A 60,948-nucleotide genomic window follows, 5' to 3' on the forward strand; every position below is an offset into this window, starting at 1 on the left:
CAGGTGAGCAGAGCCATCAGCCCTGGCTTCACGATAGAGCCACTACCTTGAAATTTGCCTTCTGTGAAAGTTCTGCAACATTTGCCGTTTCCACAAACATTTCTGCCAGGAACCTTGTTTGCTTGATGTTTGAGGAAAGCAAACAGAGAAAGAGCCCGAACACAAACAGTCATGGACATTTTTTTTGCAGTCTTTGCCCTGTTCTAACCCTTAGCCCACCAGCAGAGACACTTACAGGCATCCCCCCTGCCCGACATACCCCTTGGCTCTGCTCTATGCGCTGCCCCATCCTCTGCTGCTGGCCCTGGTCCCACTGCAAATATTGCTGTATTTAAAAGGAAATCACCCAGACCTTGCTGTCTGCGGGACCACCATCACTCACCACCCCTTTGCACTCCCTTTAAATAAACACCATTTTTTAATGCCATTTAAGAAATGTCAGCAGAAGACTAACTGAGCACGTCTGACTCGCAGACCTACACCTGCCCTGTGGAGTTCAAGATAGCTCTCAGACACTCTTCACGCCTTCCCCAGCCTCATGCTGCTCACCTCCCAGAGCTGAAGCTCATTGCCCGCTGATAGCAGCCCTCTGCACTCACTCCCCCTTATAAAAATACCATCATGTTTTCAAGCGAAGCCAAAGACGAGGGCGTGCTGCTGGCCCGATAAGCGGCCGGGGTGAGGCGGCTGCCCTGGCGCAGTGGAAGTCGCAGCCCTGCGGGCAAGCACAGCCCCCGGCAACACCGAGCAGCATCCCTGCAGCCCCCTGCAATGCCAGGAGCATCCCCAGCTCTTCCCCAAGGAAACTTCCACCAAGCACCAGCAAACAGCACTCAGGATCAGGCCAAGGCAGCTAAAGCAGTGATTATCTCTTTTACATCCCATCTAAATACCAGTGCTTATCCCTGGGTGCGGCAAGACCCTGTTCAGCCATTTCTTGCCCTGGTAAGTGCTGACCCTGCCAGAACCAGTGTTACGGCCACCACAACAGCTGGCGGGGATAGCGGGAGTGGGGACAGGGAAGGGGGCTATGCTGGGTGTCCTAACACCCACCAGTCCTTGATGGCCTCCAGGCCATGGACACGGAGCACAAGGAGTAAACAGAGGAATTAAATAGCAGCTGACATGAGAAATCAAGAGGGAAAAGCTCGGTTCTGCCTCCTCTTATGTTCTTCAGCTGAAACCTTTCACCACATCTGACCAAAACACCTAAGCAGCTCTGACGTCTCACATTTTTCAGCTAATTTCCAAAGCTGCTTTACTGAGCTGGCCCCAATCTTGCGCCGGTCCCTGCTGTAACCACCGGCCTCGGGGATCCCCGGCTCCAAGAGCTGCTCCCAAAATAGAAAGGAGCGGTGCTGCCTCTGCTGGGATTGAGGGCAATTGCCCAGATTGCGCCCAGGTCTCATCGGAAGGATAAAGCTGGAGCTGGGGGCTCGTTGCCGCCTCACTGCCCAGGAGAGCACCGTCCCCTCACCCCCTCTCCATCCCCTACCCTCTCGTACACCCATTTGCAGCCTCCCCCAGGGATTTAGCACCAGGGTGCCCGGAGGAGCCCTTTCCAGCTGACAGCCCATCCTCAGTGGGTGCTGGTGAGGATGCTGAACGTGCCCCCAGCCCCACGGCTCTCTGGGAGCTGCGGCATCATTACCTTCTTGCCCAGGGACCCACACAGGGTGCTGGGGACGGGACACCTTTGTCACCACCTGGCCAGGCATCCTCCAAGTCCTTTACACAAGGCACAGGTCTGATGGGAGGGAAATAAGTGCCGCCAAGGTATAGTTTAGGGGAATGCTGGTGGCAGTTTGGGGCAGGGTTGCAGTAACTGCAGGGGGGAATGCCCCACTCTCTGCTCTTACTGATGCCACCGCTGCAAAGAGTGGGCTAGACCCGCTCGCTGTTCTGAGGCTGGGTGCCGGTGCCCAGCTTCCCCCTTAGAATATATCCCTGGCTTCAAATGGATGCTGAAATGCTGAAGCCCCTGAGATGGATGGGGGGGGGGGCACTGAAAAAACAGAAAATCTTTCCATCTGTCAAAGGAAACTGCAAATAACTGCATGACCCCTCCGGGGCTGAAGGCGCATCTGGTGGACCCTGGTGTGCATGCACCGGCTGAGCCCCGGCAATGCCAGTGCAATGCCAGCTGGGGTGGCCTGTCCTGCCAAGGGCTGGGAGCTGCGAGAGCAGCCCTGGCGGGCACGGCTGCAGCACCCCCATTGCTTTGCAAGGGAATAAACTCGCCGGTGACCCTGGGAAGGGTTTGGCCACCACTTTGCTGTCTGCCCCATGGTGCATCCTGGCTGCTGTGCCCACCCTGCCACCCACCCCAGCCCACCCCCAGCCCTGCGGCACTGCGGGCTCCCGAGGAAGCCAGGCACTGCCGAGTCCCCCCTCCCCGCCAACCCTTCCTCGCCTCTATTTGGATAACTTTTTCACCCGTTTTATTTATGAGGACTCCCCTCCTTCTGCCAACACTCCGAGCTTCCTCTCACTTAGGTCTGGGAGGCCCGTCTCGCTTTTTTATTCTTATTATTTTTCACTCTCCCCCTTGCAAGGCCCCAGGCTCGGCAGCCTGGCCCCACGACAGCCTGGCAGGCAGTGGGTGCCGGCTGGAGCGCGCCTTTGTTTGGCCACAGGAGCAGATGGGGAGAGCAGCCGCAGGTGGGATGTGCAGCCATTCTTTCTTCCCCAGCCACCCCGCGGCACCCAGGTCTGCCTGCGCCTGCCCAGGCTCAGCCCACAGATTGGCCGTGAACCCTCAGGCTGAAAAATTAGGAGAAAATTAGGGTTAAAAAGAAAAAAAAATTCAGGAGAAAATTAACGGCGGAAGGGTTTGCCTGCCTGCGTTTAAGGTCACCAATGTGCCGGGGCTGGCAAGCGGCTGCTCGCTTTAAAGCCAGCTGCAAGTGGGCAGAATAACTTAATCGTAAGTTGTTAAAGAGCTTGTTCAGCTCCTTGCATTGCACCTGTCAGGCAAAGCCTGTGGCTCGCTGCAGAATGAGGCTGGCTTTGCACCTGGGGTACAGCAGGACACAGGCACCCTGGATTTGGGGACACCCAGACCCAGCCACCCCGCACTGCTGTGTCTCCCAGGCTGATGGGAGCATCACTTGAGCCTCCCCTTCTCCTGCAAGTGAGGCAGAAGTCAGTCTCTGCGAGCTCGGTGGGTCAGCAGCCATCTCCCCACCAGCAGCAAAGACTCATGCGGGGCTTCAGCCTGAAGGATGCTCAGCACCTGCTTCTGCTGGGCCAGCCCATAGAGGTGCCCTCGCTCCAGGATCTGACCCTCTGTACATCTCAGAGGCATCAAGCCTTCGTTTTACACGCTCACAAGCAGCCTTCACTGCGTGGCTCCTTGCACATTGTCCAAGCAGCGCCAGCTGGATGCAAAACCACAACCTGCACTGAACAGACCAAAAACTCAGCATTTTTCTGAGTCCAGCTTTATGTGTGACCCCGTCCCGCTGCAGCTCATAGGCGTGGGTGAAGGGAGCTTCTCCAGAGCCCCGGCTCTTGCAGGCCTGGGACGTACAAATGAGCAACCTGATAAAAAGGGGCTAAAACTCAGCATTTGGTAACTGCTTGACTACACCTTCCTGTTCCAGCTCAGTCCAGTGACGCTATTGCAGATCCTGTGCAATTCCTACACGTTTCCATTGCAATAGGCCAGGGGCCCACCGAAATGCCAATGAGCCCCGCATCTGGCCGTGGCTCACCATGGGGCGATGTGAGCCGAAATTAAAGTGATCTGGAGAGCGCTGAAGTGCTGGGGGCTGGGGCAAGGAGTCACGGGTGTCGCTGCAGCGTGGATGCCCAGCACGAGGGTGGGTTAGGGCTGGAGGTGGCACCCATAGGAGGCTGCAGGCCTGGAGCAGGAGAAGCCACCACCCAAAATGGGGCCATGAGCAAAGTGCAGGGAGGTGGCCTGGGAGCCCCACAAGCCCTCCTGGGGCCTGGCTGGACTGTGGGCTGGTGGGGCTGGGTGTGCTCGTGGGTGGGGTGTGGTAAAGGAGAAGAGGAGCAGGACGTGATAAATACAGGGAGGAGAGGCAAGGTAGCATGATTGAGACGCAGGGGATGTGATGGAGAGCCACGGGGTGTGATGGAGAGCCAAGGGAAGTGATGGAGAGCCATAAGGAAGTGATGGAGAGCCATGCAGTGTGATGGAGAGCCACAGAACATGATGGAAAACCTTGTAACTGTGAGACCTCGTCTGCCGGAGCCTCACTCTGCACCCTGGCCATGCCCAAGGGTCAGGGCTTCCCGGATCACATAGGACTGAACCAGCCCCGGCTCCTTGCCTTGCAGGCAAGCTGCAGCACGGGCACAGCTGGACCCATCCCGAGGGTCACATCGGGCTGACGACAGCCCAGGCAGGGGGACCCGTCCCCTGGGTGCCCATGTGTGTTTGTTGGTGGTTGGCATCTGGCACAGCCAAAGAGAGCAGCGGCACGGGGCTGCGCCAGGTTGGTACCCGCTGTGCCACGCAGGGAACACGGGCATCTCCCTGCAGCCGGGGTGCCCCGAGCAGTGGCATGCTGCCCGATGCTCTGCCCCACAGAGACTGGAGGCTGCCGTTCATCCGAGCTCTATAGTCCCTGCCGGGAAACCTGCCCAGCATTAACACCAGCCCAGCCCCGGCCCTCGGCAAGAGCAGCAGCACCGGCGGGCGCCCGCTGTGCCCGCTCACGCAGCCCGGCCATGCCATGGGCCGCCCGCAGCCTTTGCATTGGGGCTGGCTGCGTGTCCTAAGGGCAGCACGTCATCTCCTTTCTAAACTGCTTCCACTTCTGCTGCGAACCCTGCAGCAGCCCCTCCGCCAGCAGGTCGGACCGCTCTGCTCCCTTGGGCACGTGCCTTCTTCTTCAAGCCAAGCAGAGTGAAAGAGAGAAAATACATATATATGTATTTATATTATATAAAAAATCAAGCGGGGAGCCTCTTTCTGCCTCCATCTCCAGCCTTTGCAGGTGCCTGAGCCAGTGGGAGCTGGGCAGCGCGGTGGGGCCGGGACGTGGGGCCGGGGGCTGCTGCCCGCTCCCAGCCCCGCTTCCCGCGAGCGACGCCGGGGCGGCAGCGCGGGCGATGGAAACGCTGTACTCACCATATGGAGCCTCCATCTTAGCGCTTAGCTGGGTGCTTACATTGACCATGTCTCGCCGGCTACTGCTATGGGGACTTGGGGTGAAAAACAGAGGAAGTAGAGGAATAAAAAGAAATCTAAATAAATAAATAAAAACGTCTTTCACTAAGGAACTAGGTGAAGGCAGGAGGGAGCACGGAGAGGCAGGGCGAGGAAACCTGCCTCTCCTGTTATCTTATTGATTCGCTTAATCAGGGCTAATGTGGGTGGAGATGTTAAATAGTAACCAAGCTCTTATGGAAACCAATCTGCAAGGTGCCGTTGCTGTAGCTATAGTAACTGCTGCCAAGCTAGAAACTCAAACACGGCTTTTACTGGACTCTTTTGGGGCTCCCGTTTCCACTTGGTGTCAAGGCCGGGGCAGCCGCTGGGCTGGGGTTCACCCCCGGCCGTGGGGGGGACGGGGTGGCCGGATCTGGCTCCGCAGCGCCCTGGGTGCTGCTGGTTTTTGTGCTGTTGCCCACCCGTGATGAGAAAACCAGGACTGAGCCCGCCTGCAGGCAAGGGGCTAACCCTGCCAGTGGGCGAGGGGCCGTGGGATGAGCCTTGGGGGCTGGCACACGCTGGCGCGGGCAGAGCAGAGCCCAGCCAAGGTACAAGGGGAAAAACACCCCAGCCGTGGGTTGGGACTTGTCCCCTCGGTGCAAAACCAGAGGGGTGACTCGGGGATGGGGAGCGGCAGGGATGTGGCGGTGGGATGAAGGGTGGTACCCTGCGCACGGGGCCGGGGCGCAGGGCATTTGCAGCTCCTCCCCGTCTCCCTCTGCTCCCCAAATCGGGGGGACTCGCAAGGTGCCGCAGCCGCTCGTGGACATCTTTGCTCTCTCTCGGACCGCAGCACCCAGGAGGAGCCCCGGGGACCTCATGGTGGCAGAGGGCACAGGCGTGGTCCCCAACCTCCCCGTGGAGCCGGTGGCTCCATGGCAGGAGCAGCCCCTGCTCACAGGGGGCTGCACTGAGGCAAGCGGGGCCGCGTGCAAGAAGTGTTGCTGAGATGATGCCAAATATATAGGGGATCCAGAGCTGGAACTGCAGTGCAGGGCCTCCCGCATCTCCCGTACGTCTCTGGAAGGGGCCAGGCTGGAGGAGGCACCGAGAGGTCCCTGCCAGTCCCAGGACCCCCAGCACCCCGGCTATCGAAACCCTGCAGCCCCAAGGGGACAAAATTAGGGACATCTGCTCCTCTGGATGGAAAAGCACATCCCAAGGGAGCGTGCAGCAGGGTGGGGGTGAGCGGGGAGGGGGCTGCAAGGATGCAGTGGGCTGCGATGCAGGAAAGTGCAGCGGGGGCCTCAGACCCAAGGCCTGGGAATTTGGGGACCTCTGAGTTTGCTGAGGGCTGAGAGGTCCTAGAGAGGGAGGGGATGTGGATAACGGGGTGCGCAGCGGTGCCGGCGGTGAGGCAGGGCAGTGGGGTGGCATGGTGCAGCCTGGGTGGGACAGGGAGCTCGTGGCCCTCCAGCATCCTCGTCACCTGGTGTCCCAGCAGTGCTGGCTTCTCCCACACGATGGAGCAAAGCGCCCGGGCATCTCCTGCAGCCATGGCCCATGGCCCTGCTTAGGGCTTCTGCACCCCTTCACTGCTTACCCCAAAAACCAGAGCAAAGGCACCGGCTCGGTGCTACCCTGAGGCTCCAGGCTGTGAGTAAGGGAGGACCAACGCGAGCACAGGGGTCTCCAGGCTGCTTTATTGGGGGGTTCGGAGCAGGGGGCCTGTGGCAGGAGGGATTGCTGTGGAGCGGGGGCACGCTTGGAGCTCCCCACTTCTCCTCCAGCCACTCGCCATGAGGGAACATCTTGGTATTCGCTTACACCAGCCTCTGCCTTAGCACAGGCAGGGGGCAGTGGGGAAAGCCCCCCAAGCCCACGGAGCGGGGACCATGCCAGCCAGCCCCGCTCCCTCTGTGCATCCCTGAACTGTCCCTATTTCAGGTAACAGGGATCTGAACCATCCCTATTTCCCCCAAAGTGGGAAGCAGCCGGACAACACAAGTACTGCTGGAAAGGTGTGTTAAAAAAAGCAGTTTCCTACACGACACTAGGGATGAAGCAGGTTGGACAGCCAGGCTGCTGGAGAGGGTCAGTGTTATAAATAATTCTGGTTCACCCTGTCCCCATTGCTGGGGGCTCCTCGTGGGGCTGCACCCCTAGAACCAGCTGACTTGGTTGGATTTGAGTCCGGTGAAGCACATGTTGTTGGAGCAGCCCCCGCCGTAGGTGGGGGGGCAGGCTGAGCACGGCCGCCCCAACTTGTATGGCGCTTCTCCCAGCCAGTTGCCCCTAAAAAAACAGAAGGGCATCACCTCTGAGTGCCATCACCTCGCTGCCCACACCGGAGCGAGGAGGGAGGAGGGCACAGGGGGGCTTCCCTCCGCGCACTTACTTGATGGCGTAGTTGCAGACGAGGAGGACGGCGTGCCGCCACGTGCTGCCCCACACCCGCACGTTGGTGCAGGCACCGAGGGCGCAGCCCAGACGGCTGGAGGATGCCCACACCATCTGCACCGGGACAGAGAACAGGCACTGTCAGCGACCGCCTGCCCAGGCATCCCGCAGCCAGTCACCCCAGGACCCCAGCACAGGGCTCCATCCCACCAGGGATTCATATCTCGCCTGCCTGAATTTTTCGGGCTGGATGCTGTGCCCATCAAGGGCAGTGCTTTGTCACCAGAGGGTGATCTCTTGCTGTCCCTCTTCTGTCTGCAGCCTGTGCTGCCCTGCAAGGGGCTGCCTTGCCAAGCTCACTTCAACGAGCAGCTGAGTCTGGGTCACTTCTCCAATTTACCCTCACCCTGAAGCATTGCTGGCAGCTTACCCCGCACACAGGGAGGTGAAACAGATCTAGAAGCTCCTCCTAAAGCCTCTCCATGCTGAATTTCTTCCTTAAAAAATGTATCATCTTGCCCATTTGCAACACGGAGCATGCCCAAGCATCCCCATGGACGAGCTGCACGGGGATGCAGATGCTCAGGTAAAGGTTGGAGCCGTGCAGAGGAGGTAATTAGGGGTTGGCACAGCTTTGCCACCAAGCAGGGGAGCAGAGGGATGTTTTCTACCTTGTGCCAGCCAGGCTGCCAGCGGATGTGCCAGGGGATGCTGGGGAGCTGGATACGGCTGGGTGCTATAAAGCTGCTCCATCACAGAGGAGTGGATTCATGCTCAGCAAAAGCACAAAGGGGCTTTTTTTTTTTCTCTTCACCACCTTTGAGGTGCCAGTGGGGTAATACAGAGAAGAAGGCCAAAGCAGGGAAAAAAGCTTAAAAAAAATGAAAACCTCCTAGGCCAAATGGCCAGAAGGTCCCAGCTGCACTCCAGTGGGCTGTGAAGCTCCTGGGACCTCCACGTGAGCATCCCGATTCCCGCGGGGGCCCAGGGTGGGAGGGCATCCCCAATAGCTGCTTGCAGCCCTCCGGCAGGCACGCTGCCTGAAGCAGGCAGCTGCCAGGATTCAATCCCGGATCCCAGCTGCTGCTGCTGGGAGAAGAGCTTTTTGCTGCACTGGGTGTTGCAGCAGCCCAAGGTGCTGTGAGCTGCCCCCCCCGGTTTGCAGCCGGGTCCCGGAGGGCTGCGGGGGGGCCCTGTGGTGCTCACCTGTGTATAGTGGCTGCAGACAGAGCCGCTGCATTTGGAGGGGCAGCGGGGGTTGCACTCGCGGGGGTGGGGGAAGGAGTAGTGCTGCTTCTCCTGGTGCCACGATTTCACCATGTCCACAACAGAGCGGTACCTGCAAAAGGTGTTGCCCGTAAGGTGGAACTCCTTCACCTCAGAGGTCACAGGCGAAGGAGAGGAGGGGGAGGAAGGCTCCAAGCTGAGGGAATGGGGGAGTGAAACAGGTTGGAGCCAGGGCCTGTTGGGACCAAGCGTTCCTGGGGAGAAGGGGCCAATGACATCCTTGTGCCAAGTCCACTTGTGCCCAAGGCCAGAAGACCTGGCCCTCACTGGAGGCACCTGTGTGCTCAGCTGCGTGATGGAGATCCAGGATCCACATTCCCCTGGTCCATGTGCCTGGCAGAGAGGTGATTAATGCCATAGTCCCCAAACGAGCAGTGGGCACCTCTGGTTTCCCGCATTTACCCTGCTGCAAGAGTTGGACCCTCCTCCTCCACCCTGGGGGGGTTGATGTGCCTCTTGTTTGCGTCTCAGTCCTCTGCAACCCCAGCTCAGAACCCCTCTGCTCCTCAACCGCGGGCCTGCTGCTCCTCCTCCTCCTCCAGCATCGTGGGGTGTGGGGAATCCCGGGGAGCCCACTCCGCCCATGGGGCACTCACCTGCCCGAGTGGATGGAGAGGTTCTGCCCCATGTATTTCATTAGCTGGGGGGGCCCGTGGTCCCACAGGCAGCGCGCAGCCCACGCCTCCGCTGCCCTGGCCAGCCGCTCGTCCCACACCTGGCCAGGAGGAAAGGAAAAGGGCAGGGGAGGATTTTGCGTGCCCAGAGGAGGGAAAAGGAGAAACCTGCTCTCTTAGGCTCAGGGAGAGCTTCTGAGCACCCATGAGTGTCCAAAAGTCATGGCTTACACATCAGGCTGGAAAAAATCCAGGGGAAGCATGGCAGCATGTCCAGGAGTGATGAACCACTCCAGTTGCCCACCATAGCTCCTGGGCATCTTGGGTGCCCTCTGCCCAGGCAGAGCATGGATGCCCTGAAGCAGTGCAAGCCCTGCGTGTGTGATTCCCTCTGGGAATGAGCTGCTTCTGCAGAAGGTGGAGCTGAGCCCAGGGGTGAAACCCCGCAATCCTGCACGGCCATTGCAGCTCGCAGCCATCCCCAGCCCTCCACCACAGCCCTGGCCACAGACTAACCAACCAGTGAGGACAGCTGGTTCCCTCATGCATTATTTAAAGATTCCTCACCCATCCTGAACTGCTTTGGAGAGATGCCCGAGAGAGTTATTTTGGAAGGTAGGAATTTAGGCCGAGCAAGAAGCGGCACAGGATGCTCCCGGGCACGTCTGACCCGCTCTGGTACCCAGCAAGCTGAGCTGATGCCTGTCTCTCCCAAACTGGCATCCAGGGACCACCCAGCTGCTCCGTCAGAGCTCCAGTCTCCTCCCTGCGAGCAAAGCAGCATGTGGCACCTCCTGCCCCGAGGGTCCCACTCTGTGCTGGCTGGAAATCCCTTCTTTTGGTGACTCCCCATCTCTCCTCCCTTTAGAACTGGGCTAGGAGCTCCAAGCGGGGTGGAGACAGCCTGGGGAAAGCTCTGCCCAGGGTAGCCTTGGACCAGAGGAGATGCCCGACCTGGCGAAGCTGCGCAGCCCCAATTTGACCCACTCCTGTACGTTTCTTCTCCCAGGGGCTGGCATCCCTGGACATGCTCCCAAGGGACCCTGGAGCTTGGGACAGGGCCGTCCCTCCCGGCTGCAGTTAGGGGAAAAGCTCCCACCTGGGCTTTGGGTTGGGACCTGAACTTTTCACGCTTGTAGCCACCTCCCTTCCCCTAACGCTATCTCTGCAGCTCGGCTGGACAGATCCTGCCACCCCACAGCCAGCAAGCTCCCAGATGTTGCAGACATGGGACCAGGGGTCCTAAATCTGCCCCTGGGTGGAAACATTGCCCCATTGGGAATCAATCCCTCCTGCACAGAGGCTGCATGGGTCTGCCCTGCACCAGGGATGCAAAACGTCCCCGGGACAGATTTTCAGCCATGAATCTGGGGCAGCACCCCGACATCCCCATGCGTGGGTGCCCTGTCCCTACCAGGTTAGGTGCCCACCTCATGGGCGAGCCCCTCAACCCTACTGCAGCACCCAAGAGCTGTGGACCCAAAAACACCCCAGCGGAGGCCGACTCACCATATACTCCATGTTGGCAGCGGGGGGGGACACCTGTGCTCGCACTTGGTTGTGGTAGTCCAAAATCACGCTCATGTCATGGGGGGAGAGGTATCGCTTCCGACGGCTCCGGGGGACCCCCACGCCCCACAGCAGGCCCGCAGCTCTGCCCCTGGGGGGGGACAGGAGCTCGGTGGCATTGGGCAGCAGGAAGGAGCTGGACTGCTGTGTCATCCAGAAGCCCAAGGCAGTGAGGTACAGGTGCAAGTGGAGCACAGTCATGCTAGCCCGGCCGGCGGGATCGGCCGGCAGCTTTCCGCTCCCGCACAGAGTTAAGCAAGGACAAGGTGGACTGCCGGTCCCTGCTGCCGGCGTGTGGATCTAGGAGAGAAAACAACACAGGCACCGCTCAGGTTTGCAAATACCATGCAAATGCCACTTCGCAAAATAAGATTTTTAAAATTAATCTGATAACCTCATTTATCACAGCAAATTCCCCAGGACTGGCAAGGAAATGTCTGGGGAATTGGTTTTGTTGTTTCTTTAAAAACAAAATAAAATCAGTACAAAATCTCCCCCATTTTTTCACTTAGCGTACGTACCTGCTGGGCAGGGGCTAATTAGGAGCATGCTGAGATATTCACTGCAGCCGCCTGCCCTGTAACTTCCCAGGCGTTTGGTGTGTTGAGTAAATCCCCAGCAAAAATGGAAATCTCATACAGATAAAGAAATGCATAGCAAGTTTTAAAAGCATCGGCAAGAAATTCTAACAAGTCTTTTTCTCAGGGAAAGAAAAATAAACCACCGCAAAAGCAGAATAATCAAAAAAAAAAAGGAGGTTGCTGGAATATCTCCTCGTCTGTCAGCCAATGCACCTCCTAGCATCCCTGCCAGCCCTTCCCCGGAGCAGTGGGGAGGATGTTCCCCCGACTACGTACCTTGAGGACTGAGCCAAGAGCAGCCGAGCCCGGCGGCGGTGGTGGCAGCTGGTGGGATTGACCTTTGCAAACAACCTGCTGGGGCAGATGCGGGGGAGAGGTTTAGCCTAGCCCCGCCGGGCAGCCCGCTGCGGCATCTGACGCAAAAGCTGCATCTTAACTCTTCCCCCGGGGAATGTCCTGAAGTTTGGAAGGAGCCCTGCTAGGAGATTTATAGGCTGGTGGATGCATCCGCGCGCAGAGGCGCGCACACAGGCGTGCTGAGCCGTGCACGGTCCGGTGGGGGGAAGCGAGCAGAGCCTGGATCGCTCCTCCAGTGGGCAGAGGAGCTGCTCATCAGCTGCTGGCCGGGGTTTTTTTCAAGCTACCTACGGGGAGAGGTTCCCAGAGTTGTCTCTCCCCTGTTCATCACCCCCCAGCTGGGGTCTTGCTGGGAGCTGTGGATGGGGAAGAGAATCCAGGGCGGCGAGGGATGCGGAGGGGGTTTTGCCCTGGCGAGGCAGCGGCAGGGCTGGCACTCACCGGGAGCCCCGGGGTCACCCCGCTTTGGTGCGAGCTGAGCAGATGGCAGAGATGTCCCATTCTGGGGGTGGCTGGGAGGGGACCTGGTGACCACACATGTCACTGGGCCAGCAGCTCTCTCCGTTAGAAGTGAAGCCACTTGCCAGGCTGGGCACTGCTGCCCCTGGGTTCCCCAAGGACTAGGGCTTGCGGCAGCCTGCGGGGGCTCTGCCCGTGTCCCCACCAGTGACCTGGGCTGGTGATGCCCACCAGGGGCATCTCAGGGGAAAACAGTCCTTCCTCTGTGGGCTGTGCTCCGCTGGGCAGCCCGACTGCTGTCCAGGTGTCTGTCCCCAGGGAGGGGAAATGGCTGCAGAACTCTGAAAGCCATGGACAATCCTGCAGCATCAAGTGTGTTTCCCTACAACATCTCAAGCACTTACGAAGCCTGGGGCAAGCTGAATTATTGCAGGTCACAAAAATGTGAGTCTGGCAGGCTGGAGGGGCTGCTTGCAATGCCCATCACATCTCTTCCTTCCACCGTGCTCAGAGCCATCGTTGAGTGGCCACATGTGAGCAGCAGTGGGGCTTGCTGCCATCATCCCTCCACGCCATGGTGCCCCAGGTAGGCAAGATGCTCTCCCTGCAACTCACCAGGCCTGGGTTCACCAGGGCACAGGCAGGTTTGGAGCCAGGATTTGGCTCTTTGCTTGCATGAAAGGGAGCACCAAGCCCAAACTCCCTCTCCTGAGCTGGTGGGAGGCATGGAGACAGAGACATGGAGCTGAGACCAGAGTGTGCCCAGAGAAGAGCTGGTGCTCAGGCAGGGAGACAAGGAGGCTGCCGGGACGGTGTGGGGAGGAGAAGGCAGTCCCACAGCAGCAACCCGTCGCTGCTTCTCATCCTCACTGCTTTGACTGGGGCAAGAATTGAGGATCCCAGACACGCAACTCCCGCCCCATGCTCGGACTGACGGCACATCCCAGAGCACAGCCAGCTGCACCCAGCCACCCCAGAGACCCCCAGTGCAACAGAAGCCGACCAGGAGCTCAGGAAAGAGCAGACCCAAGTGTGGAACAGGAATAACACCCAGGTGCTGAGCTGATGTGCTATAGCAATACAGCCTCACCCTGCTGTGAGACTGCTGAAATAGTCCCCCGTGTATGTTTTTCCTGGCATCTGCTCTCTCATAAAGCAACTCAAGATGCTGCGGGTCCCGGGGAGTGGCTGGAGACATGTGCCGGAGGGATATTTCCATCTACTCCCCACCCAGCTGGTGGGACGATGATTGTGCCAGCGAGGAGACAGGGAAACCACTGCTGAGGCATCCCCAGCCCCGCTGCGGCGCTGCAGGAAGGGAACTCGCAGTGCGGAGAGCAGTAGCACCCCGTGCACCGGCAGGGCTAGGCAAGCTGCTGAGGGCTGAGCCGTGCCATGGATGCTGGCGCTGGGCACGCTGGGGTGTCAGGATGGCTCCCAGAGCCCACTGGCTTTCCAGGCTGCCTAACGCAGGGGGTCTAACTAGCTCAGCTTCACCTTCCTAGCACCAGACCACCCCAAATCACCAGCCACCTCTCTGCAGGTGCCAGGCAAAGCACCATCCCCAGTTTGCTGATCCTACTGACACCCCTATTTTATGTTCACATATGCAGAGATGAGTGCCACCTCCAGGAGTCGGCATCAGGACAGCTCATCGTATCACACTAGGATGGCACACGCTGGGGCTGCCTCCATCCACTCAACCCCACCTATCAAATCTCTCATTAGTAACGGCTGGTAAAGGCCATTTCATTCCCAGCGGATTAGAAAGGCAGATGGGGACACGCAGCAGCAATCTTAACTGGGCAGAGTGGGGACGTGGTCTGGGCAGACTGGGAGGAGCAGCTGCCACCAAGTGCACACCAAAGTAGGGAGGGCACTGGGACTGTGTTATGGGGAGAGTTTTTTTAATGATTTATTATTTCACAGAAGACAGAGGCCTGAGCAGCAAATGCTCGTCCAGCACCATGAACTGCAAAGCTTTGCATTCAAGATTTTTTTTTGAGTTTTTGTTTCCCTGGGGCTCAGGGAGAGCAAACCCACTGCAGCTCCCACTGCCACGCAGCAGCTGAGCTGCACCGAACCTCTGTGCGGAGACAAGGCGAGGGTTTTGTCTTGGGTGCACATTGAAAGCACTGCTTAATCAGCACTCCACGAGACAATCCAAATTCCAGGAACTGGAAGGGGTTTGTGTCCCTGCCAGGCGTAATATCCTGCAGCCCAGACTGGCCCAGCTGCCAAAGCACACGGTATCTGCAGCGAGGACCTTGCTGGGAGCCAAGAAGCACACACATTCAGCTGGATACAGCAGCAGCACCGGCAAATTCTCAGTTTAATGAGCATCAGGGGTAAAAAAAGAGATAAATCACTAGGTTCACAGCACTCTCTTGGCAGAGACACCTACTGATGCTTTTAAGACCAACAGACATAGCAGCTCGCTCCAGAATAAACCATAACGGGACTTGCAGGATTTCTCTGTCACGTTTCTCCTATCTATTGGCTTCAGGTGTCACCCATCACCCATGAAGAAGGTGACAGATGGTGACATGAGCTCACATAGGACTGAGCAGGGCTTTGCCCTTTGCTGAAGGATGGGATCTGCTGTGGTTCCTAAGCATCCCTATGCCTGGAGGAGGTTGATGTGACTTTCCATAGCAGCAGCCGTCTCTTTACTGGGGTAAAATAAAACAAAACCAAAGCCCTGTTAGAGCAAAATTATTTTCCCAGGTAATGCACAAACTCTGTTGCTCTAGTAAAATATTCCCCTCTTATGAAATGGCAGAAAGGCTCATTTTCCAGCTTTGCTGAAAGCTGTTCATTTCCCCCAGTCCTGTCCCAAATACCACCACCAGCTCCAGCTACCCTGGTGCCCACCTTGGCAGGGAAGGAAAGTGGGTCTTTTGGCGGCTTTTTGCATTTCTAGAGCCCTGTAGAGGTCCAACACATCCAAAGCTTGGTTCCTTCTCATGCATCATGAAAGGACATCTTCCTTCTGACTTAGAGGTCAGAAGATTTAATCTCTGCATCTTGTGACATGGGAAAACCCAGGCAGAACTCATCTACATTTATTTGTGATCTCCCTGGAGTGTATCACCCCATTGGGCTGTAACCCAGCTGAGATCAGTCCTGAAGTCTGAGGACTTCAGAGTCATCCTTCTTGCTAATGAGGACCAGCTCCTTGTAAATGTTGAATCCTTTTCTGAACCAAGCTGAGCCTTGGAGGAAGAGGTGCAGAAAAGTCAATGTAACACTGAAGAGGTGACTTCCCAGGCTGCAGGAATGGGGAATAAATACCTGGCTGCCAGTAGAACTGTGCCCTTCTTGACCAGAACGCAGGGACACCACATTGGGATGGGCTTTTCCAAAGAATTCAGCCTTTCTTCATCAAAATTAAAGAAGTTTGACAGGTATCAACCCCCTTCTCCCTGATATCTCAGACATCGCAGGAACAGGACAAGTTTCTCCAAGAAAATTTCACAATTTTAATGAGAAGTAGTTAAAATTGTGAATTTTGATCACCTGAACTTTTCCTGTCATTCACTGTTAAAACCTGGGACGGAGCAGAAAGCCAAGGTGCAATGCTCGTTCACCTCACTTTCTCTTGCTGCACTCACCAGGCCACCTCCACACCCAAGAATCTACTTTGCCCATGCCAGTGCACTATAGTCACACCAGTAAGGAGGCAAAATTGAGCATGGGCTCCTAAGATCACCAGTAAATGAGAGGGTCTTGCTAATTTGGTTTTCAGGTCTACCAGGGAGGTCCCTTGCTCCTGTTGCATGCACTAACAGGATGGGCTCAGTGATGCACTTGGCACAAGACAAACCACGTAGTGGTATAGATTGCACCTATAGCTACACGCACTGGGGATCTGGGTGGTGGGAGCACAGGAGACACACCAGCCAAAGGGTGGGAGAGCAGAGCAAACCCTCTGGCTGGAGGCTTGCATCTCCTCCAACAGCTGGAAGCTGTGCCACAAATTGCAGCGCTCTGGGCTTTATAGGAACCTTTGGAGCAAACCTGAAGCCAGATAGCCCATGTGCATTCACCAGAGCTTGCAGGACTGTTTATGAAGGGTTCAGTTATTGATTTCTACCAGATTTTTTCCTGACCCCAGGCCCATGCCGAATCCTCCTCTCGGAGACTGCCTCCTAACCTACTTGGGCGGCGATCATGTCTCCCGGGCAGCGTTTCTGCTGTTCATGGCCAGCTGGCAGCAGCAGCACAACTGAGACTGCACGCTACCAGCCCCTCACAGAGGAATATTTCACCTCTGCTGGGGCTGTGATTACAGGGAGGAGGGAAGGGAGGAGCACTCCAGCCAGCTGTGGGGCACAGCTGATGCCAGGGCCACCACTTGTGTGACCCTGAATGTGCAGCCACAGGAGCAGGGACCGCAGCAGAGAGATCAGCAGGATGGGTTGGAGAGGGCCAAGTCTTCTCCATCCTTTATCTCAGCTACTCAAGGCACCATGGCCTGCCTGCGACAGCACGCTGACACAGCGGCTTTTAAAGCCTAGCCCAAACTCTGGGGTTTAGAGCATTTCTATTAATAAATGTGAGATGCTTCACTACTCCCTCCTGCTCTTTCCAATCTCAAAGACATTGAACACCTCTCTGACTTGTAGAACTGTTTGCAATCCACAGATGCTGCCGTAAAATCCATCCACGGGATTGTTCATGTGCCAGAGGCAGGCTCGTCCATTGACAGGGACAGGCGATTGCGTTCTTTGTAGTAGAGCCCATGGTCCTGGAGCCTTTCATACGATGCCTAGTGCTTGCCTCTACTTCAGGTGCAATGTCCTCTCATAACCCACCATTTCCGCTTGCATATTTGCTAGGACATGAGAAAAACTAAAAATAAAGGTGAAAAAAACCCCTCTCCCATTTTATATATAGTGATGCTGTGGGGAGACGGCAGTCAGGGGCACAGGCAGGAGCCTGCACATGCGGGTCCAACAACCCAGGCTGGGCTTGGCGAGGTGGCACACAGCAGCCTTGCCCACAGCCTGGCTACTGACCCACTCTCCAGAGGCCATCTGGGCACTGCCCCAGTGCTGCGAGCTGCGATTTGCTCCTTTTACTGGTGCAACTGGCCAGGTCCTGCCAGGAGCCTGATCCTGGGAGCCTTTAGTACTAACAGCAACCGTGGCTGAAAAGGCAGCAGGACCAATGCTTTTGTGGCACAAAGTAAAAACCACTTGTTTTGGGGTATTAACTAAGGTGTCCATCAAGGCTAATGGGATCCTACGTGTGCTCCTTGGTCAATAGGTGGGTGTCAGCCCCCCCACCTATCCCCCCATCCCCGGCAGCATCGTCAGAGCTGTGGTCCCCACCAGCAGCCCGCGCCTGCCTGCGAGGAAGCTGTGGAGGCCAATGGTTCCAGCCAGCACCAAGATATAATTGGAGCCTTTGAAAGGTGAGAAATTTTTCCACCGGCTCTAGAAATAAATGTCTCTGAAGTTGAGAGCTGCAGATGGTAGTTTCTCGCAAAGGTATTTTTTACAGTAACTGGGCTAAGTTTAGAAATCCACTTAACAAACAACACGGAAGGTCCTCTCAGCACAATTCGGAAGACAGTTAATTTGCTGTTTGCTAACAATTTAGTTTTCAGCCCAGTGCTGCGGGTGTGTGATGGTCTTGCTGCACTCTGCCAACGTGAGAAGAATCTAACAGGTCAATGGAAAGAGGGGCTCATCTCACCACAGGTCAGCTGAGACTGAGATAGACCCAAACCTGCAAGCCAAAAAGCTGTGACCTCCTTGCCAGCTGCACCCAGGCTGGGTACTGGGACCCCCTGCCCCACAGCAGCGCTGTGCCCACCACCCCCATCCCCACTGCACACCCACAGCTTGCCCATGCGGGTGCAGCTCACACCCAGGTCTGCCCACGCACATGGAAATATGTGATGGTGGGGGACAACAGCTCTGGAAATACGATGATGGTGGGGGGTTTTTACTGTGCTTATCGCCTGCTCTCCATATGGCCACGTTTCAGGCTCAGTGGTGGGAAACCCATCGGTCCCACCCAGGGGTCCTGGTGGGAGTTCCCCATCCCATGGGGCAAAACCAGCCTGCATGAAAGACGTCATCTGGGGAAAGCTGAGATCATTTCTTTCCTTGGCATCCGACACAGTAAGTGCTACCTGTGTAACAGTTGGGAAATGCTGCAGCTCTGGCAAAGGGCTGGATCAGCTGCTGGTCGGGGGCTAGCGGATCACAGCCCCAAAAGCCCAGACCTGGCAAAGTGAAGTCAGGACACCCTGGCAGCCTTACCGTGTAATTTTCTTGCTTGGACGGGTGTGTGCCGCAGCTTGACTGTAGCCCCTGTGTATTCAGTCCACCCCCTTTTTTTCCAAGACCAAAATTAAGATAGAAACTGAGCACCTGGCACTGCTTCACAGGCAGGTTTCTCAGGGCTGCACAGGGAGGTCTTGTTCCTATTGCTCCTCTTCTCAGGGGTGGCCCTGCTGCTCACGTGCCTGGGCCCTCACTGTGGCACCAGCAAACACCCTCCAACCATCCCCACCAGTGCATGGTTCACTGTCTCCAGCTGCAAAATGTTTTTGCTGCAGAAAAATGTTGCTGGTGTTTGTTTGTTTGGCTCAGATTAAATAATGGTGGGGCTAAAAGAGATACTGCTTTTCCTTCCCAGCTCTGAAGGAAGAGGGGAATGTTTGCAGTGATTTATCATTCCTTGGGATGTTGGGATGGGGTCTCCTGAAGGTCCTGAAGACCCTGTCCCCAGGGTCTGTCTGGGGCATGGCCAGCAGGGAGGAGGATGCAGCTCAGGTGGGTGGTGATCACTCAAAGCCTGTCTGGCTTTGAAAGTAGACTCTGGTGAGGGCAGGAAGGTGGTGCAGCAGGAAAGACATAGCACAGGAGCTCTTGGGAGTATCTGGAGGAGATGGAGGGGCTTTGGGCAGGAAAGGCGTGCCCATACAGGCTCTGGCTGTATTAACATCTCTTCACAAGGCTGAGCAACAGCAGTGGCTCAGCTCTCCTGGGGGTCCCCAGGGAGGCCAGCAGTGCTGAAGCAGAGCGAGCACCTAACGGGTGAGACGGGGGTGTAATCCTGAAGCTTTTGGTCTCCTGAGTGACACTGGGAAAACCACCTTGCATACATATTTCTCCATCTGCACTATCACGCTGATCACATCTACCAGAGGGCTTAGAGGGTTGCCAGTGACCAGCCCTGCATCAGAGCTGGTCCTGCCCTTCCAGGTGAGCAGGACAGGACTACACAAGATTTCTGTGACATCTGCCTGTTTATGGCATTGAAGCTGAAAGGAGCCTCAAATATTTTTGCTCACTTTTAAAATCTCTTGCTGTACCTGCACATCTTGGGGCTTCCTGGCTTCTGCCTACAGAACATGAGCAGCTTGATGGACACTTTGTATTTTCACCCCTCCACTCTGCCGTAAAGATTTATTGTGAATCTTTGCCAAGAAAGCTCCCTTTTCTCGTGGGACTTCCAAGCTTTCCCACGTCCAGATGGCTGGATCCAAGCCACCAGATTTCTGTCTGCCTAGACATGAAATTTCTCAGGTTCAACCACGGAGGCTCAGATGTTTGCAAGAACCATTTTGCTCAAAGCTGGACAAAGGCTGGAAAAGCAGAAAATGAGAACCTTGGGATGCTCTTTTCTATTTTATTTCCTTAGCCTTCACTCAAGGAAGACCGCGCTGCCCTGCAAACACAGCTCGTGCAGCCCCTGCTCTGGCACACCAGGCAGGGATTGCAGAGCCCGTAGACATACCATCACTGCTGTCTTGTGCCAGACTTACCGAGGCATCACCTACTCCTCCTCTGTCTTGTTCATTACAGCAAAATGTGCGTGTTGGGGGCCTGCATGCACTTGACTGTCCAAAAAGCAACCTCCTGCTTTTTGGATTGCTACCCCAAGGCTGAGCCAAGCACGTATGTGAGGCATAAAGGAATGGAAATCAAGAGCTCTGTCTCCAAAAACATTTGCCAAGTGATATAAAGAAAGGAGCTCCCTGGGCTCAGCCTGTGCCGGATGCTGCAAGAAGGAGCTGCAGTCCCTGAACTCACTTAGACACCCAGTCTGCCACAAGTGATAAATTTTGTTGTTCCAAGAAGGTAAAAGCCTGTGAGGAACTGTGCAGCTGGAGGTCCCAGCCAGACATGTTTTGTCAGTGTCACAGCGTCCCTGTGGAGCTGCGTTGTGCTGAAGAAGCTGAGAGGGGGTTGGGCTGGAAGATGGGCATGGCCATGGTTTTGGGATGCAGAAGCTCAGAAAGAAGAGCCAAAAGTGGTGAGGAGCACACCGATGCCTCCTTCCCATGTTGGGCCATCCTGCAGGGTTTTGAAGTGGAAAACAAGCGGCAAACAGCACAACATTGTTATGGATAATCTGTGCCCAGAGAAAAAGAGAAGAACACATGCTTGCAGTGCAGAGACCATATCAAATCTTCCCCATCTTTCGAGTGAAAGAGACTGACTTCTGCCATCTGCCCCTTGCCCATTACCCACCTTGTCCATGACCTGGTGCAAGTGTCAGTGCTCGCTGGTGCATGTGCTGCGGGGTCATTACTCCTCTGCTCTGGATGTTTAGGCAGAGTTTGTGTTGTTTCATGCTGGGATGTATTTCCCTGCCTGCTGGGAGGTGACGGAGGCTGGATCACTGGCCACAGCAGCCGCAGTAAGGGTTACTTGAAAATCCTACCCTGTACAAGCTTGATGTCAACAAGAAGCCCATGAACTCTCTGAAATTGTGGGCTAACCTGCCCAGCAGCAAATTATTCCTGCCTGAAGAGCTTGAAGCACAGCTGTAAACTCCAGAGAGCTTTCTGCTGCCCACCAGCCCAGCCGCAGCATGGCCGAGGCTCTCAGTGCCGGGCGGGACGAAGGGTGCTGGCTGCCTCGGCAGTGCCACCAGCTGATCCCCACTGCCAGCGGTGGGGAGCCATCCCAGGGGTGCTGGGAGGTTCCCCTTTGCTGGCCTTGGTAAGGGGCTGGTGTGTCAGTGCATGGCCTGGGCTCCTCAGCCAGGACAGCCGTGGTGGGTGGACACCAGGGTCACCATCCCAGCAAGGCATGACTCCCTGGTGTGCATGTGCTTTGATCTGCCAGGGATAAATGAGAGTGCTTAAAATACACTGGGAAAAAACCCACATATCTAGTAAGATACAGAAGGGAATCCAGATTCCAGTCAAAGCCTTGGAAGGTCCAAACCCATGATCTGCACTTTAACTGAACACACCCAAACCAGGAGTGATTCTGTCCACATCTCTCTCAGAATGGAGAAACACTTTCCAGGGTCTTTTGTCCCCGATGAGGGGACATGCTGACATGCGAGTCCCTGAAAACCCTGGAACTGGGACACCTCATCTGAAGACAACTATCTGATCTGAGGGTTCTCTGAGTGCTAGCTGGTCCACTGAGCCCACGTTCCCCATCCGCCCTTTGAAGTACAGAGGGAGCTGGGTGGGGAATTCCTGCAGCTCATTGTCGGCTCTGTCCATCACTCAGACTGTGTCCACACAGTGACACAGAGGTCTGACGGTGGCTTGTGCTGACACATCTGTGCTGGCGTGACCTTGTCCATGTGCCACAAGCGATGGGGAGGAAACAGCAGTGGAGCTGGGCACACACCAGTACCTGCAGCATGCGCCCCACGGGGACCTGGGCTTGTGGCGGCCGATAAGGACCATGGCTGATAAGGACCATGGCTGATAAGGTTCATGCTGCCTTCTCCTCCCCGATGCTGCTAGCAATATTTAACTAGTCTGTGCAGGCAAGCATGGTACAATCCAGCCTTCATCTTGCTAGCAGATGTGCTGGTGCCAGCTCCCACAGAGGCACTGGGCATGTTGGAGGGAGGTACTTGGTGAAGGAAGAGAGAGAGCCCATCTGCCCCATGGCCGGCATCTCGCAGGACAGCAAACACTGAGCTCACCGAGACAGCTGTTGCCTTTGGCACGTCCCTCTCCCCGCTCCACTTCCCCGGCAGACGCGGAGCGTGGTTTTACCCGAGCACCCCGTCTGCTGCCCATGTGTTGCGGCTGAATCTAGCCTGCTAGGGTGGTCGGGCCCCCCGCACCTGGCTTTCCCTGCCTTGAAAGCAGGGGAGGTGAGAGCTGTGCAGGAGCATCATACCCCAGGCATCGGGCAGGGGTCACCCCCAGAGTGTCCCCCAGCATCTTCCTGGTGCATGTCCCAGAGCCAAGGGGAAAGACACTCTCAAGAGCTGCACACAGTTCCCAGCTGGACCCTGTTACAGCCCCAGCGCTTCCTTTTGTGCTTGTCAACATCCAGCTGCAGGTTCCTGGCTCAGAGAAAGGGAGGGTGGCATTGCCCCAGGGGCCATGTCCGAGCAGGGGGGAGGTGACGGGGGGGACGACTGGGTCAGGTTTGGGCAGGGTGGTGAGGATTGAGCCTAGCCCCATCCTTCTGCATCCTTCTCATCTGGTGCTCAGCTGTTTCTAGCTTTTGCTTTCCCTTTTTCTTATTTAAGCTGGTATCTTCATGCTGTGTTGATAAGAGAGAGGAAGCCTGGGAGCACTGGTGGGTGGTTTGGTGGCTGGGGCTAGCTGCTGGGTGTCTGCATCTTGCATCTCCCCCTCCACCAGCTGCTGCAGTGCAGACACCACGGACAGACTAGCCCAGCAAAGCCCACTTTCCAAAACCAACACCTTGAACCCCTGTAAGTGGGTTCAGGGGATGTCAGAAACTAGAACTTGATAAATTCATGGAAGTGTTATATGATGGTCTGTCTTCTGGCATGGGTGGCTCACAATGTCCACCATTAAACCTGCGATAGCAGGTGGGAGATACAATGTGCTCTCAGGCTCTGTGAACAGCTGATAGCCATCTGGAGTAACTGGGATAAACGAAGTGGTTATAAAGCTGCAGTAGCAGTGCTAAGAGCAGGACTGGTCTTCTCCCCAGACAAGAAAAGGACTTTCCTCTCTGCCTACTCTAGTGATGAGATGTCTCCATGAGTTCATGGACCGTGCTAAGGGGAAAACCTCCAGGTTTCCTCACCACAGTGTTTTGTGTCTACCCGCCTCCCAAAGTGGTTCAGTAAATCAATAAGACTCCTCTCTGTGCTTGCCAACTCCCCTCCAGCTGTCTCACACAGATGACCATTGAGGTGATGAGGAGGGTTAATCGACACTGACAAATATTTACCTGTTTCTCCGGGTTTACAGAAACCTCACTCCAGCCCCAGCTTTGAAGTGGAGTTCAAAGCCCCAGCAACGCTGATGTCTTGAGGGGGAGTGAGCTCTCGCCAGTGTGCAAAAATGCTGCTCTACAAGGAGGGGAACTGGCACAGTGCTGGCATCTTCCATTATCTCATAGCATCCTGTTTGTCTCCCCACACCAGGGTAAGATCTGCTTTGCCAATTGTTTGGAGCTTACATTAAATAAACAGCCCAAAGAAAGGCCTTGTTCCAGCAAAGTGGCAGAACATGCTTCTCATGTTTTTTTTTTGTAACCTCTGAATGGTGTCATTAGACATTGGGCTGAGCTGCACATCTGTGGTGGGCTCATATTTTAAAAAAATAGCTTGTTTGAACTGTACAAATAAACACTTGTGAAAAGAATCCTGTTTCTTTAAGTGAAGTTAGTAAATGTTCTGATTTAGTTAAAGCACTAGGATTTGGCCTTAATTTTATTTTTCACCAAATTTAAAGCCAGAGGGGGAAAAAAATATTGTTTGTTCTCAGAATACATAGAGTCCAGGCAGCAGGAGCACAGCCTTCATCACCCACCTCCTCTGCAGGTTGTTGGTGACACCCACCCTGTGCACTGTCGACCACCCTCCATACCTTCCTTCCACTTGGTAAGACACAGACAGGATCACTGTATTTTGGGAGATGCTCTGTTCCTGGCAGACTGGGATGTGCTTCCTCAGCAAGAGCTGGAAGCAGCCAGTCTGGTCCGCTTCACGTCGGGGAAACTGGGCCAGACAATAATGGACCAGTAATGGTCCTGACAGTAAAATAGCATGAGGTGCCTTGGAGAAAGTGCAGAAGCTCCCCATCAAACACTTCAGGCTTAATCTGCTGTTTGGGAGCATTTAACCCTAATGGCAGTTCTTCTACACCTGTGGGACCCCAGAGGTACACACAGCAAAGCAAGTGCTCCCAAACTCCTGCAGAAGCTAAAGGGAAGAGTTCTGGCTGGGAAAAAGGGTGATAAATCAGAGCCCAGGCACCACTACAGCTCTGGACTTCTCCTTGAGGCAAATTAATTTCTTTGCTGCCCTAACCTTGGGGATGGCTGACCTGGGCATTGCTTAGCACACTTCACACTGATATGTCCTCTCACCTCGCTGTTTTTCTGCTCGTCTTGTCTTTCAGATAACACCTGTGGTTGATGACCACCCCAATAAACTCCACGGCCTAGGGCATCCTTGTTTCTTCTGCTGAAGGCTGAGATGTGGGGCAGCCCTGTGGTGAAAGAGCATGGCAAGGTGAGGGGGAGATGTTGAGCTCGCTGAACAGAGGAAATACATAGGTAAAAAACTGAACAAATGATTTGCAAAAAAATAATTTGTTATATTAAACATACAGATTAAGACTGTGACAATCTTGAGTGCATTGGCTATTCAGCATACACTTTGAACATCTTTTGTAATTATTATTTTCTATCTACAGAGCATTTCAATGGTCAATAGTCAGGACAAATTCAAATCACATTTCCAGCCAACACTTACATAATTAACCAAGCCATTAAAGCACAGATTAAATATTATGTATGTATATTTTCTAGTTTTACACTTAATATTTGTAATTATATATTTGACTGAAATAGCCACAGCTCATGTTATGTGGCTGGCTGTACCAGTTACCCAGTCAAGAAACCAGGACTATTAACTGTGGTCCCTGCAGCTAATCAACACAAAGTCACTTCCAAATTTTACACCTGAATATATATGACTCTGATTCTCTCCTGCAAACATATGAGCTAAAAATGTACCAGTAAAGTTTGTAAGGTTCATATTTCTGAATTTGAATCAATAAGCACAGACCATTTCCTTCCCATATTTGATCAGTTCCAATAAACAGTAGTTTCTTTGTCTAAAAAAAAATTTGATATGTTTTGGTACAGTAACTCAAGCACCACCCAGCAATGGGTTTCGTGGAAATCATCACTGAGAGTTTTGCATGATGTTTAATCTATGATTGATAATCATTATAGAAAGGGAATAAATGGAAACAACAAATAACACTTTTAGCACATGGCCATCAAAGGTTAATCAGACTGGGCAGGAGTTCCTTCCCAGTAACTGTGCTGCTCGGAGAGCACTGCCCACTCAGCCTGCAGGGAAAAACCTACCCAGCAGCTATGCCTGAAAGACAACACAGCAAGAATCAAATTAATTCAAATATGCACATGTTGAGGGGTGAGGATTTTCTCTGGCAAACACAGAAAGCATGAATTATATGCTGTGCGCAAAAAGGGGAATGTTTCAGTGAGGAACTGCACACACAGCCACCACAGCTGCTCAGGGAACTCAGGTAATTATAGATAAACATGACTAATTAAGATCATTTTATGCCCAAGTGCATGTACACTTAATCACATGAATTATATTTTTTTTCATGTGTAATCTCATCCCTACTTCATCTGCTAATAGGCTGTTTAATTTGTATTGTACGAAGAGGAACTATTTTACCTCTTTGAACTCTGGTTATTTTTAAGCTCCTCAGGCCATTATCGTATCCCTCTGCAACCTCACAATTATCTCTGAAAGAAATTTAGGAAGGAGGAGAACAGAACCTCTCCCGTATCCTGCTCAGGGTATGAGGATACAGAGAGTAGTTAAGGGACTTGCCTATGGCTGGACAAGGAGTTTGTCAGAGCCACAAATGAAACTCAGCTCCTCAGAGTCCATGCTCATCACAAGATCATTCTATGCTGTAAATCAAAACCCATCATTAGTCTGCTCTGCTGCAATCTGGCTGTGCGGAACAAGAAATGTAAATATTTTGTAGCAGTAGGTATTAATTTGTAGCATTAATAAGGTTTGCGCTGCTGAGAACTGAATTGGTTCTTTCTTATGCTTTGCCCCCATCCCAAAATATTTTGATCTTTGGATATAACCGCCAAATATGCTGAAAATTCCCTGCAGCTCAGATCATACCCTTCCTATTCATTTGAGGAGAGCTGGAGGGGAAATGTGTGACCTGCAGAGGTTTTCAGGCTGGGTCCAGCAATGGTTCAGTCTGTACAAATTCCCTCAGGTTAATTTCCACACCTTTTTCCAAAATTCTTGGGGTTTCAGGACTGGGAAAGACCTTTCCCATTTGTTTGAGCAGCCACACAGGTGGTGAGTTACCATCGCCTCCCTTCTGTCTCTCGACTCAGCATCTCTGCTGTAAATAACGTAGCATCCACTCACAGGAGTGAGACTTAACCTTGGTTCTGGCCCAGCCCGATGACAAGACCAGGACTCATGGGAAGAGCATCCCTCCCCATCAGAGACAGGCAGCAAAAATCTAGGCCAGTGTGAGGGGAAGGCTGCTACGCCTCTGCCCCAGGCTGCATTTCAAAGGCATCACTGACACAAGGGAACGAAGCACAATTTTTTTTTTATTTTTTTTTTAAGCTGACAGTGAATAGAGAAGGCTGCAGAGCTCAAAGCGCTGAGGCTGATGGACAGTGTCTCAGCAAAGGGCCAAAACTATCTTAAACTCCAAGCTTAAGCTCCTATTAGGCAAAGAAAATACAGCACAAATTATGCTTATGTAGCACCTCTCATGCAAACATCCCAGGACAGTCCACAATCAAACTCAAACACAATCAATCATGGAGATGTGAGCAGCGTTCACCAACGAAAACAAAGAGCAGGGGAGGCTCGGCAAGAATGAGCGGCACGGCCACCATGAGCACCTGGCTTTCAAAGGGAAAGGCTGGGGGGCTGGCGAGGGCCCCCCTGGGCAGGAAAGGATGGGTAAGCAGATGCTAGCGGGGTGTGGGAATCGCTGTGAGGCAGGAGGACAAGCTGGGAGGAGAGGAGGTCTCCCAGGTTTGAATGGGCCGTTATTAGTGGGGTAACTTGGCCCCACCAAGGGTATGGACACAGGCTCGTGGCTTTGCTGGTCCAACTGGGCAGCGTGCTCGGATGGGCACCCACCATCTCTCCCCGGTGCCCCTGGAGCACACCTTCCCTGTGGTGTCAACTGGCCTGCGAGAACCCACCTTAGCCCAAACTTGAGTCAGAAAAGAACCCTTACATGTGTTTTGTAAAAAAATTTGGGTAGCTTCTCTCTCCTCCTCCAGGCATCCTTCCTTGGTTGCAACAGACTGCAGTGGACCCAGAAATCTCACAAAAAAAAAAAAAAAAAAAAAAAAAAAATTCCTATTTAGCTCAGTCAACAGGCTTAGTTTGACTGTTTGAGCTGAGATTTCAGTTCAAACTTCTTGGTCCTGCTCCATAGCAAACCTCCAAACCTTTGCCAGTTTATTTTTCAGTCTCAGGAAGCTCCCTGGCTGGGGAACTCACGACAGCTGAAGGTCCTGCAGGACTTTGTCAAAGGACTGAAGAATTAAACTACAGTAACTCATCCTGCGAATGGCTTTAAGGCGCAATAAACTTTTCAGTAATGAACCTGCCTTCTTCTAGCATGCAACATTTTTGAGTGTGTTTAGCAGGAAGAACTTGTGAGCAGGGGTCTCATGACACTTACACATGAGGCTGTAACACTGCTGCAGCATGTTTGGATACAGCATCATTTTGTCAGCATCGAAGTGACAGCAGACCACAGTGCAGCACCGTGAGCCTGAGCAAAATGCCACTGTCTTGCATGAAGGTCTGAATTTCTCCAAAGCTAATTTTAAAAACCCAAATTAGGTGTACAGTTGCCCTAAGCTCCTGGCAAGGGTTCTAAGGTTGTCTCTCCACTGACTGTACACTGAGACTGGGGTGACTTTGTTTCCCAGTGATGATCCTCAGTTCTGCAGAAGGTATCCATGCCATAATCTCACAGCAGCAAGAGAGACTTCTATGCAATCAAAGAGTTTAACAGATGATTAACAGAATCATTGGAACAAGATAAATTCATTTTCTAAGCAACTAAATTATTTAAAATAATTAACATTATTGTCATCGTTCTTGCTCCAATGAATAGTGAAGTACCTGATACAACATGGAACTATATGACCAGGAAAGATTTCCCCCAAACCTGCCACAGCTCAGGAGTAAGGATGATCTTCCCAGGCATGTTGGATCTTACTTCAAACCTCTGCTCATGTGGCTGGAATCTCCACATTTCCTGTCCAAGTAAGTGCCCCAAGCTCTGGGTGACTGGGCCTGCACAGACAAGGCTCACCAACCACTCTTCAGCTCTGAAAGTGGTTCTACAGCCCCTAATCAATCTATCCCTGCATACTTTAAAGGCAAAATGTGATTTCTGCATAAGAGAAACAATTTGTTGGGGCCTTGGTTCAAATTAAACCAGAAAAAAAAACCCCAAACCACAATTTTTTAAATCAAACAGTCTGGAAGATTTCAGCTTGAATCAGGCAATCATTTGGTGAGGTTAAGGAAAAAGATACAAAGAAAGGGAAGGACAGCCACATCTGCTATAGCTGACAAATTAATTCATTTTAGTACGGTTTATACCTGTTGCAGCTTGACCAGATGTCTGTGAGAGCTCTTTGGGAATGTTCTGCAATCTCCCTAGAACAAACTTTGTTCCTTGTTTATGAATAAAAGCTTTTTCTGCAGTTTTAAAAGACCTAAATTCTGCTTTGCTGATTCTTTACAGGGGGATGGTGGTCGGCTCCTCAGAAGGGCTATTGGCCTTGGCTGGTGTACATGGCAGCAAATACATGGCCTGAAAGTAGAGATTTACTCTAAATCTGCAGGACACCTGGACCCAGCAGAGCTTTGCTCACTGCACTTGTGAGAATCCACAATTTACAGAGATAATCCTCAGACATTTCAAGCTGGGCTGAAGATAGACACATTTCCAGCCCATGCCATCAACTCCATTCATCTGGAACAGGTGCCAAGCTTATGAAATCCTCCTGCCGTGTGGTAGGCTCCACAGCATGCTTCATTAGCAACCAGCTGAGCAGCTCACCACCTCCAGCTTGCAGGCATTGCAAACAGTCTGGAGATCAGAGACCCAAACCTGGGAAGCAAAGGAGGCAAGGTTTCAAAGGCAGAGGGGGATTTAGGAAGACAATGCCGGACTCTGCAAAACCTGCTCCCAGCCCCTCTTATCCTCACTTGTTTGAATGAACGCAGCTGTCTGTCTTTTCTAATTCGGGGGTACAATGCTGTGGCTGGAAGTGCTAGACATGGCCATGGTAGTCTTATTAAAAACAACATCTAATAAATTGCCAAATGCCATTTACCCTGGATAACCTCCTTAGCTGAGACTCCGTATCTACTGGGGCTGCTTTGATGTATCCTTCTGCTCTCTCAGCCCAGATGTTGTCATAGATTTGCTGACGATGACTACAAACTGGCTTTGAAAGGCACTCTGGCAAGAAATACTTTCCCATCCTGTCTCAGATAGGGTCTGCTCCCCCCCACACACGTTTTTCTTACTGAGGCCATTGGGATGAATAAAGGCTCTTTGTTCATTTAGCCATTTCTCTGCTTGCTGATGCTTTTTAAATTTTTTTTAAAAACTAAGTTGAAATGACAGCAGCAGTAGTTCAATAGATGAAATAGGTCTCAAATACCACAGTGACGGCCAGTGCTTGAACACCACTTTCAGCTATAAACATGGATGGTGAAAAGGCACGGGAGCCTTAAGAGCCCCAGAAATACTTCCTCCCTTTCTGTTAAGCCCCAGGAAAAAGATAAAAAAATTCTACTGAGTGAGGAAAATCTCAAATTTTCTCTTGAATATTATGGCATGACACTCTCTTTCAGAGGAGCTGCCACCTTACTCCAGAAGTAGTGGATGCTCTTTATAGGATGAGAGGAAACAGCTTCAAGTTGCACCGGGGGGGGGGGGGTTAGGTTGGATAGGAGGAAAAACGTCTTCACCGAAAGGGTTGTCGAACGTTGGAGCAGACTGCCCGGGGAAGCGGTTTGTTTAGTCACCATCCCTGGGGGGATTTAAAAGACGTGTAGATGCGGCACGTGGGGACACGGTTTAGTGGTGGACTTGGCAGTGCTAGGTTAATGGTGGGACTCGGTGACCTTAAAGGTCTTTCCCGGCCTAAATGGCCCCATGACTCCGTGGTGTAGCTACCGTAGCCCACGATCCCCGTGGTCTCTCTTCCGACGTTCCGTCCACCATCAGGGAAGCGGCCTCCCTGCCCCTCTGGTGACGGGTGCAAAGCGTAACCTCCCTTCTCGTTCTGACAGGTGGGAGTGGGCCACGGAGGTTTCTGAGCCCACCTTCTCTTCCTCTGACACAGCCCCGCGGCGAGGGCCCCCCGCGGGGCAGCGCCCACGGCTGCCGTACCGCCACGGGCCGCCTCCCGTCACGGGCCGCCTCCCGTCACGGGCGCCCACCCAGCGCCCTGCAGGGGGCGCCCTCCCGGCAGGCTCCGCGCCGCACTGCGCATGCGCACGCCCCCCCCCCCCCCCCCCCGCCACCCTTCCCCGCGTCCCGGCCTGGCGGCCGCCGCGAGGGGGCGCCCGAGCGGCGGGCGGGGCCGGCGCTGTGACGCGGTACGGCGGCCGAGCGGGTGAGGGGTTCGGTGGCGGGGAGCGATGGAGAGGCTGGAGCGGTGCGGCCGCCGGCTGCGGGCCGGGCTGGCTGCCGGGCGGGTGCGGGGCCGGCTGCCCTGGCTGCTGCTCGCCATCGTCCTCCTCGGGTCCGCCCTCAAGGACGGCGACCTGGTGCCCGAGACGCCCATGCGGAACAAGCGCAACCCGCTCAACGTGTGAGGAGAGCCGGGGGGGGGAGAGGCGGGGAGCTAGAGGGAAGGCGGGCCCGGTGGGGCGGGCGGGGGTCCCGCGGGGCTGGGGGTGCCCGGGCTGAGCGGGAGCGGGCTGCCCCCGCGCCGATCTGGCTCCCTGTCCTCTGCTGGGGCGGAGGGGGCTGCCCCGGGGGCCGGGGAGGGGGAGCGGGGGGGCCGGGGGCACCCGCCGGCTCCCGGTGTGGGGCCGGAGGGGTCGGATGGGGCGGGCAGACCCCGGAGCTCGGCCGAGGGTGGCTTTGCGGCAAGCCGTGTGGGTGAACCGGGCCGGCCCCGGCGGCTGCGGGAGAGGCGGCGGGGGCGTGAGGCGGCGGGTGCGAGCCGCGGGCCGGGCTGCTGGGGGTGGGAACGGCGGCTTCGGGGGGTGTCCCGGTCCTAACGCCTGCTGCAGTTCGCAGGACTGCGCGATTTGAGAAGAGCTGGAGCTTCTTGCTCGGTTTTTATTGGAAGAGGAAAAGGAGGTTTTTTCCTTCTTCAGCTCCCGGTTGGTTCCTCGTATTTGAGTAAACTGATGGTACTGAACTGATCTAAAAGCAAGGTGAAGGAAATGAGTCTTTTAGCGTCTTTCGTAAAAGCACAGTTACTGCCACCCTTTTCTGGTACTTAGGTGATGATTTAGCTGGCTTAGTCATTCTTCAAAACTGTGCTTGAACGTTTTGAAGGGCACAAGGAAGGCAGTGAGCTGGGCCAGTGCACGTGTGCTTCACCTGCTGCAGATCAGAAAGTAAAGCTAAAATTGCCGTTTTCCCCCATGACTTGGGGAATTTTGTACTTTATATTGATTCCAATTTGTCATTTGGTGACACGTGGGAGAGGAGCTGCTTTTAGTGTGATTGAAAAGAAGGATTGGCAGGAACACTTAGAGAGTGAAATTGATCTTACAGTAAAAACATACTACAGTTCAATTCTCCCCTCTTAAATAGAGGAAGGTTATCTGTACCGACAGTTTCTGAAGCAATTTTTTCCCCCACAAATTACTTGCCTGCTGGTTTGCTGGCAGCAATTATGTTAGCAGCCTTTTTTGCTTTTAACTCTCCCAGTAAAATGAGGATTTTGTTTTCAATTACTATTCCATGGTAGCAGCTGTAGTTGTCGCACAGATGCCACTTCTGTGGTAAAATTAAGCATAAAGGAGGTACTTCCCAAAATCCTGGGCAAGGCCCTGACATTTTTTGTTAGGGTCTTAGGAATAGAGTTCAGGATCTTCACTACTTGTTCTTGTCTTTGATGATGAAGTGATGATTAAATGGTGACTCTGTGTGCCTAGCTATAGCTCAGCCACAGACCAGAATTCTGCTGTCTCTGTTTTTCAAACTGGGATGTGGGTAACGAAGGGGCTGCACAGTTCCTCTCTCCCACCAGCTGAAGGCTGGAAGCACGCTGCATTGGAAGGTGCTAATGGGAGAAAAATGATCGTAGACTATGGTTGTCTTAACTAATTGGTGAATTCACTTGCATGTGCTCCACTTTAAGATTTGAAAAGGGGACTAGTTATGCAATACTGTCTCCTGCTAAACAGGATATCAGCACATCATCAGTGGTTTTCAAGATTTTACAGGCATCATAGCAAAAATTTTCAAGGCAGAGAGTGAATTTACAGGTAGAAGGTTTTGTGTCTGCCAAAGGAAAGTTCTCATCAACTGGAGTGACAGCAAAGGAACAAATATGTTGTGCTTCTTCATTTATTTTATAAGGTGGTGATGGAGAAAAAGCTGCATGGACTGTTGAAGGAAAAGAGTCAGCCCTTTTGGCTATCTTATTCCATATTAAGAGGCTGAGGTTGTGAAGGGCTTTGAAAGCAAAGATAATTGAGGTGGAAGAAGAGAGTCAGAGGAAGCATTACTGTGCTCAGAGTGACAAGCTAAAAATATGTTCTTTGCAGCTGCATTTGGAGTAGGACAGAGTGGAGCGGGTTTGTAGGGTGAAAGCGATTGCAAAACTGAACTGCAAGTCTGCTGCAAGTCTGAACGAGGGCTCTAGGTCTGAGGGAATGCTGCCTGGGAAACAGCTGAAGTACTTGGTTGAGGAAATATTCAGGCATTGGGCCTGAGAGAAATAGTGGGGAGAAGGTTAAGATTTTAGCTATGCTTTACTTTGAGGGGAGGGCACAAGTGTCTGATTTAGATGGTTCTGAAGACTGACTTTGAAAACCTACTTCTTCAAGCACCACCGTTTACCCCAGCTTCTTTGAAGTTTCACACATGCATGTTTCTCTTTTGGCTTTTCTCTGGCAGATATTTTGTGAAGGTGGCTTGGGCATGGACGTTCTGGCTTCTGCTCCCCTTCATCGCAGTCACCACCTACCAGTTTGCCAAAAGCAAGTTTCTCTATGGTCCCACGAAGAGCATTTTGATGGTGCTGCGGCGTCTCAGTGCACTGCTAGTGGGCACTGCCATCTGGTACATCTGCACCAGATTCTTCATGTATATCGAGAATCTCACTGGCACGTGCTCCACCTCGGGTAAACTCAGCGAGCCTCGCCAGCTGTATGCCACCAAGCAGGAGTGCCACCAGGACAACGGGATCTGGAATGGTTTTGATATCTCAGGGCACTGTTTTCTGCTCTCGTACTGTGCTCTGATGATTATGGAGGAGGTGGCTGTGCTGGAAGGCTTGTCCATAGACCAGAACTCTAATCTGCGTGTTGTGATCAACATCCTGTTTCTTTCCTTGTGTTTTCTCACGGTGATCTGGGTGTTCATGTTTCTCTGTACTGCTGTGTATTTCCATGACTTCATTCAAAAGCTTCTCGGTGTGCTGATAGGTCTGTCAGCTTGGTACGGGACCTACAGATTTTGGTACTTGAAGCCCTTTTCTCCTGGACTACCTCTTCCAAATATACCTTTGACTTCAAAGAAATACAGTTATAGCAGATAAAATAAGTATTAAAATTTTTGGAAATTGATTTCAGTACTGGAGTAGTTGAATGTAGGAACAGTTGCTGTATTTCCAGTGTAAGGAACAAGGTGATGGGCTGGAGGAAACCAAATCTGTACTAGCTGATGGCTGGCAGGTGGTAACGAGCTTCTTCCTTGGGAGAAAAAAAAAAAATTGGTATTGGAAGAGGTCTGCTCTTGTTTAGGAGCTGCTGACTGGCATTCTCAGCAAAGAAATCAGAAGTTGTATCTGTTCTCTTAGTAATAAAGGGAGGAGCAGATCCAAGGCTGACAGAGGCCTTTGCTCTTCAAGAGCTTGACTGTTCTCAAATTTATTATCCCTCTTTCTTTTTGATTTATGTCAAAATGTCATGGATGATCCAAACCTCATACTTCTTTTTTTTTTAAATACTCATATTGCCTTATGAGAAAGCTCTAATAATGACAGTGCTGCTAAGTGTTGCGAAAATATCAATACTCATTAAAGCAGTATATAGCTCTGTTGTGAAACTAGAACATCACGTGAAGCATTAGGTACACTAACTTGCCACAAATGCTTCTTAGCTGTCTGCACCTTTTGCAACAGAGAGTAAATTTGAGATGTAATGTCTTAAGCAGACTGAGTTTAAATTCCTGCCTGCCTTTGAAAAGGAAACTCTTGAAAAACAAGCCTTAACTTTCTCCTTAGGCAAAGTACTTGTAATAATACTTTGTCATTTTATTCTTGACAGAAAAAAACAAACTCCTTCCAATTTTGCTAAAAAGTCTAATATTGGGGTTTTAATTTAAATCTTATGAATTGCACACTTTGCAACAATGAGTACTTTGTGGTATGTTTCTTCTAGAACAACAATGAAATTCTGGTGTTATGAACAAGTTAGCTTAACCTGCTATTTCCCAAATAATCTGCTTGGTAATGAATGAAACACATTGTTTATCCTAAGAGCTGCAAAGGAGTGTGCTTGAAGCAATATTTATTCTGGCTTATCCAGCAGTATCAATAAGCTACTTAATTTTGATTGCACATAAAGCTGCGGCCACTTTTGATGTGGCTGGAAACCCACTACTGAATAAAACACTACTATTATATAATGAATAGGTATAATGTGGGATGGGTATACTCATCATATCAATCAGCTATTTAGCATAGTCTTTATCTTAGAAAGCTTTTTATTATTTCATAAAGGCTTATTCATGACGCAATTGCACAAAATTTGTTTGACAGTTGTAGTGACGAGCGAGACAGCCAAAAAGGTCTGTGGGCAAGGCTGTAGATAGTGTCTGTTAATCTGTGAGTGGGCTTGGTCTGTAGCGTTTGACTCCAAGGTGATTATTTTGCTGAATATAGGGTATGATGCACCGTAGTCTAATCTTGGCACGTTTCTTTTTGCCATCTCAGCAGCTCTCTTCCAGCAAGAGAGTGGTAGCATTTGCAATAAATACAGCAGTGTTAATTCCACACTTGTCTGCCTCTGAGGAGAGCTGGCTTCACCTGAATTTCCACTGAATTCAGCGGCAAGTGGGAGTTGTTGTGTGTCCTTAGAAAGTACAAATCACCTCTTGGAAAGAAGCTATTTCAGGAGGTGGTGTATTTTCTGTCAAGCTCCTCCCTTTGGTTTTGCATTAAATTGCCTTTTGAGCTGACTCTTTGGAAAATTTGCTCTGATTAACTCATATTGGGTTTAACTAAATTTGTTTAAACAATGCAAATTCATTTGCAGACATTCTTTTGATGTAAGGTAAGCCTGCTCCCAATAGAGCTAAGCTAGACCACAAGCCATTTTCACCATGAAAAAGGATTATATACCCAGAAGGTTTTCTGATTAATTTCATTACATTTAAGTTTCTGGTTTAGGTTATCTTTATGTAACTTTGCTGTATAGACAAGGCCTTGGAACAGGAAATGCTATTTATTTAAACCAACTGACTTGCTGAAATTATGTTCAGTTTCACAAATGTTTTGTGCAATCACTATATGGATATTTCTGTCTATTTCTAACCAGTGTCTTACAAACTTTTTATTATGGAAATAATGTGGTATATGGTTATTCTCAAAATTTTTATTTAAACAATGAAAGAAAAACACTTGAAAACTTTATCAGTGTTTGAGTCTTTGAGAATCTGTTTCTGATGTCTGTAAAGATGCTGCTGCTGCTCTTCACTTCCTTGGATGATCCACCCTCCAGATATTTTTTTGACTACTGAGATGCATGATCAAACTGACATTGATATTTCTGCAGTATTTGAATGAGTTAATATGACACAGGTTCTCAAAAGTACAGGGTACAAAAGAAACAAAACAAAACAAAACAAACCCCATGCATGACAAAAGCAAGTTCCCTGATGTGTGCCTCTTGCACCAGGCACTTCATTTTGTAGACATGGGTAGTTGCTTATTGTAGCAAAGGGAAAGCCTAATCCATTGAAATGTATGGGAAAATTCCCGTGGGCTGTAATACTGCTTATGAGTTTGGAAATCTTGCTGTACGTGTCTTTCTCAGTACCCAGAGATCACGTGCCAACTGTTGGCTTAGAAGGTTTCCTTGTGCTCCAGACGTTTTCTTTGTGCTTTTTGACTCTATTTCAGAGCAAGTCTTTGCTTCCTTGCACTCTAACTGGAAACTGAAGGTTGCAAATTTTCTGTTGGTGTATTTGCCATCACCTTTATCTGACTTCCTTCCCTCTCCCAAATACACTTTTATCATTAAAATAAAAATGCGGCCTTTCTATGACAGGTTGACAGCCAAAGAGGAGCAGTGCTGTGAGTAGCTCTATTTGATGTCCTGTGACAAAGGCACAAATCAGCTGTCAACAGGTATTATTAATTTGTTTCAAGGTTTTTTTTAAAAGTGTAACATTTTAAAGATAAATTTTCATATTTTGTAGTGAATTCCAAAAGATGGCAACTATAATTGTGAGAAACACTTGGGGGGGTGGGGGGGTGTTTTGTTTGGGTTTTTTTTTCTTTTCTGCGTTTAAGTATTCCTCCTGTTCCTGCAGAGCTGTCTTTCTGTGTCTGTAGAATTATCTAGGGAATTTTTGTCTCCAACATCTTACTAGCGTATTATTTATTTCAACATATGTTTGTTCAGTTTTCATTGTCTGTGATTGTCTAGCCTATTTCATGGGCTCTGTATCACAGTACTTTCACAGAAGCAGCATTTGGCCTGACTGATGTGGCTGAGGCAGGTCTTGGTCTTGGTGCCTTAAACATTTTCCTCTGCAGGGGCCAGCAAGGAAGGGAGTCACAGCTAGAACACAGTGGGAAGATTAACTGGATTAGGATTCATTTTACTCTTCACTTACCTGGGACTCTTTCAAATGTTTGCGTCACTGGAGGCAAGATCAGGCAAACGGGAAAGTTTAGATCTTTCGTAAGAGCCGTCTGAACTGTTCAGACTTTAAACATGTCTGAAACGGGGGTTTGATTCTTCCTCAGAGTCTTTGTTCAAAGCAGACTTCTCCCATGAATGCTTCACTGGTGCTAAACAGTATTCTTGGTTTGCCAATTTATTTGTGTGTACCGAACTTAGATTGCCTAGTGGCTGTAAAAAAAGAATCCTGTTTTCTGGTTTGATGCATGGCAATTAATGACAAAGTGAGAAACACCCAGTTATGACCTGTGGTGCACTTGAATGGAAAAAAACTGTAGGGGCTGCTGTGATATATGAAATGTTTTGGAAAATCAGGCTTGAGTTGTGAACACAAGTCTATGGTCACTTTTCTTAGTGAAATGATACCTGTTTTTTTCCACTGTAGCTTAAAGTAGATCCCTGCGGCTTCTCTGCAATCAGCCTTTTCCAGTTCTTCGCCTTTGATCAGCCTGTGTTTATCTCTGTTCACTCAGAAACCTGTTTCCTGGGATTATTTCTTTTCATAGCTTCATTTCACCTCCTGGAGTGCTGATTAGTAATAAATGCTCTTTACCTCTGCTAGATGTGTGCTTTCTCTATATATATTTTGTCTTCCCTTCTTTTAAGTATTTTGCCAGAGCTTAAGATGAAAGTAATTAATACTAGCAAAAAAGGCTGTTGTGACTCTGAACTCATAATTAACCATTGTTAAAAGGAGTTGGTCTGTCACTGTAATTGTGTTTACCTGGAAAAAAGCACATGCTTAATTTACTGAAGGAGAACTACACCTGATGTGCTTGAACTCAGGGAAGGGAAGAGGAGGTAATGTGACAGGGGTGCTTGGTGAGTTAGTAGAGTTAGCTTTGTCCTTTTCTTGTGGAGCATGCAGTGCATTTCTGTAATGAGTAGTTTCACCCAGATGTTTAGTAGGAAATTATTAATAAATTTGAATGTGGGAAGGGTACCTTAGTACTTAAAGTATACAATGAGAACACAGAGGTTACAAGCTGGAAAAGCAGAAATGGAAATGACTTGGGATTGACTGCAGTCCCTGAAATTTCAGGCAATTGTGTAGTAATACTTAGTCTGAAGGATTACTTATTTTTAAATTACCCTCTGTCCATCCCAAAACACGGGCAATGTCATGTGCCTTGTAACAAGCTGAATAACTTCTCTGTAAAGCTTTGGAACTATAGTATGGCACAGAAAATAAGCAGTCAGTGAAGAGCTTTACCAGCCTTTCAGGAGAGTTGAATATCAAGGGAAAGCAGTACTTGGAAAAATGCCCTTTCTCAATTGTGCTTTTCCTGACAAGGTATCCAATGGTAGGAGATCTGCGGTTGTACTGTGTATATCCCCAGTGGTGTAAGGCTGAAGAAAGGAAAGCATGGAACAAAAGTAAATACAAATTATGATTATTTTTTGTCTCACATCTCTGAAGCCTTTTTCCATGTCCAGTCTGGGTTTGTTTTGCAGTTTTAGGTCGTTTATTCCTTCAGTCATGTAATTTAATGCATTTAATCTGTGGGAAACATGGTTGATATCAGAGCGATAAATAGGCATATCCTCAATGTAACTGTCATCTCACTTCTGAAATGTCTTCCCTGAATCCTATGCTGCCTCTGTTCTGCAGAGCCTTCCCTGTCTCATGGGGACTGGGGAGAAGAGCAGTGCCAAGAGGTTACCCTCAGTGTGTCTGTGTTGGTGACAGGCTTAACATCATGACTCATTGCTGGAGAAAATTCAGCTAAATAGGTTGTGGCTCAAAGTAGTTGAGTGTGATAGAGAAATCCATGCAAAATTAATTGAAAATAAAGATTATACTAAGCCCTCAAAGCCTGTTAACCTTATATCCAAATGGGTGAATTGTTTGCACCCAAACCCAGCAGGATTGTGCTGATTTGGAATGGCACTCAGGGTCTGCCTCTGTGTTTTGCAGATGATGGAAGTGAGCATGGATTTAATATGTGCTTGGTACTGTGACACTCTAGACCACAGCTCTTCCCAGCACTGTGCACTGTTGCTCTAGCTTTGCCATAGCCTGACCTGACTGCTTTGGATTTTAGAAGAATGGGAGTATTAGAGGTTTAAGTTTTTTAAGAATATTTTTTTCCTGTTGATTGTCATTATTTGGAAGTTAAGAGAAAAAATTGTGCCAGGGTGGGGTTTTTTGTTTTATTTTGTTTTCTGGGGAATTTTTGTTTGGTTTGGTTTTTAGGTTGGTTTTTTTTTGCTTGTGGCCAAGAATCCTCCCTATTGCTGTTCTGTAGTGGTTGCCTCCAAGGGCATGGAATGGAAAGAAATTGCTTTTGGTAGGCAAAAATAGAAGTGTTCCAGGAGGCTTGCAGTGGAGTGACATGACCTTGTGATGTAAAGAGCATGTGCGAAACGGCACTTAACTATGCAGACTACTTCGTTCTATGTGAAGAAATGCCTGCAGCATTATAAAGCACCCTCAGACCTGGTTACGCTCTGTTCTGATTGCAAAGTAGCTTTATTTGGATAACTCTCTTGGAGCTAAAAAGGATTTAGGTCACGGGAGAGATGATGTGCTGGTAGGAAAGGGCTGAGACAGGAGGCAATGAAAGGAGGGGGATGGAGGGTGTTATTTTTAAAGAAAGGCTTTCAAAGTTGTCATTGGTTTATGCTGTTAGTTAAAGAGGTTTTTAGCAAGAGTGTATCTCCTTCATTTCTTAGCTGTTCTTTCTCAGAAGGTGGAAATTGGAGGTGCTGTGTCCACTGATGCAGAGCTTCACAACCTGTGGGCTCCTGACAACAGAAATGTCTCTATGAAAATGGTCACACATCCCCAGCTGTCTGCGTCAGGAGAGTGAAATAGGGGAGTCCAGGAGAGAAGAAAGGGGTAGGACGGTAGAGAGGGGTAAAGAAAAAAAGAGCTGAAAGTAGATCATTGTGCAGAGGAGAAAGACAAAGGGGGACACACACACACACAAACAAAAAGCCCCCAAAAACCTACTGTGAGCTCCCAAGGAGTGGGTGGAGGTTGACACTTTGCTCATCGATGCTCTTCAGCATCGAAGTCACGTGGAAATAGAAATAATCTGCTTTGGCAATGGCAACTGCCGTCTGCAGGTAGAGCCTTGGCCTGCAGCACACAGGTTACTGCAGTCTGCAGCCTCTGCTTGCCTTTGCCGCAGCTGCAGTGATAGACAGCTGTGTCCTGACAAAGCTATTGTTCATCTAAATTATTTACGGCATACATGGTATTCTTTCTCTCACTGTGAGGCATTTAAAGCAGACTATTTTCTCTCTGTTTAATCCTTCACAGGAAAGCGTGTAAAATGGAGAGTGAAAGGCAGTGATAGTAAATATGTCATTTGGGCACATTTGGAAATCAGCATGAGGGGAAAAAATAGGAAATTTGTTTGTCGTGAATGTGCTTTGTCTGAGAATACAAGTTCCAGTCTGTTTTCACTGCTGCCTGAAACCTTAGATTCAATATTAGAAATGGTTTGGTCTGAAACCTCTGTGATTTATCACTGAGGCCTTGCTTTAGGAAAACCTTTAGGGGTGTGAAATCCATCCCTATTCACAACATACTTATGCAGATGTTTTAATTCCCAGTCATACCTGTGGGTTTGAAATTTTCTCTGGGCACAGCCTGCTGAACATGGACTGGGGAGTTTATTCTGTCCCACCAAGGCAGAAGTAGCTTTTCTACAGACTGGTGTAGTAAGAGCAGCCTTGCTGATGGCATGAACAGATTCGAAATTACCCTCTTATTCTCTGCTATGCCACAGAAAACTGCAGGTGTGGAGTTACAGTACTTAGCTCTTGGGTTGCACCTTATTTCCTGGTTCTTTGGTTATTTAGTTTTTAATCCCATATTATCATATTTTATATTATCCCTGGCCATCTCAAAATACTGTTATCATATTATCCCATATTATTTTAATCCCATATATCTCTCAGGAACCTGAGAGATTTAGTTGCTGTCATTGCCTGCATTGTGGATTCAGTCCAGGTGATTTGGGCTTTAATGTTAATGACGGCAGTGAATGCCACCAAACGCAACCTGATGTTAAATATTTTCACAAGCTTTAGTGTTTTCTGTTTGCTGTTCTCATGTGGGGAAGTCCTTCATTTATTTTCACGGAAGAAAGTAAGTTTCCCCTTGCTTGAAGGAGCAGCTCTTACACCATCCCTCTTGCCTCCTTAGCCAGGATACTGAAATTGCAGTTGGGTGATAAGGACGTTTTTTTATTCAGAAACAGAGGAAGACTTGGCAATTAATTTCTGAGAGGGCCACGAGAAGGTCACTAGGTATTCTTAGGCAGCCCTTGATCTCGATTTCTTTGGCAACTTGTGACAGGCTCTGTGGTGTGTTCCCTGTCCTCTGGCAAGCTTGATTTTGAAATCCTTTATTCTGCATGGAGAGGTCTTCTCCATCCCTTGACAAGCAAAGGAGAAAGCTGCCAGTCAGCTGCAAGACTGACACGTACATTTTCAGTTTTTGTAATTGAGTCTTTTGAGCAAAACCCGTAGGAGTAAAAAGATTTCAGAAGCTGTAGTTCTACAAATCTGACCATTGGGAGCCTATTAAATGGGAGGCTTGGGATGGGGGAGGGAGTGACCGCTCCTTGTGAGCTCGCTCAGTGTCATGAAGCTCCACCTCAGGTGCTCAGGAGGGCTTGGACTTGACAAAGCAGCCCCCGATTTTCTTTCCTCTGATAATTAAAAGTTCCACATTTCAGCACAGGTGCAGATTTTAAAGCCTGGAGGTGCCTAAAAGCACATTTGCCTCTAAAACACAGAGTTTTTAAGGATAAAAATTTGCTTGGGTAAATAAGTACATGTGGGGTAAAGCCTAAGAAGGACCCTAACTGGGGTTGGATCAGGTACACAGGAGTATTTGCTGCAAGATACAGCACAAGCCATTCCCCAGGGGCAAATTGTAAAGTGTCCCAGTGCAGACTTTGCTCCAAACAGTATCTCTGAGGTGCCTCACCTTCCAGCCCTACCCCTTGGGTGCTGCTGTTACCCCACACCTTGCTGAGAGGAAAGCCTGAAGTCCGGGCATGAGAAAACAGGTTTTTGTGATTGTTTTCATGTTTCTGTGTGCAGAAAGTGCCTTGGGCAGCAAACATTGGGCCAGTGCCTGGCTTATGGCCATGCAGTGTGATGGTCTCCCGTTTTAAATGGAACTAGAGCAGAAGTTGTCTGATTAGGCTCGGATCAGCTGGAACAAAAGCAACTTTTTGTGATGACAGCCTATAATCACCACAGGGCTGCTTATAGTAACTCACTAATCTGGATCGATCGGGGTGGTGACATTCATCTCCCAGTTCATTTCAGCATGGTCTTGAACGTCAATCCAGCCTCTGCCTGTCACACTAATTGTCTTTTATCACTCTCACAGATTGCTTTTCCCTGGAGCAAAGTTCTGGTATTTTTTCATTACCACAGCAGGGAAACAAGGCTCAGTGACAGGGAATGGCACTGTCTTCACTGATTTTTGCGCCTTTTTTTTTTTTTAATTTGGTCCAAAGCAAAGGCTTGTTAGTGAATATTTCTAGCTGAAAACCTGTACAAAACTCATCACTACAGCATCTGTGGCTTCCCAGCAGCCCACGAAGCAACATGACAGACAGATCTCACGTGTTGGTCCAAACTGACCCATGCCTTGTTCCAGCTGCTGGCTCTGTCTGGCTTCCTTATAATAGTTGCATTTTTATCAGTCTGCTCCAAAACAAAACAGACACCTATTTTCTCCAGCGTTTAGAGTTCTGATTTGCTCCATGATTTTAAATTTATTCTTTGGTTTAACAAAGCAAGGAGCAAAGTAGCCAGAAGCAGTCTTGCTAAGCTTCCTTCTGCCTCATTCTTGGGCTGAAATCCTGGGAACTGTGTGAGTATTTGCTCTCATTCTCTCTGGGTTTCCTGGCCTTGTACCCCCTTTCTACCCTTCCTTTCTACACCCAGCGTGTGCATTTCATCAGCTTTTGGAGATCACCAGGAAATGTCCATGTAGGAGAATGGGCAAAGGTAAAAGGATGAAATCCTGGTAAGGGTTTCATGTCAGTGTATCTTTGTACATTCTTGTGGGGAGTTTAGCATCAGCTAATAGACCATGGGTCATTGTGTATATTCTTACACCTTTCAGATTCAGCAAAAGGGATGACCTCAGGGGATCCTCTTGCCTCCCTCTTCAGAAAGAAGCAAAGTAACTTTCTTCCAAAGTCATTGATAACCGTGAAGCAAATATCTAACTGTATTTGGGAGAATGTGTCTGTAACATTTGACTTGGCAGCCTTGGCTTGCAGGTGCCTGGTTTGCATGCGCAGGTGGTGGATTTGGGTTCTTGCACACCAATTTTAAGTGTGGCCCTAATCACTGGGGGGGAACACGGATAACATAGCTATGCGGGTCATTGTATTCCAGCAGTATGTCAGGCCAACCTACACAACTGCGACAAGCACAGCATGAATTTGTGCATTTTGCACTGTCTAATCACTATGTGCTCATCCCTTGTAATTCCTGCTAAATATTCACAATTCCATGGCTGCCAGGTTGTATCAAGAACCAAAGCTCCTGGGAAATCCTGCTGCTTTCAAATACATAAAGATAATTTTTGAGCTGGAGGCAAACACAATTCATATTACTTCTTTCACATTCGGCATACATTTCTGAGCCTAAAGATGCAGCGTGACTCACTAGGGATCACTGGAGCACTCGGAAAACCAGCCAGAGGAGATCCTAGCAGGCTGAGCGCTTACAGAAATGAGTGCCTTGGAAGAGGAATACATATTGTTTCCATGCGAGTTTTATACCAAGGCAGTACACAAGAAAAAGCACAAACCACCTGCACATCCCTCTGCCCTTCCTGCAGAAGGATGTTGAACACATTTAGAAATGTGAAGCCGTTACTCCTCCCATATGGTTTATTGAGGATCTCAGTTTTCAAAGCATGAGTAGCAGTGAGGCCCGTTATTCTTTCCAACATGCAAAAGGCACAAGAAAGTCATCAATGTGATTCTGTGCAAAGTGTCTCTAAGAAAACACACAGCGAGGAAATGACAGAAAAGAGCCCCCAATGGAAGAGAAAGCCAAAGTGCCTTCAGGAAAGTGCTGAAAAGTTCTGAAAATGGTCATACTTTTTCAGAGTCCAGATATGCTCAGTCGGTGAAAGATGCTTTGCAAATCCGTGAAGGAAAACTCAAGAGACAGAGCCAAAAGGCTTAAAACAATAATCTCCTTCATGTGCCAAAATTCAGGATGGAAGTCGAAATGATTTCTCTCAGGAAAAAAGTGCGGCAGTTAAAGACAGACATTAAATTCTTTAAAAAAAAGCCCACCAAAACCAGACGTAGAAAGTGGATACATTCTAAAAGCAGCTCAATAAAAAATATTCCTTTTAATGAAAATAATTTAAAAAATGGATAGTTGAAGAATGCAAATCCACCTTGACTGTGACCAGCTACTGCACCCTGCTCCCAGGAAAGCCTCCGAGCACAACAACACAACGCCTTCTAGAAGAAGAAAGTCCCTGCTATCTGCATGTGTGAAATGTGGCCAGTGAACAATTTGGAAACACAAATGTACAGGACCGAGTATCCGAGTCCCATTAGTTAACTTGGGCGTCAGGAAACTTCCCGGGGTTCCTGCCTCTCCCACTGGAGCCGGCCGGTGCCGGAGGCGGCGTCACTTCCCGGTGAGCACGGCTGAGCCCGTGAACCCCTGAGCCTCTCGCTGGAGTTGAATACTTAAACCTAAAAAAGGCATTTACAAGTTGACGCATTTTTTTGTTGTTGTTGTTGTCTTATTTCCTTGCAGTATACGTTTCTACTTCTAGACTATGGAATGTTACATTAAACAATATAATTATTCATTACCTTGCTTCAAATTTCATTACAGTTACTGAGGCTTCATCATAATTTCACACAGCACAGAGACACCAAACTAAACACCAAGCAGCCAGCACTAGATGTATTTTTTCTTTAAGTACCAATAAGCAAAATATCCCATTCCCCCCAGAGATCCCATCAGGAAGGAGGCTCCGAAGAAGGAGGGAGGTTTCCGCTTGACCAGCCTGAAGGCATTGGGTACCACTGCGGAGAGGAGAGTGGTATGTATATCTCCCAAAACTTTCCTGAAGGCGAAGCGTTTTTGTATCCTGTCAAAGAAGGACTGTAGGTTAGGTCTGCTGCCATCTTCCCAGTATTTCTTAGAGAGTCCCAGAAACTTGAGGCGGTGCAGGGTGGCTCCTAATAAGACATCGGCCAAAGTAAAGACGCATCCGCAGAGCCAAAGTTCACACTTCTGCCCTGGAGAGAGAGAAGTAAGTAGGGTAAGAAGAAACCCTTGGGTGGGCACCTAAAGGCTTGCTCAAAAGATCCGCAAAGGCAGGAGCATTTGCATTGGACCTGGGGTGCTTTTTCTCAGCGCTCTGATATCCCAATAAATCAGACCCCTTCTACCAGGCTATGTGATGGAGGATATGGGGGGGCCACAAAGCTGGGAATATGAGATTATCATTTATAGCCCACATGAAGATACAAATCGCTGTCTGCAAAATGGCTCTGCTGCCTCTCTCTGAAGTCAAGAGCAGCAGGAGATGGCATCCTCCCATACCCTGGAGGCCCCTGGAAAAGGGCCCTTAACCCCCCCTTGAAGGAAGGTGTGGTGCAGTGACCCCTTCTGCTGTGTTAGTGCTCGGGGAGAGCAGCAGTGGTTGTCCTTGGCTGTACTGGGAGCTGTTTCAGGAGTGTCATGTTAACTTGTCCTATTTTAGGGATGCGAGAAATCCTCAGGAATCAAAACCATTTGCTGGCCCAGTCTGGCTGCTCTCCCAGTGCACTGCTGGGGAGGTCCTGCCTCTGTCCGCTCTCCCGCACCGGGGACCCTGCTCCAGGACACCAAAACTGGCAGCACATCTGTGCTGGGACAGGTTTTCGGGGGAGGCGGAGCTCAGTGTGAATGCTGGTCATGAGGATGGACGCTAAAGCGTTGGCGGCCCCTGGTAATGGGTGACCCTGGAAATAACCTCACCAGAGAGATGTCCAGGTATAAACCAAGCTGTTGTTAGGCTGCAAGAGGCGGGCTCAGGCCAGGATAGTGTTAAACACTCCTCTGCTGCCATTTCAATGCTAAGGAGCAGGGCTAGGATGGAGCTAAGGCAGATGAAGGGAGGTGTAGGTGAGGAAGAACAACAGAAGGGGCACAAAACCTGGCCCCATCCAGCCTGAGCCCCTGTCTTTGCACCAAATCCTTAATTTTGGGGCTCTTCCACTGTCCTGTGGCTGCTATATCAGGGAAGGAGAGAGAGGCACCTTTATTGCACCCCTGGGCAGGCATTGGTGCTGTAGGGCTGCCTGCAGAGCCAGGCCAGTGGAATTACTGGTAATTAGCAGCCCTCATTTGTAGCCGCTTGGCAGCCTGCCTAATCCGGCTAGAGGCACAGCCCAAGTGGACAGATTGCCTGTGCCTAATTAGTCAATAAATGTTTTCAGTGACTAATGAATTGGGGGGGTTCTGTGGGGACCCTGAGGATGCTTTGGCTCAGAGGTAAGGGAAACGGTGCTGAGGTGGCTGCCTTGCTCCCAGGCACTGCCGCGGGTGAAGGAGAAAGCACGTGTGAGGATGGCGACTTTGGGAGAGAGCCATGATCCGGCCCTACCCCTCTTGGCTCTGGGCTTGCACCCGCTGCTGAGACCTGGACCCAGCTGTGGGGTGCCCCAGCCCCTTGCACCCCTTCCCAGCACCAAGGTGGGGCAGAAGCACAAGCAAAGGCAACTCGTCCCCTTTGCATCCATGGGGCAACCCCAGTTTGGACCAGCCTGTCCCAGCTGAATGGGGTGCCTGTGGCAGGGGGTCGCCCTGTGCTCCTGCAGCATCTCCCACCCTCCTCCTGCCTGCCCTGCCCTGCCTGCATCGCTGCGCCTCCGGCCGGCAGCCTGGGCTGCGTGGGAGGAGAGCTGCTGCACTGCGGCTCCTGGGAAATTGCCAAAGGGCTGGTGCTTGTGCCCGCTGCTGAGATCCTGACGTGGCTGTGGGCACGGTGGGGGGAGTTTGGGGGGCAGGAGCAGCACGCAAGGACCGAAGGCAGCGGAGTGCCCAGGTGCCGGCAGCGGCAGCAGCCACCCCTCTGCTCCAGGCACCCAGGACGTCCTCCAAGGGCACCTCATTAGACTGAATTCTGCTGAGCTATCCCAGCTCTCAGATTAGTTAATGAGAGTGTTCGTTGGAGGCAATTAGGGCAACGCAGGGTGTTGCTGTGAGTGCATCAGGGCCCTCGGCAAATCCCCAACCCGGTGCCTTGCAGGGCCCGACCTCGGCATCTCCGAGGGCCCTTTGGTGCGGCCCCGAGCGTGACGCAGGGCTCCCCGTGGCCGAGGCCAGCCCCACGGGCAGGGGCAGCTGTGGGGCCGTCCCCTGATTAACCGCATCTGGGCTCTCCTCCGGACTTGGCACCGCGGTGCTGGCAGCCACCAGCCGTTCTGGGGCTGGGGTTACGAGCCCTGCCAGCAACGGGGACAGGAGGATGATGGCGTCAACCTGGGGTGACGGCGGGACAAGTGATGCCCAGCTGTGCCCATGCATCCCTCTCTGCCAGGGCACTGGGGTGGCTCTCGGCAGGCACCCAGCAGCATGTGTTTGATGTCGGGGATGGCTGGTGTTGCTCTCTCCCACTTGCTGGCATTTGACGCAAGTCCTGTAAAGGCTCCCACCCCTCTAGGACCTCTCAAATTCCCATCAGGTTTCCCTGCCCGTGCTCCGCTGAGATGTGCAGCAGTCCCGTGGCCAGGGGGGTTGGCTGCAGGACATGTCCCCAGCCCTGCGCTTTTGTCAGCCTGTGCTCCTCGTGGTGCAACAGCTTGGGGCCAGCCCGCTCCTTCCTGAACCGGCCAGGGCATCAGTCACTGGCAGCCCCTCACTGGGGCGGAGGGGACCTGCCACCACCCTGCGATGACTTTAGAGCTCCCACAGAGCAGCTATGAGGACAGAGGTCCTGCTGTCCCCTTTGGCAAGGGGCGCGGGGGCTCCCCAGAGCAGGGGTGGTTTGCCGGAGGTTAGTAAGACCACAGCTGCAACAACATTGGTACACCCAAAAACAGTAGTTGCCCATGGGGATGTTCATCAGGTGCAAAGCCATCAGCTCTTCCTGGCGTTGCATCTCGGTCTTGTGTGGAAAAACACCCCATAAATGCAGCCCAGCGCGTACCTTGGTACTCCAGTTTCCTCTTCTCCAGCTCGGCCTCAATCTGGTCTAGCACCATCCCCAGTTCACCAAGGATCTTCTTCAAGTAGTTCACGTTGTCATGCTCCAGGATCTTGGCCTGGGTGGAGAGCAGGATTAGGGTGGGGGATGGATGGACGGATGGACACGTGTCCCTGCAACCACGCAGGGACACGAGGCACCAGGTGCCCGTGGCAGGTCCATGGGTCACGTCCCCCCACCGCCAGAGATGTGTGCGGCTTTGACCTACTTACCATGAGTTTCTTCTGCTTGGAGAGGTAGGGCTCTGAGAGCTGTGGCTCCTCGTCATGGTCCAGCTTCATCAGCTCCGTGCTGGCGTTAGCTAAATGTCCTGGGGGGAGACAGAGGGGCTGGGGGGGCTGTGTTTGGCAGGGGTCAGGATGACCTTGTGTCCGGTAGCAAAGCACCTCGTCCTGCATGCAAAATAGTGTTGTGGCACGAAACCAGAGAGTTTAAATGGGCCAAGTTCACGGCTTGCTGCTGCTGTGCTGCCATACGGGTGGGTGGCTGGGGCATCGCATGCTCTCCCGAGGGCACGTGGTTTCTTCAGCCCTCCCATCCGCTCACAACAGGCAGCACTGGCTGTGGGGTACAGCAGATCCCCCTCCCTGGCTGTGGCCAGTCCCAGCTCTGTGGGTTTCAGGGTGGGTTCAGCTCTCTGTTTCCTTTGCTGGATTCATATTAGAGCTGCCAGCAGTTCTCTGTCTCTTACTGTTTTAAGAACAACCCCGAGCTTCCCCATAACCTGGTTCCTGCAGCTCCATCCCCAGCAGGTCAATCCTTTGGGATGTCTGAGCTGGCTGCCCACGTGTGGGTGTGCGTGCAGAGCAGCACGGGGGTAGGGGGAGGAACGCTCCCTCCCGAATGAAGCTGTTCTGCCCAGCTCGGTGTCTGGGGATGCAATTTAGTAGTGTGGAGTCCATCGTGAGCATGGGAGAGACACCCACCCTCCTCCCTCCCGGGGCATGGGGAGGATGCAAAGGGCTTTGTGCAAGGGAGCTAACGGAGGGAAAGGAGCAGAGTAAATGGAAGAAGAGAATACGAGATGCAGAGTAACACCTTAGGGACGACATAAATTACCCGAAGCTGGGCTAATCTCTTCCTGCCAGGGACCATCTGTCTGTCCCTCCTTGTCCCTCCAACAAGGGCTTGGCTCTGCCAACGCGTGGGTGTGGGAGGTGCCAGGGCTGGCTGGGGCGGCAGCCAGCAGCAGGCTGCACACTGCCACAAAATGGTGAAACTCCCTGTTTTCCACCACGAGCCTTGAAGCTCGTGCTTGCTAAGGCTCCCAGCCAGCTCTCCTGGGGCTGTAACTCAGAGGGAAGCCTGGATATCACCCCAGTTTTGTTCCCCTGTTCCCCTTGGGAGAACCTGGCCCTTGGTTCACCGTCTCCTTGGGTCACAACTGCATGGATTTGCCTCAGCACCCACTGCAGCGGGGCAGCCCAAGCATTGCCTGGGCATAGGGGATGTGCTGGGGAGGAAGGGCACCAGAGGCACTGGGGCATCCCACGGACCTGCCCATAGCCCCTCTGTTGCAATGGCTTGGGAAAAATGCCACCGTCGAGGAGGTTTGGACGGGGAGATATTTTTAATGACCTCGGCAGAGTGCTGGGGAGGTGATGCAAGGCAGACGGGGTCTGAAGCCATCGCAGCAGGACCCTTTGGGGAGGGGATGGGCTCTGCACCCTGCATCTGCCCAAGGTCTGGGGGTGGAGGTGGTGCTTTGTGACATGGGGAAAGCCGCCTGTGCAGGGTGCCAGCAGAGGCAGGGCAGACCATGACATACACCTCAGGAACAGCCTATTTCTCTTTGTGGCTGAGTGCATCCCATTTCAGAGGGACCATCTGTGAACCAGCAGCTGAAGGGACAGTGGGAGGGGAACAGTGTTTGCTACAGGTGCCGCTTGGGGCCGGAGCCTAAAGGAGGGGAGAGACATGGGGCATGCCAGTGCCCTCCTAACAAGGTCACTTCTCTGGCAAGGGACTCTCTCCGGGAGCAATCCTTGCTGTTGAGTTATATTAAGCATCGTCAATGTTTCATGAGCACTTGAAGGTCAGGTACACAGTCTTATGCCGATTCATCCACTATCTGCAACTCTGGCTGTAGTCACCCACCTCTGCCCTTAGAGCTATTGGAGGGAGAGGGGATGTGCAGGAGAGGGGATGTGCAGGAGAGGGAGCAAATTCATGTGCCCTAGAAAGAGCTGAGCGAGAAGCCTGCAGGGCCCATGGGAGCCTGGACACCCCCAGGGCTAGGAAGCCTCTACAGGGTGCCTGCAGCTCCCAGATTAGCTGTGCTTTGCTATTTCCCAGCTCTGTCCCTGCCTGCGTTGGTGGAAAGGGGAGACGAGCAAGAGCAGGGTGGCTGACCGGGCTGCAGAGCCAAACTGAGCCTAAAGGAAGGGCTGGGGGAGCCGTCCTGCTGGCGCCGGCCCTGGGCAGCCCCGCTGGAGAGGCGACTTACTGCGGATCTCAGCGGTCGCGTACTTTGGGATCATGGAGTCGGTGGTGAGCTCAGGGTGCAGGATGCAGCCGTGCGTGTAGGCGTCCATGGGGAGGGAGTCCAGCAGCTCCCGGTACTGCAGCACCCGCGAGTGCAGCAGGCTGCCCGGCTCGGGGATCAGCTGGGTGACGTTTTCTGCCAGGGTGAAGGGAAAGCTGTTAAGCAGGACCCGGGGGGCTCAGGCACTCCTGAGTGGCTCATTAGCCTGCACTGGACACCAGTGTGCAATCCTGCTTGAGCTACCTCTACGCAGGGCTGGCTGTGGCAGTGCAGTAACTCAAAACCATACCCCATATTCTGCCCTCTCCACTCAGCCCATCCCGGCCAGGAGCGCATCCAGGCCGTGCCCAGAGATCAGCAAACCCGCAGGACCACAGGGACGTGTACGCATGTAATTACCCACACCTGCAGCCCCCACGTCCACAGGAGCTCAGGGTAGCAAGCCCTTCATCTCTGCAGCCCCTGAATTTGTACACTGTGGTTTCACATCTCTTAGAAGGGGAACAAAATCTTCTCATTCTGCAGAAAAGAGCTAGAACACGGGGATTTGAGTTTGGGATCTCCTGAGTTATGCACTCGTTACACCAGGGGCAATGAGATACCTAATTGTCTTGGGCTTCCTTGAAAATCCCATTCAAAATGGGTAATCAGGGAGTAGATGACCAAAGAAGGAGCCCAGCACGTCTTCCCTGGGTGCTCAGCCGGTGCCTCAGCTGCAGGAGCATCCCTCGCCCCAGCTGGCTTGGCACCTTCCTTGCCTTGTTGGGTTTGTTTTATTCATCTTTTGCGGAGGGCAGTTTGTATCCTGCTCTTTTTATTACACTTTCAGCTCAAAAGACACGGTGGATGACACCACAAGGAGCGAAATGTTGCTCTTGTCTCCAAGAATATCAGGTCCATTTTTTTTATGGGATCATAAAGGTTTATGGCATTTTCAGGTAGCATTTAATAGGTAGTGAGTAAATTTACCACCAGGACTCAGTACACCCAGTTGCCCACATGCTGTCCGCAGTGCAGGGCTCACCGCACGCCGGCATCTTGGGCTGAGTTAAGGCACATCAGCAGAAGGACTTTGGCAGACGTGGCCAACACGGCTCCTTAACTAAGGGCCTGAAATGAGAGCTCTGCCCACCCCTGCTGCCAGCAGCAGGAGCAGGACTGCGGGCACAGCCTGGCGATGCCTGCTCAGCAGAGACGCACAGCTCGCTCTGCCCTGGGCCAGGCACCATCATGCCTGCCGGCACCTGCGGCTGGACAGGAGCCAGGGAAATTTTGGCAGCTCCTGTATTGCAAAACTCCTCACATCTCTCATTCAGGGCTGTCTCTGACCGATGGGCATCAGCATTGCTGTCCCCTGAGCAAGGGGAGATTTTGGTAGCTCCTCCCTGCCCGCGAGCTGCTCGCTGCCTCCACTGCCTGGACTCCAACTCTCCAAGCAGGGATTTTCCACCCGAGAAAAAGCAATCAGCTGAATGAAATAATAATAACTGACCTATAGCCTGTGTGCTCCTTCCATAGGACTCCTGGCCAGCACCTGATGGGCAGGCTGGGACCGATCTGGAAACCAGCACATCCAGAGCGACTGCCCTGTCCAGCAGCGAGACGGAGCAACCACAATGAAATAGCAGCATGCTGGCCACCAGCCCATGTCCTTCAGCACATCCCAGGGAGGTTTTTCGGTGGGCTGGTGCTCGTCCTGCCTTTGCACGCCATGGCAGACCTGCACATATGGGCTGCTGTTGCATATACTCAGCAAGGGATGGGCCGTGCAAAGATGGGATGGGGGGAGGCTCAGAAGGATGGGGCTGGGGGTGCAGCCCTTGGAGAAGCCCCTCGCCCAGATTCTGAGAGGCATTGCCACTGGCCAACTCATCAGTGGTTTCCTGGCACTGCTGGGTGGTGCCCTAGTGAGAAGCACCCTCACAGGTCCTTATTGGCACTATTCATGGCTTTTTTGGGGAAAGAAAAACATTGCTCATCACACTACCCTTTACTGATAGCTGATGCTCAGTTTGTGTGTAAGCAACTGAAAAAGACCATGCTCCCAGCCCAGGGGAAAATGTAACTCAGTGAACAGACCTTCTTATAAAGGCATTTTCAAGCTCTGCACGTTTCTGCAAGTTGGGTGTTTCCCCCTCAGACCAATGCCATAGCATCCTGATAATGGTTTTGCCAACTAGCGCTGGTGGGCAATGGCTTGGAGCAGAGCACACAGCAGGGAGTGATGCTCTGGGCCCTCTTCCCTGGAGCTTCCCCTCTCCATTTTTCAGTGAAAAGGTAAGAAATTGCACCTGGCTGGAAAAATCTCAATGACAGGAGTTTCCCAGTGCATGGGCAGCACTGTGTCCCTCTCCCACTGGGGACAGCCCGTTGTCACATATGCCGGAACACCTGCCCTTCGCAGAGACCGGATGAAGCTGCTGCGCAGTGGGGGGTCCACAGAGCGATGGTCCCTGCTGCCCCTCGGCCCCTCGGCTGCCACCAGGCAGGAAAGTGGCTGCCATTCCCTGGGAGCCGCTGCCAGCGTGGGCTCCTCCTGACCGATCCCATCCCCGCTGCCCCGCCGGCGAATGAGCATTATGCCTCCATCGAGCAGCACCACCGTGGTGGGGCTGGGAGAGGACAGCAGCTGAGCTGGCAAGACGCCCTTGCTTTGGGAGCTATTTTGAGATGTTTTTGATGTCTCTCTTGCAAGGGGGATGGATGCTGGGGCGAACGTCGTGATGGCACAGCCTGAGCTCCCTGCTCAGCTTTGAAGCCTCCTCAGTGGAGGGTCCCAGCCCGACAGCCTGCAGTTTTGGGGAACTAAGGGCGAAGGGACGTGAGATGCCGGGGAGAGGCTGCTTGTCACAGCAGCCCTGCAAATAGCCACCTTCGTGCACCATCTCAGCATCCTGGTGCACCGGGCTCAGCTGGCTGCTGACTGCAGCCCTGCTCCGGGGGGGAATACAAGCTTCCCTCTCCTGGCTGTGCCTTCCTCTGGGTTTGTGTCACATCCTCCTCTCGTGGTCCCCAGACCCGCTGGCTTTGTTTGACTTTAAAGAGGCAGTTTTCTCTGAGGCACAGCAACACCGGCGATGGCAGGGTCCCCTGCCCATGACCAGTGGCACAGGGCTCATCAAGGAAGGGGAGAGGGGAGCAGCACCCAGCTCAAAGGCACCTTGTCTCAGCAGGGCCACTTATAAGGAGTTACTGGGGTTTTTGTACCATTACCCAATGCCAAAGTACAAAGGTAGCTGAACTCAGAAGTATTCCCATGGGCCGTGCCCCAGCTGTGGCTCTGGTGAGATGCCACCACGCACCAAGGGAATGGGCGGAAATGTTCCGCTTTGGGAGCATGACCTCCAAGGCAGAAAAAGGGGGCACCCAGCTACAATTGCCCCCAGAGCCTCCCAGTAGCACTTCCAAGGGACATTTGGGGATTTCTGCTGGAAATCCTTTGTTTTCATGGGAAAACGTAAAAGTTTGAGGAGGGCTGGTGGCTTGCTGCTCTTCTGGGGTAAAGCAGAAACTTCAAAGGACATTGCATTTGGAAAAAAACGTCTGGATTAGAGCCAAGTTTCCCCCAAGACACAGCCCCCCTTACCTCCTGTGAAGTTCTTCTCCATGTAGTCGATGATCTGGTTGTAATCGCTGATGATGTTGTCCCTGTGGATGATGACGGGCACCTCCTCCCCCAGGTTGAGCCGCATGAACCAGGGCTCCTTGTGCTCCATCAGGGGCATGCTGACGTCCCGCTCCTCGCAGGGCAGCCCCTTCTCCGCAATGACCAGCCGCACCTAGGGCAAGAGGCCGGGGAGAAAGGGCTGAGCCCCAAGCACCGAGCTGGCCCTGAGAGCCCCAGCGCCACCCCATCGCCCGTCCCTGGTCCTCCTCTGCCACTTAAGCACAGTGATGTGCCATGACACATGCTCGTCCTGCAAGGAGCCAAGCAGCTCTTGGCATGGGGCAGCTGCAAAATCCAGGCAGCCAAGTGAGGATTTCTCTTCCCAGCAAATGGGGGAGACCCAAGCCCATCCTAACTTTGCAGTATCATGGACCACCATCCTCCCGCTGGTCACTGGTGGCCCGTGTGACAGGTGGAGGGGCCAGGGGTCCTGGTGGGCTGCAAGCCCGTCCCTTGGCAGCAGGCGGAGAGAGGCAGCAGCTCCCCAGCTGGGGGGAATCAGTGATGCTGCTGTGGGTCCCAGCAGAGCCCAGCACACACCTGAGGAAGAGGAAGAGGAGGAAGCAGCAGCAGCAGAGGCTGCAGCAACACTACACCTTGCATGCAGTGTGTGCTACCACCTGACTGAAGGACGCCCAGATGCTAACTCAGGTATGTCCCATGCTCGGGGGTGGGAGATGGCTTTGCTGGGCATGTTTTGAGCCGGAAAAAGGTTCCGTTTCACGGAGGGTTTCAAGCAGCCCCTGCACAGCATCAGTCCTGCTCCACTCTGCCACCGGCCTGGGGGCATCACCCATTGCCTTTGCACCTCCTGTGCCAAAACCACTGCCTTCCCCTTCCCCTGCTGCTGCCCTCCCTCAGCGCCGGGCTAGGGAGCAGCACTGCTGGGGTGGCACCCACCTCTCTCACGGGTGGGAAAGCTGAGTCCAGCAGTGCAGAGGGGCAGGAGGAGGCAGGAGCGGGGCTGAAATTGGGGCACCATCCCCATCGTCCATGGACAGCCCTCAGGGCTGATCCTGCTACTTTGCTCTGTGCTTGAGATGGTGTTAAATATTTTGCAGCACAGCAGCAAAATTTTAGGCTTCTGGGTCATAAAAACCTGACCATTATGAACTAAGTATGTCAAACAGGCAAAAAAACCAAACCTCAGGGGACATGAAACAGTCACATCTTACAGAACCACTGAATGAGGGAAAAGCACTTGTTTTTCTCTAACTAGCAGCAGCTAAAAATACAACTTAACAAATATAAGCATTTCTATGAGTACTTCAGAGTTCTGGGGAATTAGTCATTAATTATTTATAGGGCTGGCAAATTAATTTTTTCTTTTAAAGTCAAACAAGGAAAAGCCTGGGTCCCTCAACTGCAACTTACTCTCAGGCTTTTCCTCCCAGCTGATGGATAAACCCTGGGCAGGACCACCCAGGGCATCTGTTCCCAAACTCCCCGTGCTTCCCGGTTCTGCTCTCAAACAAGCTGAGACCAAAGGCCTGGCAGGAGGCAGCTGCTGGGCATGAGGCAGCGTGGGCAGGAGGGCTCAGCTCAGGGGGTAACCCCAGTGCCTGCGGGCAAGGGGAGCCCCTGACAGCACCCCAAGGAGGGGTCCCAGCTGGGGGTGACAAAACGTGCTCGGACCCCCTACCCAGTCCCTGCAGCACCGGCACGGCTGCCGTGTGGCACCTTGTGTAAAAATCCAATGCTGGCTGTAAAACTCCAAAAATCTCTTTGCAGGGAGGGCCGGATCCTGGCGGGGGCTCAGGATCCCTCCCACAAACAGCCCAGTGCCCATGGAGGGTGGTTCTGAGCAGTGCCCGGGGCAGAGCAGGAAAACCTTCGCCCGCAGCCGGCTCCCAGCAAAACTCCTCTGCAGGGGGGTCCCATGCAGCCCCTGCCGCTCCCAGCCCTGTGACCTCCATCACCCCAGCCTGTGCTTGTCCACCTTCCAGCAAACGCTCTTTCCTTGCAAGCGACCTCAAAAGCAAAGCTCGAAGCGGTGCCAGGTGGCCCGCTGGCTCTAGGTGTGCATGCCCTGTCCCCAGCATCCCCAGCCCCGCAAAGGTGAGGCCGATCGTAGGAAACCCCGGACAAGAAGTGCCTTAACCGCTGCCGGCGGCCAAACGAGCGAGACAAAAAAATAACAGCAAGGCCAGAGCGAGGCGGGAGAGCTGGGCACGAGCATCCCTCGCCGGTGCGGATCAGAAGCTCATTAGTCACCAGCTGCCAGCGGCGGCGAAGCCGACCATGTGCAGCCACCCTGCTGCATTGGGCATCCTCCCCTTTCTTTGTGCCTGCAAGTAGGAACGGGCGCCTCTGCCCCCCGCCTCCCCCGGCCTCCCCGCCGGGCTCAAGGGGGCCCTTGGACTGGGGGAACTTTGTCTTCCCCCCACCCCTCAATAGCCCGTTCCCCAGATAATATTAACGGTGTGGGAATGACGGGGGGGTTTGGGGCCGGGAAAAGAAGGTCGGGTTTGCTCTACGGCTGCTGTGCTGCAAAATGAGCATTTACTATTGCCTGGAAAATGTGATTTCTCGCTGGGGCACCCCAGGAATTGGATTTCCAGGGCGCTACTGCAATGTCAGGGGTAAATCGTTGCTGCGTGCCGGGGTCCGCTCCCTGGAAGGCGCCCAGCTCGGGGGCTGCCGCCCCCTCTCCCGGTGGCAGGGTGGTCCCAGGGCCTGGGCTCAGCCTTTGTCTGCGCTCCTGGCCACGCCAGAGTGGGGCTGTGAGGGAGCACAAAGCCAAGGCGGCTCCCGCCACCATCCCAAAGCAAAAGCAGGCTTTGGCTGAGCCCCCCCCCCCCCGTTCCCTCCCCAGGCAGATGCTGTTAAAATGCAGAACTGCAGGTACAAAAGAGCTGCCTGGCCACAGGCTGCTGCCCTCGCCAGCCCTGGGGACGAGCCCCTCGCCCTCCCCACGAAGGGGCTGCCCTGGGGACTGGAGGTGATTCCTCCCTGGGAACCCGGCCGAGCGATTGTTTGTTTTTTTTTTTACCTTTTGTGAGCTGAAGGACTGGGTCCAGTGGTACAAAACCAGTCTGTCCTGGGATTTGAGAGCGGGGTCTGTCGGGTCCTGGTTTTCCTCCCCCTCCGTGGATTTCCCTGCGTCGTTCTCCAGCGCCGAGATGGGCCACCAGCTGCAGTTGGTGGGAGTAACATTATTGGGAGTCGCCATGACAGCCTGCGAGCGAGCGGGGAGAGGGACGAGGGCGCGAGCGGCACTAGCCCAGCATCACATGGGCTCCTGCCAGCAGCATCACTCCTGGGGCAGCTCCATCTCCCCGGCTGGGGTGGGCAGCGTGGGGCGGTGGGTGCCGAGGGTCACGGGAGACGACGGTGGCGGCAGCGGCGGCGGTGGCGTGGGTGAAATCGCAGCCCGTCCCCGCTCGTGGCGGGGCTCCCACAGAAACGCGCAGGCATCGCTTCGATAGGCGAGTCAGCGGCGGAGGCTCCTGCTGCCTGCCTGCCTGCCAGCTCGGCAATCCGGGGCAGCTCCGGCCCCTGGGGCTCCTCAGGAATATTTTGCAGCAGAGATTAAGATTTTTTTTTTTTTGACTCGTTTAGATATGGCGGATATGTAATAAATAGCCACATTGATGGATACTGCCTTTAAAATGTCTAGCAGGTGTCTTGCCTGCCTTGCAACCTTCGTGGAAAGAAGTGGCAATGGCCCTTTAAAGGTATTCAGTGAATTTTGGAGAGCGCAAATTAATTACTGCCTAATGGGCATTATGTAGTCTGTACCAGGGTAGAGCCCAGGAGCCCTCGCTGTGTACCAGAGCCCCGGGGTGCCGGGTCAAACCAGACAAACCCTCCTGCACCAAAGCAGGCACGGTTGGGGGTCATTTCCAGAATTAACAGGGTGTGCCACAGTAGCAAACTGGCTGGGTTTCCATTGCTCAGGGAGCTCCAGAAGGAGCTGCTGCTCTCAGGGCGCTACGAGCATCACCCAGACGTTTGCAGGCAGCTGACACCTTTCTGGGCACAGCGACCTGGTCCTCTGGGCCTGTGTTTTATGACACTGGGCTTCGTCATGCTCCATCTCCAGCAATCTGGCAGCCTGGCGATAATTTCCCACATGTGGGACTAGCCGCCAGTGCCAGGGGGTAAAACCAGCCTGGTTATTATGGGGGTTGTAGAGGCAGGTTTTGGAGAGGATGGAGGTGAGGGTTCTGCAGGCGCAGGGAGCCAGCTCGCGCCTCGGGGCCGCGAGAGGGCTCTGGGTGCGAATGCAGCTTCTCCATGTGTTGCTCCTATCTCCACCCACGCTGGAGCCGGTGAGGTTGGAAACAGGGGAGGGTTTGCAGGAGCTGGCTCAAGTGGGGAAACTGAGGCACACTTCGCCCAAGAGCACTGGGAGGGAGCGGGGCCAAACTGGTAGCCAGCTGCATCAACGTAGCAGAAGGAGAAATTTTCTGGGGACTGGGAGGTGAAAGTGAATCCTTTGGTGTCGTGATGTCCTGCTCCCAAGGGCGTGCAGGAGGGTGATGGCGGAGGGGTGAGGTGGAGAAGTGCTATGGCCTGCCCTGCCTCCTCCCTGCTTTCTCCCCCATAGGCAGCAGCCCCCAAAACCATCCTCCCTCCCCAGCCCAGGGCTTCCCAAGGGCTGCCGGAGACCCTGCACTGGCCTCGGGGACACCCACAGGGAAAGGCTCTGGCTCGGCCTCTGCTTTGGGGCTGCAAAGTCAGGGCGGTGGCCCCCACTGCTGCAAACTCAGAGCCAGCTGGGCTCGGAACGAAGAGCTGGCCCCATCGCATGGTGCTGTCCTGCTCTCTGCTCTGCAGCCTCCCTCCCGCCCGCTCTGCACAGGAGAACCCTCGCTGCCCTGGAAGCGTCTTTTGGGGCTCCCTTCACCTTTGGGTTTAGGAAAGGAGCAGCCTGACCAAGCAGAAGCGGTTCTCTCCTGTGGATTGCTGTCCAGAAAGCCCCATCTAGTGGCATATTTTGTGATGAATTAATGCTGTGCCGTTGGGAATAAAAAATGACAAGTTGCTTCATCCCTCTGGGTCACGCAGGTACGTGGCACCTCCGGAGGCACTTATTTATTTAGCTAGGTTTTGGCTTGCTAAAGTGAGCAAGGCTTGCGGGGCAGGATTGGTGCCAGCCCCCTTCAGGGGTGCCCTGACCTTGTGTGACCTTGAGAACATCCCCAGCTCTTGTCCCCAGCCTCCCTGCCTGCGAAAGGGGTCGATGCTGGGCTGCCCCGTGGGATGCTGTGCGGCTCGACCCGGTGGCATTGGCAGAGCCCTGGCAAAAGGTGCCATCAGGGCAGGATTGTGGGTGCTGGCAGTTCGGAAATACACAATCTATCTGGGGTGTCTCATCTCAGAGCTGATGCAAACATTACAGAGGGGAGAGAGCAGCCGGCCAGAGTCAGTCAGGGGACTTTGCAGGCACAGAAGCACCTTCCCTGTTTTAGAAGGAGGGGGTGGAGATCGGGCTGTAGAATCAGCTCCATTGATTTTTATTTTTTTTTTCCTGGTGGCCTGATTCAGTGTCTGCCAATGTAAAGCTTAGCTAGGACTCAGTTTGGCTTCTGTAAGGTGAGAAATAAATTTTATTGATCCATGGTGCCCTTCTGCATCATGCTTCAGTGGAACTAGTCCTGAAACTAGACAGGCAAGTAACTTGTAAAGTGCTGGGAGTGGGGGGAAGCCACTGAAAAAAACCCCAGCCTGCATCTGCTGAGATAGGAAGTAGTGAGGTGGAATCGGACCTAAGGAAAGTCCTGGGGGTGCTGCAAGCCCACTGCGCTGTCTCAGAATATTTTAGACATATTTTTCTGTAGATTGACTGGGGACACATCCTAGAGCATTTGTGGACAGAAAAAAATTCCCCAGGCTTGTTGGGGCAGGTAGAGTAGCAGGCTGGGAGCAGTAAGGCTGGCAGGGCTGTGCTCAGCACTGCTTGTACTGGGCCACCTCTGAGGCTGAGCACTGATGCTCATCCATCAAGCTAATGTGCAGGCATTCCCAGAGAAGATGCCGTTTGCTAGTAAAGCTTAAGGTTTCTGGCAGGCAGCAAGCAGGAGTCAGTGAGTTATCAGAGGAGTGAAGTGGGTGAGCTGAA

General features: G+C 52.4%; 3 protein-coding genes across 3 annotated transcripts; 1 reads left to right on the forward strand and 2 right to left on the reverse strand.

The window, feature by feature from the left end:
• Positions 1-7,290: 7,290 nt before the first annotated feature.
• R3HDML (R3H domain containing like) lies at positions 7,291-11,199 on the reverse strand. Its single transcript, XM_075022563.1, has 5 exons — positions 10,939-11,199; positions 9,412-9,530; positions 8,735-8,867; positions 7,527-7,642; positions 7,291-7,423 (listed from the first exon to the last, which is right to left on the reverse strand). The coding sequence occupies exons 1-5, from the start codon at positions 11,197-11,199 to the stop codon at positions 7,291-7,293; spliced, it is 762 nt and encodes a 253-aa protein (XP_074878664.1).
• Positions 11,200-31,033: 19,834 nt separating this feature from the next.
• FITM2 (fat storage inducing transmembrane protein 2) lies at positions 31,034-44,527 on the forward strand. Its single transcript, XM_075018561.1, has 2 exons — positions 31,034-31,225; positions 33,496-44,527. Exons 1-2 carry the CDS (start codon positions 31,053-31,055, stop codon positions 34,136-34,138), a joined length of 816 nt encoding a protein of 271 aa, XP_074874662.1. The 5' UTR covers positions 31,034-31,052; the 3' UTR covers positions 34,139-44,527.
• A 519-nt stretch (positions 44,528-45,046) lies between these two features.
• On the reverse strand, positions 45,047-58,552 carry GDAP1L1 (ganglioside induced differentiation associated protein 1 like 1). The gene is made up of 6 exons (XM_075018551.1): positions 57,874-58,552; positions 54,801-54,993; positions 51,176-51,349; positions 48,942-49,039; positions 48,673-48,787; positions 45,047-45,775 (listed from the first exon to the last, which is right to left on the reverse strand). The coding sequence occupies exons 1-6, from the start codon at positions 58,051-58,053 to the stop codon at positions 45,432-45,434; spliced, it is 1,104 nt and encodes a 367-aa protein (XP_074874652.1). The 5' UTR covers positions 58,054-58,552; the 3' UTR covers positions 45,047-45,431.
• Between the last annotated feature and the right edge of the window lie 2,396 nt (positions 58,553-60,948).

This window comes from Buteo buteo, chromosome 2 (genome assembly GCF_964188355.1).
Source record: "Buteo buteo chromosome 2, bButBut1.hap1.1, whole genome shotgun sequence".
Taxonomy (NCBI): Eukaryota; Metazoa; Chordata; class Aves; order Accipitriformes; family Accipitridae; genus Buteo; species Buteo buteo.

What these genes read in the sequence shown, in the direction of transcription:
- R3HDML (XM_075022563.1), bottom strand. Translation starts at nt 11,199, where the DNA reads ATGACTGTGCTCCACTTGCACCTGTACCTCACTGCCTTGGGCTTCTGG. An exon ending in CTGCCAACATGGAGTATATG is followed by an intron (nt 9,531 to 10,938) that starts GTGAGTCGGCCT and finishes CCTCCTGGCCAG; the next exon opens with GTGTGGGACGAGCGGCTGGC. An exon ending in TCTGCAGCCACTATACACAG is followed by an intron (nt 7,643 to 8,734) that starts GTGAGCACCACA and finishes GTCCCGGTGCAG; the next exon opens with ATGGTGTGGGCATCCTCCAG.
- FITM2 (XM_075018561.1), top strand. Translation starts at nt 31,053, where the DNA reads ATGGAGAGGCTGGAGCGGTGCGGCCGCCGGCTGCGGGCCGGGCTGGCT. An exon ending in AAGCGCAACCCGCTCAACGT is followed by an intron (nt 31,226 to 33,495) that starts GTGAGGAGAGCC and finishes TTTCTCTGGCAG; the next exon opens with ATATTTTGTGAAGGTGGCTT.
- GDAP1L1 (XM_075018551.1), bottom strand. Translation starts at nt 58,053, where the DNA reads ATGGCGACTCCCAATAATGTTACTCCCACCAACTGCAGCTGGTGGCCC. An exon ending in AGTCCTTCAGCTCACAAAAG is followed by an intron (nt 54,994 to 57,873) that starts GTAAAAAAAAAA and finishes CTCTTGCCCTAG; the next exon opens with GTGCGGCTGGTCATTGCGGA. An exon ending in GGAGAAGAACTTCACAGGAG is followed by an intron (nt 51,350 to 54,800) that starts GTAAGGGGGGCT and finishes TCACCCTGGCAG; the next exon opens with AAAACGTCACCCAGCTGATC.